Genomic DNA, 72,089 nt, shown 5'->3' on the forward strand with positions numbered 1-72,089 from the left:
GGGTTTAAGCAATAAGATCAAACAGTTTTCATGAAATTCCACTCACATTTCAATGCATGACTTATTTTGGTTTATTCTGTTGTAGAATATTCCAAAGCCAGAAGTAAATGCTAAAGAATAAATTATCCCATTTAAAAGATATGGATGTACCACATAACAGATTGTGGCCACAAACATTCTGAGTCAGACCTTCCCCTCCAAATGCCCCGTCATCCCCTACACCCAGGCAACTCTCTAATTAATGTGTGATGGAATCATACCAAATCAGTATTAGGAACATATTATTTAGAGCCTAGGTTATTATTTTGAAGCTCTGTTGCTTAGGGTAAGCCACAGAAAATCAGTGAATTAGGCAGGATTTTTGTTTGTTTTCTGTTTGAGGAGGTACAATAAGTTGGCTAGTACAAGGAAGCTCTTACATCCTTGCAAACTTCAGTCACATTGCCATGTAAAGTCATTGCCAAGTTTTCAAAAATGAATCTGGACTGCTATTCTAATTCATGACTGTTCCGCCTCCGTGACAGTTGGTGCTCGCTTTTGCAGGGGACACAGCTGAAACTGCGTGGTGGAAGTGTCATTCCACTGCTAAGGTTTTGGATTTTGTTGCTCTGAAGAACTCGTATGTCAAAGAGTAGCAGCTTCTTGGTCTTCTTCTCTCCCCATCAGCAGCTGATATCTACTTTTCTCCCTATTTCCTCCAGACCGTCCACTCCCCAGCATCATTTCTGGAATATAACTCCGCCTTTCTTTCTGCATTTTATTTTCTTTTTGGTAAGCATATAGACTTACATGGTTTGCTAATAATTCCTGAATATGCATTTGCAGCCTTGAATCTCAGTGCCTTTCTGGCTTAACTATCTGGGCAATCTTATGGCAGTACTTGGAGAACACTGTAAATGCTGAGACCTGACCTTTCAAACAGTTGAAGTATTGACCACACCAGATTTACACTTGGCTGTGCCATTTGCTATCACTGTAGCTTTAGAGCATATATTTGACCTATGCTAACTATTTATTTATTTATTTATCTATTTCACATCTTTATTGGAGTATAAATGCTTTACAATGTTGTGTTAGTTTTTGCTGTACAACAAAGTGAATCAGTTATATATATACATATATCCCCATATCTCCTCCCTCTTGCGTCTCCCTCCCACCCTCCCTATCCCATCCCTCTAGGTCATCACAAAACACCGAGCTGATCTCCCTGTGCTATGCACCTCCCACTAGCTATCTATTTTACATTTGGTAGTGTATATACATCAGTGCTACTCCCTCACTTCATCCCAGCTTTCCCGTCCCCCTCTGTGCTCTCAAGTCTGTTCTCTACGTCTGCGTCTTTATTCCTGCCCTACACTAGGTTCATCAGTACCACTTTTTAAATTCCATATATATGTGTTAGCATACGGTATTTGTTATTCTCTTTCTGACTTACTTCACTCTGTATGACAGATTCTAGGTCCATCCACCTCACTACAAGTAACTCAATTTTGTTTCTTTTTATGGCTGAGTAAATATTCCATTGTATATATGTGCCGCATCTTCTTTATCCATTCTTCTGTTGATGGACACTTAGGTTGCTTCCATGTCCTGGATATTGTAAATAGTGCTGCAATGAACACTGTGGTACATGACTCTTTTTGAATTATGGTTTTTTCAGGGTATATGCCCAGTAGTGGGATTGCTGGGTCATATGGTAGTTCTATTTTTAGTTTTTTAGGAACGTCCATACAGTTCTCCATAGTGGCTATATCAATTTACATTCCCACCAGCAGTGCAGGGGGTTCCCTTTTCTCCACACCCTCTCCAGCATTTATTATTTGTAGAATTTTTGATGATGGCCATTCTGACTGGTGTGAGGTGTTACCTCATTGTGGTTTTGATTTGCATTTCTCTACTGATTAGTGATGTTGAGCATTCATTCATGCGTTTGTTGACCATCTGCATGTCTTCTTTGGAGAAATGTCTATTTAGCTCTTCCACCCATTTTTGGACTGGGTTGTTCGTTTTTGTGATATTGAGCTGCATGAGCTGCTTGTATATTTTAGAGATTAATCCTTTGTCAGTTGCTTTATTTGCAAATATTTTCTCCCATTCTGAGGGTTGTCTTTTCGTCTTTTTTATGGTTTCCTTTGCTGTACAAAAGCTTTTAAGTTTCATTAGGTCCCATTTGTTTATTTTTGTTTTTATTTCCATTTCTCTAGGAGATGGGTCAAAAAGGATCTTGCAGTGATTTATGTCATAGTGTGTTCTGCCTGTGTTTTCCTCTAAGAGTTTTATAGTGTCTGGCCTTACATTTAGGTCTTTAATCCATTTTGAGTTTATTTTTGTGTGTGGTATTATGGTGTGTTCTAATTTCATTCTTTTAAATGTAGCTGTCCATTTTTCCCAGCACCACTTATTGAAGAGGCTGTCTATTCTCCGTTGTATACTCTTGCCTCCTTTATCAAATATAAGGTGACTATATGTGCGTGGGTTTATCTCTGGGCTTTCTATCTTGTTCCATTGATGTATATTTCTGTTTTTGTGCCAGTACCATACTGTCTTGATTACTGCAGCTTTGTAGTATAGTCTGAAGTCAGGGAGTCTGATTCCTCCAGCTCTATTTTTCTTTCTCAAAATTGCTTTGGCTATTCAGGGTCTTTTGTGTTTTCATACAAATTGTAAAATTTCTTGTTCTAATTCTGTGAAAAATGCCTTTGGTAGTTTGATAGGGATTGCACTGAACCTGTAGATTTCTTTGGGTAGTATAGTCATTTTCACAATATTGATTCTTCCAATCCAGGAGCTTGTTATATCTCTCCATCTGTTTGTTATCTTTGATTTCTTTCATCAGTGTTTTATAGTTTTCTGAGTACAGGTCTTTTGCCTCCTTAGGTAGGTTTATTCCTAGGTATTTTATTCTTTTTGTTGTGATGGTAAATGGGATTGTTTCCTTAATTTCCCTTTCTGAACTTTCGTTGTTAGTGTATAGGAATGCAAGAGATTTCTGTGCATTAATTTTGTATCCTGCAACCTTACTAAGTTCATTGATTAGTTCTAGTAGTTTTCTGGTGGCATCTTTAGGATTTTCTATGTATAGTATCATGTCCTTTGCAAACAGTGGCAATTTTACTTCTTTTTCAATTTGTATTCCTTTTATTTCTATTTCTTCTCTGATTGCTGTCGCTAGGACTTCCAATACTATGTTGAATAATAGTGGTTAGAGTGGACAACCTTGTGTTGTTCCTGATCTTAGAAGAAATGCTTTCAGTTTTTCACCATTGAGAATGATGTTTGCTGTGGGTTTGTCGTATATGGCTTTTATTATGTTGAGGTAGTTTCCCTGTATGCCCACTTACTGGAGAGTTTTTATATAAATGGGTGTTGAATTTTGTCAAAAGTATTTTCTGCGTCTGTTGAGATGATCATATGGTTATTATTTTTTAATTTGTTAATACATTGTATCACATTGATTGAAGAATATATTGAAGAATCCTTGCATCCCTGGGATAAATCCCACTTGATCATAGTGTATGATCCTTTTAACGTGTTGTTGGATTCTGTTTGCTAGTATTTTGTTGATGATTTTTGCGTCTATGTTTATCAGTGATATTGGTCTATAATTTTCTTTTTTTATGATATCTTTGTCTGGTTTTGGTGTGAGGGTGATGGTTGCCTTGTAGAATGGGTTTGGGAGTATTCCTCCCTCTGCTATATTTGGAAGAGTTTGAGAAGGTTAGATGTTAACTCTTCTCTAAATGTTTGATAGAATTCACCTGTGAAGCCATCTGGTCCTGGACTTTTGTTTGTTGGAAGATTTTTAATTACAGTTTCAATTTCCTTACAGGTGATTGGTCTGTTAGTATTTTCTAATTCTTCCTGGTTCAGTCTTGAAAGTTGTACCTTTCCAAGAATTTGTCCATTCCTTTCAGGTTGTCCATTTTATTGGCATATAGTTGCTTGTAGTAGTCTCTTATGATCTTTTGTATTTCTGCAGTGCCAGTTGTAATCTCTCCTTTTTCATTTCTAATTTTATTGATCTGACTCCTCTCCCTTTTTTCTTAATGAGTCTGGCTAATGGTTTATCAATTTTGTTTATCTTCTCAAAGAACAAGCTTTTAGTTTTATTGATCTTTGCTGTTTCCTTTGTTTCTGTTTCATCTATTTCTGCTCTGATGTTTATGATTTCTTTCCTTCTACTAATTTTGGCTCTTTGTTCTTCTTTTTCCAGTTACTTTCGGTGTTTATTTGATTTTTTCTTGTTTCTTGAGGTGAGCTTGAATTGCTATGAACTTCCCTCTTATAACGGCTTTTGCTGTGTCCCATAGGTTTTGGATCATTGTGTTTTTGTTGCCATTTTTTTCTAGATTTTTTTTTTATTTTCTCTTTGATTTCTTCAGTGATCTCTTGGTTATTTAGCAACGCACTGTATAGCCTCCATGTATTTGTGTTTTTTACTGTTTTTTTTTTCCTGCAATTGATTTCCAATCTGACATTGTAGTCGGAAAAGAAACTTGATTTCAATTTTCTTAAATTTTCCAAGTCTTGATTTGTGACCCAAAATGTGATCTATTCTTGAGAACATTCCATGTGCACTTGAGAAGAAAGTGTATTCTTCTGCTTTCAGTGGAATGTCCTAAAATATCCATTAAGTCTATCTGGTCTGTTTTGTCATTTAAAGCTTACGTTTCCTTATTTATTTTCTGTCTGGATGATCTGTCTACTGGTGTAAGTGGGGTGTTAAAGTCCCCCACTATTATTGTGTTACTGTCGATTTCTCCTTTTATGGCTGTTAGCATTTGCTTTATGTATTGAGGTGATCCTACGTTGGATGCATAAATTTTTACAATTGTTATATCCTCTTCTTGGATCAATCCCTTGATCATTATGTAGTGTCCCTCTTTGTCTCTTGTAATAGTCTTTATCTTAAAGTCTATTTTATCTGATATGAGTATTGCTACTCCAGCTTTCTTGTGATTTCCATTTGCATGGAATATCTTTTTCCATCCCCTCACTTTGTCTGTATGTGTCCCTCGGTCTGAAGTGGGTTTCTTGTAGTCAGCATATATAACGGTCTTGTTTTTGTATCCATTCAGCCAGTCTGTGTCTTTGTTTGGAGCATTTAATCTGTTTACATTCAACATCGATATGTATGTTCCTATTACCATTTTCTTAATTGATTTGGGTTTGTTTTTGTGGGTCTTTATGTTCTCTTGTGTTTCCCACTTAGAGAAGTTCCTTTAGCATTTGTTGTAAAGCTGGTTTGATAGTGCTGAATTCTCGTAGCTTTTGCTTGTCTGTAAAGCTTTTGATTTCTCCATCAAATCTGAATTAGATCCTTGTTGGGTAGAGTAATCTTGGTTGTAGGATTTTCCCTTTCATCACCTTAAATATGTCCTGCCGTTCCCTTCTGGCTTGCAGAGTTTCTGCTAAAAGATCAGCTGTTAACCTTATGGGGATTCCCTTGTATGTTATTTGTTGCTTTTCCCTTGCTGCTTTTAATATTTTTTCTTTGTATTTGATAGTTTGATTAATATGTGTCTAGGTGCGTTTCTCTTTGGGTTTATCCTCTGTGGGACTTTCTGCACTTCCTAGACTTGACTGACTGTTTCCTTTTGCATGTTAGGGAAGTTTTCCACTATAATGTCTTCAAATATTTTCTCAAATCCTTTCTTTTTCTCTTCTTCTTCTGGGACCCCTGTAATTCCAGTGTTGGTGTATTTAATGTTGTCCCAGTGGTCTCTGAGACTGTCCTCAATTCTTTTCATTCTTTTTTCTTTATTCTGCTCCCTGGCAGTTATTTCCACCATTTTATCTTCCAGCTCACTTATCCATTCTTCTGCCTCAGTTATTCTGCTATTGCTTCTTTCTAGAGTATTTTTAAATTTCAGTTATTGTGTTGTTCATCACTGTTTGTTTGCTCTTTAGTTCTTCTAGATCCTTGTTAAATGTTTCTTGTATTTTTTCCATTCTGTTTCCAAGATTTTAGATCATCTTTACTATCATTACTCTGAATTCTTTTTCAGGTAGGTTTCCTTTTTCATCTTCATTTATTTGGTCTTGTAGGTTTTTACCTTGCTCCTTTTTCTGTAACATAGTTTTTTGGCTTTTTTTTTTTTTTTTGATGAGTGGGGCTGTATTCCTGTCTTAGTAGTTGTTTGGCCTGAAGCTTCCAGCACTGGAGTTTGCAAGCAGTTGGATAGAGCTGGGTCTTGGTGCTGAGATGAGGACTTCTGGGAGGCCTCACTTCGATCAATATTCCCTGGGGTCTGAGGTTCTCTGTTAGTCCAGCGGTTTGGACTCAGAGCTCCCACCACAGGAGCTCAGGCCCACCCTCCGGCCTGGGAACCAAGATCCCACAAGATGTGTGGTGCGGAGAAAAGAAAAAAAAAACTAAAAAAGGAGCAATACAGTAACAAAGAATAAAAACAAAATAAAATCAGAAAGATAAAAAATATATTAGGCAAAATAAAAATTTATTTGAGACAACTGCAACAAGGTAAAATAAAACCACAACAGAAGAAAAAAGAAACAAAAACAAAAGCCTTGGCTATGGGGGGTGGAGTTTAGGTGGGGGTGGAACTTAGACAGGGGCAGGGTTTAGGGTGGGGCAGGACCTAGGCAGGTGGGGGGTGACTTTTGGGCATGGGTTGCGACCTAGTCTCAGGACCCAAGCCAATGGAAAAGGCAGTGGGGGCAGGGCCTAGGTGGGATAATGTTCACGAGTGGCATGGGGCCCCTGCTTAGGACCTGCACAGAAGGGGAGAGGCAGCACCTCCAAAGGAGGGCCTCTGGAGTGTGGAGTTCTACAGTTTGGAAGTTAAGTCCCTGGGTGAGGGTGTGTGGGTGGGGTTTAGGCCCAGTGCAGTTAGAGGGGTCTAAGAGGGGGTCTCCGAGTGTAGAGGAAGAGCCGTGGGTGAGGGTGTAGGGGTGGGACTTGGGCTCTGCACAGCAAGAGGGAGGCTCCTAGGGCAGAAGATTGGGCCTGGGAACCAAACAGGCTCCCCAGTGCCTAAGTGGACAGAGAGAGCGCTGTTTGCATTCTGTTCTTCTGTGCCCCCCTCCCCCACAGTCTCCCACAGGGTCTCCCCTGTCCTGCTGGACCCCTAACCATGGGTGGGTCCTGCTGGGTGTAGGAACTCCTCCCCTCCCCCAGGCCCCCCTCAGGGGAGGCTGGTCCCAGAGGTCCAGCCTTTACTTTCGCTCCCCCTTCCCTCCCTCCCACTCCCTCAGGACCCACGTGGCTGGAGGGGGCCTTGGTAGGCAGAGGATCAGTCCCAGGATCTCAGCAGGCTCCCAGGGGTCCAAGTGGGCAGGGGAAACCTGGCCACACTCCCTTTTGGTCCTCTGCCTTCCCAATGGTCCCCCAATATCCCCCTTCGGGTGTGGGATTCCTTCCCCTCCCCCAACCACCCCTCAGGGGAGCCAGTCCTGTCCCACCTCCACTTCTCCTCCCCCTTCACTCCCCCCCATGCCCCATGTCCTACCTGGTTTCTGGGGTTTCCTCCCGTCCCCTTAGGTGTCTGTGGTTCCTTGCCAGTACCTGGTAGGTGCCCTAGTTGTGCGGAGACATGAATTCCGTTTCTTCCTAGTCCGCCATCTTGTCTCCACCTTGCCCCTATGATATTTATAAAATGGAAATAATCATTCTTTAGAAACCTCACAGGGTTATGAGGCTTAAATGAAGTTGAATCTTTATGTTTGATATAGTAAATGATAAACAATTGTGTTCTTCTCACTGCCAATCTCCTAATTGTTGGAAACTTCCAACTTTGGAATTATCCTTAATTGTTCACACTTTTATCTTCTAAATCAAATCCATCACCATGTTCTATTAATTAGGGTCCCCCTCTTTCTCTGTGTCCATGGCTACATTTTTTATTGGTTCAGACCATCATTGTAAACCAGGAGTACTGCTGTATTTTATATCCAAATTTCTTTACTTTTTTTTAGCCCATTTAATATAATTAAATTTTCTTTCAATTTAGCAAACATCATTTTGAACCTACTATGTGCCGTAAAGATTGCTAGGCCATATTGTAAGTGGCCTTGGAAGACACTATTAGTTAGAGCTTGGGCTCTGGAGCTGGATTGCTTGGCTTCAAATGCCAGCTCAACTATTTATTAGCTATGTAACTTTGGACAAGTTAGTTAATATTTCTTCATTTCAGCTTCCTTGTCTCTAACAAGGATATAGATAATAATAGTATCTCATGTCATAATGATTATCATAAGAAATAAAGGAAATGGTGCATATAAACATGCCTAACATGCAGAAAGCACTCAATTATTAATTTTTCTTATTATCTTTGAATTTTTTTTCAGCATTTGCCTCCCATTTTCATACCTACAATGACCACCTCTTCAATATAAATTAAATTGGAGCCTCTGTATTTGAGTTTTCCATTAACTTCCTTTTAATCAGTTCTCACTAAATTCTTTGACACCTGCATAAACATAGACATTTAGCCTGATGGCATTTAGTCCATCATCCCTAGACTTCCAGTCACTGACAGGGTTTCTCCACAGCATAGATTCTCTGTCTTAGTTAAGCCATTGTACTTCATGTTTCTTTATTTTTATCTGATGTAGTTCTAGATTCAGTGCATTTACCCAAGTCATTCCTGTTTTTCTATTGTTTATTTTTTTGCTAATTTCAAACATTCTGCTTTGAGCTCGCTTTTCAAGATTCTTTCCCTTACTAAGTGCTCCTAAACTAAGCACTCTTATATTCCCTCTGCTTTTAGAATAATTATGTTCTGCTTGTGCTATGTTGAATCCCTTACTCCATAAGCCTAAGCCTTTCTGCTCCAGTCATATTAGTCTCCTGCTATTCCTGAAACATGCCGAGCATTCATCTATCTTAGGACTGTTGCATCTGCTTTTCCCTTTAACTGAAAATAATGTTTTTCTCTAGACATATGCGTGGTTTATGGTCATACTTCATTCAGGTCTCTGCTCAAATATCACTACCACAGAGAGTCACCCCATCATCCTTACATGGTTTCATTTTTCTTTGTAGTATTTGCTATAGGTAGATCTGATATTTATCTATTGTCTTTTTTCCTCACCAGGGGGCAGGGCCATTGTCTTGTTTTGTTCCCTGTTCTATCCGTAGCTCCTGGCACAGTGCCCTTTATATAGGAGATTCTCAATTAATATATATTGGATGGATGAATGAATAAATTGTAACTTGACATCCCCCACCAAAAATCATTCTAAACACTTAAAATATTTATGGACGATATATTTGATTTTATAACATACCACTGTATATTGTGATATTGATGAAAACATGCTGGTTTTAGGACAAAACTGACTCAAATTTCCAATTTCTCAATATTATCTGAGTGAATCCCAGTAAATATTTCTCTGAGCCTCAACACCTTTATGTATAAAATATAGTAATACTCACTGTGATGATTAACTTTATGTCAGCTTGCCTGGGGTATAGTGTCTAGTTATTTGCTCAAACACTAGTCCAGATGCTGTTGTGAAGACATGTTTTAGATGTGAATAACATTTACACAAGTGGACTTTGAGTAAAACAGATTACCTTCCATAATGTGAGTGGGTCTCAAACAATCAGTTGAAGGCCTTAAGAGGAATAACTGAGGTTTTCAAAAGGAGAAACACTTCTGCCTCAAGACTGCAGCATAGAAACCCTGCCTGGATTTCTAGCCTGATGGCCTGCTCTAAAGCTTTTGAACTTATCACCCCCACAGAATGCTGTTTGCCAATTCCTTGAAATCTCATATATTCTTATTCTCTCTCTCTCTCTCCCTCCCTCCCTTCTTCCCTCCCCCCTCCCCCCTCTCTCATTCATATATATCCTCTCTCCGTATGTGTGTGTGTGCTTATATACATACATATCATATCATATTGGGTTTTTTTCTTGGGAGAACGCTGACTAATAAACCTACCTTGCCTGATTGAAGTTGGGATTGAATGAGGCATGTTTAAAACTCTCAGTAAATAGTACTGATTATTATTACATAGTACAGTAAATTCTTTTGGCAGGTTATTGTGCCTGCCACATAGTAGGTGCTCAATAAGGATATGATGAAAGAATGAATAAATATTTTCCAGAACAAATATTATTCCAGAAGACTGTAAAAGCTCTTACATTTTGGTCACCATTAATCATTTCTGAATAGTCTTTTTCGCTGAATGTACAGCACATTGCATTCCCTGTAAAGGTCTAAGGAAGCCTATTCATATGCAACATCATTCACTGAAAATAAGTCAGTATTTCTTTTATGACGGCAAAAGTACTGTTTGCAAATGAAAGGAGGTCGAGTGCCAAATCACTCCATGAATCTTCTAGCAATTTTTAGATAAATCTCATTTTCTACATCTGAAAACACTTTCTAAGAGTGTTTTGAACACGAGTTAGCTAATTGGGGCCATGGTCTTTGAAAAAATATATATATATACATATTGTACAAATGTTAAGTATTTTAATTCAGGTGGAAATGGGAAGTGGCAAGGTATCTTTTAAATGTTTGAGCATCTGGAAATTAAGTACACGTATTTGAAGAATATACAAATTCAGATGGGGTTCTAGTAAGAACGTATTCTGTTTCAAAGAACTGAGGAGATTGAAATAGTCGCTGTTGAAGCTGAACAGATTTCATGGATTGTAAAGGTATTTTGCAGTATATGGACTTGGAGGCCTATCAGGTGCCATCGTATTTGGGGTTTCCCTCAACGTATCAACTAGAAGACTAAGAGATAGACCCATGTGGCAGGGATGGCCGAACAAATACCAGGACCGTGTTAAGAGTCTTTAGTGCCAACCAAACACACTCACTAAAGGCTAGGCTCTTAGACAGTTAGGGAGAAGATGAGAGGAGGAGGGAGTGATTGAAAGATCCAAAATGAGACGCTGGAAACCAGATTGTCTGCCTTCAGTTTTGCCCAGTTTCCCAGCCAGAGTCTTCCAAAAGAAAACAGTATTTTTTAACTCCATTGACATTCTTACCGTGGTGGAAATATCCTGAAATTCAGCAGAAATTTGAATTTCTACATTGTTAAGCCTTAATGTATGACAAGGTTCTAATCCTACTGCCTCTGTCTTTCCAATGCCCCTTGATTTGGTAGTTGGTCGTAAATGTCCTAATGAGAATGTTTTTGTTAATTAGGATAGGAAGATATCCTAAAAATATGAAAATATCTTTACCACTTTTAAATATGCTTGCATTATAAACCTACTCACTGGAATAACCAGCTCCTCAAACATCATTAACTACTTATTTAAAAATTCATTTTTAACACTTTTATATTATATCAAGTTTTATTGCAACAGATGCTGAAATAAGCCTACCAGTTTCATGGGGATTTTAGTGACAAGATAGGGGAAATGTCTAGACTTCAGTTCTTTTCTCAGTACTTGAATTCAGGCCAACTGCAGGATATCAGCTTCTACATGTGTTCAAGCTCTCAGATTTTTTTGTTTTAAATGAAAGTTACATAGATTGGAACATCAATGCATTGGAGATATTTGAGGGAAAGAAAGAGGACAATAAAAGAATAAAAGTGAGTTCGTGGACTTCCCCCTAGAATCCTAGATTCCCTAAATGACATAAAATGTCATGTGGCTATGTGTGGCTAGATAGTGACATTTTGGACATAAATTGAATTCCCTGTTTGAAAGAAGAAGAGAGGTTTGTCCTAGAACAATAAAGCTTGCAAAAATGAAGTACTGTAAGCTGAACTGTATTTAAAATTCACTATATATATGTATAACTGAAAAACTTTGCTATACACTTGAAACCAATACAACATTGTAACTTAACTATACTTCAGTAAAGAAACATAAAAAATAAAGAAGATGAAAGAGAAAAAAATTCACACTACACATCTGTGCCATAAGGATTCAGGAGTTGTCCCCCACGTTGCCTTGTCAGTACTCATTTGACTTGTAGTGGGCATATGGCAGGGAGGCATCAGAGCATACCTGAGAGCACACACCACCTGGGAAGCAAGTGGAGATGGCAGTGGCAGGGGAATAATTAGGGTGGCCTTGAAGGGGAAGAGCATTACAGGGGATTGAGACTGTTCTCCATAGCCAATCACTGAGATTTACTGCAGTATGAGGAAGAGGTCAGGGACCAGCAGAGTGACTTAGGAAGAACCATCCAGGGATCTATTCTAACCCAAATGATCTGTAATTTGAGGGATCCAGTCTCTGAATGCTCCCCCAAATATACCATCATTTTTCACTAAGCAACATGGAATTTGCTACAAATGACTGTTCTGTTGATACGCAGAGGTCTAAAGTGCCTTCAATCTGATAACACTGTTCGGTAGGCTTTGAGACACCACTCAGCATGTGCATTTTTTAAGAGAAATTAAAATAGTTGCCTCAAAAGCTTTCAACAGAGGGGAAGAACTTCCCTGCACCCCTGTCTCTTTAGTTTATATCTCTAAGTTCCATTGTTCTGTGCATAGCTGTCTCTTGGGCCTTTTCAGAAAGCCTTGTCACCAAAGTTAAAAATACCTGCCAAACTGGATTCTAAGAAGAGCAATGCACATCTTTACTGACTTTTTTGCTTGTTTGTTTTCAGTTTTGCTAAATTGCAAGTACATCATTCTCTGCACAGCTGGACACTGTGCTCTTTCAAATATTTTTCCCTTCTCAGAAATTAAAAAAAAATATATATATATATATTTGCCAAATTATCTTTCACCAAAACATACCCCCCCAAAATCATTTTATTAATTTTTTTTATGCTTCATGGTGACAGATCTAACTTCAGAAACGTGTCACTAAAGGGCTAGATAACCTGGTATTACTTCAGACAGGCAGCCAACATGTTGGCCACAGGTTTTATTGTCCAGATCTGCTCAGTGAAACCCCACACCAACAGTGGCCATTACTCAATAGAGCTACGGATATTGTCAGAGAATCTAGAGACCATAAAAATCTGTATGTTGTATGCATAAATTTGCATATGGAATTAAAGAGGTCTTAACTTCAAGTGGGAAATTGTGACTTCGTGAACTTAATGCTTTGATCTCAGTGGTCATATCTGGACATCTGAAATTTACAACTGGTTGTGCCAAGATACTTGGGAAGAGTCGGGTAGGAGTGAGAACATTCTTAACAATTAGCAGGGGACTAAGCTTCAGGTAATATACATAAGCACAAATGGACAGAAAAGGTCTCTGCTGTTCTGTTTGTCTCCTTTTCCACGGGTACATGAGGCCAACAATTTAATTTTCTATTTTAATTAATCTGGTAGCCACAGTTCAACACTGGCTTGTGGTAGAGAAAGAATTGGACAGCTCTTTCTGACTTCGTATTTTTGTACTTTTCTTCTATCATATTGTCTTAATATGATAAACCATAACTACAATAAAGGAAAGAATTTGGAGACAATCCACATTAATTTTACAAGTACTTAGATCTCTCCCTCTCGAACCTCACAGGAGCTGCCTGAGTGATTGTTCATGGATACTGAAAATAGCCAATCATTTGTTATCCATACAAAGTTTTACTTAGAAGATAAACCTCCATAAACTTTCACCAAGGCAGTAGTCTCCTAGTCTATTTCCAGCCTGCTTACTGAGTCATGTTCTAAGTACAAATCTATTTCTCTATTGGTTGCCATAAATAAAACTTCCCAGCTTACTTAGTACAGTGGTTCCAAACTTTTTGATCTACTAACCCCTTTACACCCTTAAAAGTGATTGAGGATCTGCAAAAGCTTTTGCTTCTGTAGGTCAAATCTATATGTACTTACTGTATTAGAAACTAAAACAATTATTAATTCATTTAAAATACAACAGATTTATTATATAGTAACACAAATAACACATATTTATGAAAAATAATATCTTTTCCTAAACAAAAACGAAATAGTGAGCAGAGTGACCTTGCTTAATATTTTTGTAAAATGTTTAATGTTTAGCTTGATAAAAGTCAACTAACTGTCTGCTTCTGCATTCAACCTGTTGTGATATGTTGTTTTGTTTGAAAAATGTGACAAAAATCATACCTCACAGAGATATGTAGTTGGAAAATGAAGGAATATTTTAATAGTCTTTTTCAGATAATTGTGAATATCCTTCTTTGGTATTACACCAAATCTCAACAAATGGTAGTTTCTTACAGGGTAGTTGAAATGTATGATCTCAAGTGATGCCCATGACATTTAAATTAAAATCTATTTGTCTAACTTGCGCTTTAAAAGGAACTTGTACCCATGTGTGATCTTGTAATACCATGTTTTGATTATATGAAAAAATTGGTTCACTACGTTATACAGATATTCCAAAGGTTGATGCATTTCACTGTATAATATCAAGAAATCACATTCACTGATACCATCCCAAATCTCATTTTTTCTTAAAAAAAAATTGTTGTATACTGGGATGCTGTTAAGTTCATGATGGCAGATACAAGTTTTCCAAAATTCTAATTTTCTTTGAAATTTGTCATTGGCAACAAACACTATTAGTTATTTTCCTTACAATGACAGGTTCACTTTGTTCATTTTCAAGAAAATGCCTGCCAAACAAAACTCATTTCAACATTTTGGAACACCCTGAAAGAGTCTTGGGGACCCCAGAGGTCTATAGACCATCCTTTGAGAACTGCTGTCGCAGCTTTTAATAAGATCCCCTACAAGTTGCAGCCTACCTTCCAGCCCTACCATACCTCTAATCCTCTCTGGCCTAATCTAATCTATCTTTCCTCTCATCTGCTCTGCTCATTTTTTGGCCAAGATTCATGAACTCTTTCCTGATATTTTTTCCATGTATTATTAAAATATTATTAAGATAATCCCTCCTTGAGTTGTCACTATATATATCGTGTACTTTCTTTTAGCGTTGACCTTGCGTAGTTTCATTTGTTTATATACCTGTCTCTTCCTTTTAGACAGTTAGTTGCTCAAACACTGGGACTCAGTCTTGTTAGTATCTATATCAGAAAGTAAATACTAGATCTACCAATTATTAGCTTGAACAAGTTTTTTAACCACTCTGTGTCTGATTTCTCACCTATAAAATGGAATACCATTACTTACTCCACAGAGGACTGAAAGAGAAAATGCATATATCAGCTCAAAATACTGTTAAGTATGATCATTATTACTACACGTTTTTGAGGGATTACCCCGTTGATGAGGTATTTCCTGTTTTAATATCAAAAGGATTAGTTATAATTGAGTCTATAGCGTTGTCTGAGTTTACAAGGGTTTCTTGTCTTGTATTTTTTATTTAGGGCCTAAATTCTAGACAATGATTTATTTGGGTAATTTTTGATCTATCGTGAGTTCTGTTTGGTAAGCAAACATTTTCAGGTTAGATACTTCTGTCACTGTGTTTATTCTGTGAAGTACCATATTTTAAGCACATGTATGTGGTTCAGGCCCTTACTGATGCAGTCATTCTAGACCCTGTCCTCTCCCTGACCAAGAAATCTCTCACATTACTCCTCAACTCTCCTCCCTACTGCTACCATTTCAGGGTTCATCCTTATCCCTTCTCTTCTGGACTTTTCCAAATAGTCTCCAGTCTCTCTCACCTACAATTTAACCTCCATTCAGATTCTGGAGAGTGCAAATTCTTCATAAAATGTTAATATGACTAAAAACCTATCTTAGCTACTTGTCACACACAAGATGAAGTCCAAACTCTTTGGGGTGGGTATTAAGGCTCTTTATATTCTCACCTCTTTATTTCTTGCTAAACTGACTTCTTATTCATTCTCTTAGCCCTACCCCACCTCTCATGCACCTGCTGTGTTGAGCAACTTGCAGTTCCTAGAATATGATATATCTATATTTATTGGCTCCAATTTTTTTTCTATTTCTAGGCTATCTTTCTGAAAATTACCACTGAGTCTTCCAGACTCAGCTCTTTTCTGCTCTGGTGTCATTCTGCTATGACTTTCTCCTCTCCTGTTTTTTTAGGCTCTGTATCCTATGTTATAGCCCACACAGTACTTTGTTACCTCTATTTGTGTTTATATCTGTCTTCCTTCATACACTAAGACATATTCACAGAACCTGCCAGTCATATGATCTAACAAGAGAAACTGTTCCCCCTCAGTCCCTGCTATATAGAGATCTATGACTTGGACCACTAATTCTGTTCTCCTGGCAAGATCTTCAGACCAGCTGACAGGAAGACAGCAAATCCAAAGGATGCTCTGTGATCTGTGACTTAGGACCAATGGCATACCAAGTGTGAACGTTTGAGATAGGCTGAACAGGTTCTCCTGCCAAATTGAGTTGGAAAGAACTGAGACATAAAGTGAAGTTGAAAGAATTTCTAGGAGTACTTATATGAGTCCCCTCCATATCCACTCATCTGCTTCCATCTGTGTACATACACCCTGCCTCCCTACCTTTATCACAGGTGTACTAACTGACCATTCTTACTTAAGGCCAACCTCTCCACTGGAGCACTCAATCCTAGCCTCACTCATTTATTGGAGAACACCAGTCTAGCAGTTCTCTCCTACCTTATCTTTTTCCCCTTCTGATAAATCATTCTTATTGGCATACAAATATGCTGTAATTTCTTCACTCTAAATATATATAAATATTTTTCTCCTGAATCTACATGTAGCTCCCTTTAGCTACTGTCCTATTTCTCATCTCTCTTCTGTGGAAAAATTTTCTGGAATAAAATAATCTCTAATAGATACAATCATAGAGTTCTCTACTTTCCTGAACCTGCTCTAATCAAGCTTTTACTCCACCACTGCAGAAGTTAAATTTTGGTCATCTTCTTCCTTGACAATTCAGAGGTATTATACTGGTAGTCAAGTCTTCTACCTTCAAATACTTTCTTCACGTGTCCTTCAGGAGATCACACTCACCTGAGTGGCCCTCTACCTCACTTACCCTCCTTTGGAGCTTCTGTTTTCTCCTTGTCTTCACGCATCAAGGTAATTATTTTTTCTGTCTGTACTGGCTCTGTTAGTATACTTGAGTCAGGTGATTCTATAATACACCTAGACACTGATGATTCACATATTTTAATCTCCAGTTCACACTACTGCCCTCAACTCCAGACTCCAAATGCCTCCTAGATACACCCAACTGCATGTCTCCCAGCCTCTGCATTTCTCTCTGCCAACAATAATTTTATTAATGCAGTAGCCAGAGTAATCCTTTTATAAAGTTAGTCAAAGGCTATTATCCTTCCTTTGTAGCCCTCTCAAGGGACCTCAATGTCCCTACAGGATCTGTTCTGCCTCTTCCCTGTTATCTCGCAGACTTCATCTTCTACTATCTTTCTCCTCTGTCTCAGGACTCCCATCAAGCATGCTCCTGACTCAGGGGTTTTATGCTTGTTCTTACGTCTCCCTGGAATTCTCTTCCCTTAAATATTTCCTAGGGTTAATCATATTCCCTTCAGAACTCTGCTCAAAGTTACCCCACCCCAGCGCTTAAAAACTCTCCTGCCTTTTGTTAATGGAGTTGAACTCAGTTCTGTACTGAAGTCCTCTCCCCTATTGCAATAACTCAAATAATACTTGTCATTTTTTAATGTACCCAGTGAAATTTCTGTTTTACGTCCCTGTACTTTCTTTTTAACATTTCACGTACTGTGCCTGTACATATTATACTTCTGGAAATTTGTTGTGTGGGTAAGTGGATGCAAAGCCTCATAAAAGCTAAAAATTTGAGAGGGTAGGAAAGAGGAATAGAAGATAAAGACTTCAGTAGACAGAGGGAGAATGAAAGAGTATATGCTTAGAGAGTAGGCAGAGGGAAGGAAGGGGAGAGTGAGAGAGCAAAGCAGAGATGACCTGTGGGCTGCCTCTGTCAGTTCCTGGTTCACATATATATATTTTATGTATATGTATATATACACACACATATACACTATTCGAAAGTATCAGAGTGGGGCTTCCCTGGTGGCGCAGTGGTTGAGAATCTGCCTGCTAATGCAGGGAACACGGGTTCGAGCCCTGGTCTTGGAGGATCCCACATGCCACGGAGCAACTAGGCCCGTGGGCCACAACTACTGAGCCTGCGCGTCTGGAGCCTGCGCTCTGCAACAAGAGAGGCCGCGATAGTGAGAGGCCTGTGCACCGCAATGAAGAGTGGCCCCCGCTTGCCACAGCTAGAGAAAGCCCTTGCACAGAAACGAAAACCCAACACAGCAAAAATAAAGTATTTAATTAATAAATTCCTACCCCCAACATCGTCTTAAAAAAAAAAAAAGTATCAGAGTATGTATGTATAGTGTATATATGGAATGTATAATCAGGATATATATTATATATAAGTAGCATATAACAGTAAATATATCCTTACAGTACACCTGCTTCTTCTTAAATTTAGTTGCGTGAATTTTCTAAATCACTGATCCTAGCTACTAGATGAGACCAATTGGAATTCTCCATTCCTGTGATCTCTTATACAAGAACCCATCTTTGAATCTGGAGTGCCTGGCATTGTACCTACTGCATATCAAGCATTCACTGGCCAACTTTTAAATTAAAATATAAATATGTCAAGTCTTACTTTTCTACTACCCTCATAAGTAAGTCTTCTGTTTATGAGAAGATTATGGACAAAATATATCCTCCGTGGTTAAGATTGAAAAGAGAGTTATTTAATTGTCTTACCTTGCGATAGAAATATTAACTTCAAATACCAGCAGAAACAAATCAAGTTCTCTTGGAGTTGGCCGTTGTTAACTGAGGCCTCCACCAATTTCTGGTTGTTAGAAGTCAGACTTGAGGCAACTTAGTAAACCTCTAGACCTACTAATGAAAGAAAAATATATTTAGATTTCAAGTTTCAATTTCATTATTACTTCTTTACATTTTGCCAACATAGAATGCATGGTTTTGCTGGAAAATCCAATCAAAGCTCTCAGAGGAAACAGCCAATAAATATGTAGTATAGAGATGCATTTTCCCTTTGTTTGAATGACCCCTTTACCCTATGGCTTTTTCCAATTCTGGAAAATTTCTGGAAAATTCTTTTTCCAATCTTCCAACCAAACACATACAGCTCGTTAAACAGTCTTATTGAAATTTCATTGAAGTTACCATTGTCCTCATATGGCAGCAGATCTTGTTGCCTTTTCGTACGTATTTTCAATCTAGGAGGCAGAAAGTTGTTCTGCAGAGCTTCATATGCAATCTTTTGCCAGTTGATAAACTCTGTGTCGGTTCACCACAAAACAGGACTGCCCCCCCTCAGAATATGAAAGTCTTTCATATACTTCTGTTTTGACCTCCAAAGCAAAACAGCAGGTATCTAAAGGATTCTTAAATCCCCCATGCTAATTATTATAGCAGTTTGGTTGAACAGGGAGATAGATTTTATGCTTCTATTTTATCGATCTCTTTCCGTTGAACAACTTCTTGTGTGAAATATTTCTTTCTTTAAGCAGTCAAGTGAGATGTGAGGCAAGCATCTGTTTTTGCCTCTCATTCAGGGCTTCTTTTTTTTTTTTTTTTTTTTTTTTGCGGTACCCAGGCCTCTCACTGCTGTGGCCTCTCCCGTTGCGGAGCAACAGGCTCCGGACGCGCAGGCTCAGCGGCCATGGGCCACGGGCGCAGCCGCTCCGCGGCATGTGGGATCCTCTCGGACCGGGGCACGAACCCGCGTCCCCTGCATCGGCAGGCGGACTCTCAACCACTGCGCCACCAGGGAAGCCCTCATTCAGGGCTTCTTAAGGACCAGGTCCAAAGGGATGAGTATCGAATGATTCATGATAAGACTAAAGATATGGAATTTACTTCTTTTTCTAAGGTCTGAATGTCAAAGCCAAATTGAGATTCTTAAGGCAGTCTTCAGCTATAGAGCTATAAAGAACAATGCTCTCTACCCAATTCTCAGCCAGTTAGGCCTGCCCCAGCTAAATGCTAAATACAAACCCAGTACAGATTACATGAAGAGAAGCCCGAGGGGATGTGTTCTGCAAAGGGGTCAAATACAGCAGTTCAAATCTGTCTCACAGTGTCCTGGTTGCTTAGAAAAGTGTAGTATATTGAGTGTTATGGATGGTCCAGTGGGACTACAATGTGTTTTATTCTGCCCCTATTATGTAAAAGGATTCAGGGAAGGTTGGAAACAAAATATAAATCACCCACTTGGGTGCATGCACACACATGCATTTAATTATCTAATGATCTGCTTTCATTTGACAAAAGCAGAACTATTCAATGTTAAAGATTGCATGACCCCTCAGGAGACAAGGTTTGGAACATCATTTATTAACGTTACAGTGAAATGCTTAAGTATTTCATGTTTTCATGATCTATGGGAAATGTGATCAGATGGCAGCAATAAAATCTGGATTTTCCTGATCCTCACTCCAAGATCTTATTTTTCTTACTTGTCTTACTTTAGCTTTTAATTATATTTAACACTTATTATTACATATTCACAAGTAAGTAGGGCCTATAACCTGCTGAGACATGTTCCATCTGTCCTTCCCTAGGAGAGTTTGTTCTGACATTTCAAGTAAACTGTTTAGATGTCTTTTCCACTTTTCAATCTGGGGAAAAATTATGGGAAACTTGTAGTCTGATTCAAGATTTGGATAACTGTAAAATCTCCCAGAAAATATGGCTTGCTTAAAAGTTTAAAATATCTTATTCATTGCAATTACAGTTAGGAGGAATTTAATTGAACTGTGATAACTGCTATTTAATAAGTATTATTATAATTTGTACTACTAAGGAAAATATGGTAATCAGGCTTAGAATATGATGTGTGGTCCTGGTTAACATTCTGGAAATTCCTGAGTCTTGAGCAAGTAGTTGAGGCTATAGCGACTGATATGCAGAAAAGTCTTAGGACCATGTATCTGGGAAGTAAAAATATGGTCAATAATTTAAATTCTTATATCACACATCATACACAAATATATTGATGTCTCTGTTCTATACACTGAAGGAGTGCAATATTGGTGCAGAAAATGAAAAGTCTGCTAAATTCCCTACTGAAGTCAAGTTTTTCTTGATGATAGACCAATGAATGATAGTATTTTTCTGGTGGTTCATTCAGTTTCTGTTAGTCATTTAAGACAGCTTAAAGGAGCTCAGGCTTACTAAGGAAAGTGTGATGGATATGTTCTGGGAGTTGTAGACCTATGTTATTAATACCAAAGTAAGTAAACAGTGTAGTCAGAGATATTAGAACTCTCTCAAAAATGCTCAAGGGCTTCCCGTTACTTTTAGAATAGTTGAACTCCTTAACATGGCCTTTATCTCCCAAATCACTTCCTATGCTTTTCTTCTTGGTCACTTTGCTCCAACTACATGGGTCTTTTAAGTTCTTGGTCATTTCAAGACTTTTCTTCAGGTTTCTGTCTAGGCTCCTCTCTCTGTCTGGGCTGCTCCTGCCCTGCTCTCTGCATGGCTGTCTCCTCTCATCCTTCAGGCCTGGTGTAAGTATTGTAGCCACACTGTGGTTTTCCCTAACCCCTTATCTAAGCAGGCTTTTTATGTCAGTTTCTACTCTTTTTCTTTGCATATTAGCTTCATTAGCACAATTCATAATCATATACTTACCTATTTATTTATATATAAATATCTTTCTTTTCCCATTCTAAATTATAATCTTGATGAGAACCACTATATTAAAAATTCTAGTATGTAGTAGGGGCTCAATAAATATTTTAAGAATAAATGTGAAAGAAAGGAAGTCAAAAAAAGAGGGTTGCAGACCAATATCACTGATGAACAAAGAGGCAAAAATCCTTCACAGTATGTTAGCAAACTGAATTCAGTAATACATTAAAGGGATCATATGCCATGATCAAATGGGATTTATATGAGGGAAACAAGGATGGTTTACTATCTACAAATCAAACAATGTGATACACCACATTGACAAATTGAAGAATAAAAATCAAACGATCATCTCAATAGATGCAGAAAAAGCTTTTGACAAAATTCAACATCCATCTACGATAAAAACTCTCAACAAAGTGGGTATAGAGGGAATATCCCTCAACTTAATAAAGGCCATATATGGCAAGCCCATAGCTTACATTGTATTCAGTGGTGAAAATCCTATCCTATCCTCTAGGATCAGGAAAAAGACAAGGATAACCAATCTCACCACTTTTATTCAACATAGTATTTGAAGTCCTAGCCATAGCAATCAGACAAGAAAATGAAATGAAAGGAATCCAAAATGGTAATGAAGAATTACAGCTATCACTATTTGCCAATGACATGATATTATATTTAGAAAATCCTAAAGATGCCACCCCAAAGCTACTAGCATTCATCAAGAAATTTGGTAAAGTTGCAGGATACAAAGTGAATATACACAAATCTGTTGCATTTCTATACACTAATAATGAACTATCAGAAAGAGAAATTGAGGAAACAATCCCATTTAATTGCCTCAAAAAGAATAAACTACCTAGCAATAAATCTAACTAAGAAGGTAAAAGGCCTGAACTTGGAAAACTATATAAATCACTGATGAAAGAAATTTAAAATGACACAAACAGATGGAAAGATATATCATGATCATGGATTGGAAGAATTACTATTGTTAAAATGACTGTACTACCCAAGGAAATCTACAGATTCAGTGCAATCCCTATCAAAATATCAGTGGAATTTTTCATAGAACTAGAACAAATAATTCTATAGTTAGTATGAAAACACAAAATTCCCCAAATAGCCAAAACAACCTTGAGACAGAAGAGCAAAGCTGGAGGTATAGCACTCCCTGATTCCAAACTATACTACAAAGCTACAGTAATCAAAACAGTATGGTACTGGATCAAAAAAAAGACACATGGATCAATGGAACAGAATAGAGAGACCAGAAATGAACCCACACTTATATGGGAAGTTAATCTATGACAAAGGAGGCAATAGTATACAACAGAGAAAAAGCAGCCTCTTCAATAAATGGTGTTGGGAAAAGTGGACAGCTCCATGCAAAAGAATCAAGATAGGGCTTCTCTGGTGGCGCAGTGGTTGAGAGTCCACCTGCCGATGCAGGGGACACAGGTTCGTGCCCCGGTCCGGGAAGATACCATGTGCTGCGGAGCAACTGGGCCCGTGAGCTATGGCCACTGGGCCTGCATATCTGGAGCCTGTGCTCCGCAACGGGAGAGGCCACAGCAGTGAGAGGCCTCCGTACCACAAGAAAAAAAAAAAAAGAAGATAAACTACTTTCTCACATCATGAGCAAAAATAAATTCAAAATGGATTAAATACTTATATGTAAGATCTGAGGCCATTTAAAAAAATGGTCATGAAGAACTTAGGGGCAAGATGGAAAGGAAGACACAGACCTACTAGAGAATGGACTTGAGGATATGGGGAGGGCGAAGGGTAAGCTGGTTCAAAGTGACAGAGTGGCATGGACGTATATACACTACCAAATGTAAAATAGATAGCTAGTGGGAAGCAGCCACATAGCACAGGGAGATCAGCTTGGTGCTTTGTGACCATCTAGAGGGGTGGGATAGGGAGGGTGGGAGGGAGGGAGACGCAAGAGTGAAGAAATATGTGGACATATGTATATGTATAACAGATTCACTTTGTTATAAGGCAGAAACTAACACACCATTTTAAAGCAATTATACTCCAATAAAGATGTTTTTAAAAAAAAAGTTCTAGAAGAAAACATGGGTAGTATGCTCTTTGACATCAATCTTAGTTATAATTTTTTTGGATATGTCTTCTCAGGCAAGGGAAACATAAGCAAAAATAAACAAGTGGCACTACATCAAACTAAAAAGCTTCTACACAGTGAAAGAAACTATCAACAAAACAAAAAGGCCACCTACTGAATGGGAGAAGATATTTCCAAATGATATTATCTGATAAGGGGTTAATATCCAAAATATACAAAGAACTCATGCTACTCAACATCAAAAAAACAACTCAATTTAAAAATGGGCAGAGGATCTGAATAGACATTTTTCCAAAGAAGACATACAGATGGACAACAGGCACATAAAAGATGCTCAGCATCACTAATCGTCAGAGAAATGCAAATCAAAACCATGGTGAGATATCACCTCACACCTATCAGAATGGCTGTTATCCAAAAGACAACAAATAACAAGTGTTGGTGAGGATGTGGAGAGAAGGAAACCCTAGGCGCTATTGGTGGGTTGTAAATTGGTACAGTCACTACGGAAAACAGTATGGAGATTCCTCAAAGAATTAAAAATAGAACTACCATTTAATCCAGCAATTCCACTCCTGTGTATATTTCTGAAGAAAACGAAAACACTAATTAGAGAAGATATATGTACCCCCGTGTTCATTGCAGTACTATTTACAATAACCAAGGTATGGAAGTAACATAAGTGCCCATCAACAGACAAAGGGAAAAAGAAGAGATGGTATATATATATGTGTATATATATGTGTGTGTATATATATATGTAGTGCAATATTGTTCAGCCATAAAAAGAGAATGAAATTTTGCCATTTGTTACATGGATGAAACCAGAGGGTATCATGTTAAGTGAAACTAGTTAGAGAAAGACAAACACTGTATGATTTTACTTATATGTGGAATCTGAAAAACACAACAAATGAACAAGTATAACAAGCCAGAAACATAGTTGTAGATACAGAGAACAGGTGATTACCATAGGAGAGGGGTGTGGGGGGAGGAAAGAGTAGGTAAGGATGATAAGAGGTAACAAGTTCCAGTTGCAAAATAAATGAGTCATAGTTATGAAATGTACAGTGTGGGGAATATAGTCCCTAAGTATATCACATCTTAGTATGGTGACAGATTGTACCAGGACTTAATTATGGTGATCGTTTTGAAATGTATAGAAATATCAAATCACATAGTGTTGTAGGTCAATTATACTTCAAAAACAAACAAATGAACAAACAAACTCATAGAAAAACATCAGATCTGTGGTGACCAGAGGTGGAGAGTAGGGAGAGGGGGCGTTGGACAAAGGCAGTTGAAAGGTACAAACTTCCAGCTATAAGATGAATAAATACTAAGGATGTGATGTACAACATGATAAATATAATTTACACTGCTGTATGTTATATATGAAAGTTAATACAGTAAATTCTAAGAGTTCTCATCGCAAGGGAAAATATATTTTTCCTGTTTCTTTAAATTTTTATCAATATGAGATGATAAATGTTTACTAAACTTATTATGTTAATCATTTCATGGTGTATGTAAGTCGAATCATTATGCTGTACATCTTAAACTTGTACAGTGCTGTATGTCAATTATATCTCAATAAAACTGGAAGAAAAAAGGAAAGGAAGTGGTCACAAAAAATTTCGCAGATATGGTAACATTTTTCTTATTTATCAGTATCAATCCCATGATTTCTGATAGCTGTTTTTTTTTCCTCTGTGAAGAAAATTCTTCCAAACAAAGGGCAAGGAACTAATATCCAGGCTAGCACTAAAACACTAAAAAAGCTCTCTCAGAAAGATTAGACCGATCTATTTTACTGTCTATCTATCTACCTCCCTCCCTCTCTTTATCTCCATTTGGGGTACACTTGTAAGGATATTGAACTATAATCATCTTTTTCTAATCATTGTGGAACAACAAATGTTTGTGAAACGATTCCCTGCCACAAGGCAGGAGAGAAAGGACCCTAAAAGGAGAGAAAGAAAGATGGTTAAGGTTTATCACTTTAGTCACTTTGAAATAAGTGAAAAGAAGAAGAGACCACTTCTACCTGATCGTTATTTACCTTGTAATCCTTTACTTTTTGAAAATTCCACCCATAACAACTTTAATCCATCCCAGTGTAGGAAATGTGATCCACCAAATTCTTATTTCTCTCTTTTAGAGTGAAATAAGGGAAGGAAGAAGTGGTGAGAAACCATACTCTTTCTAGAGTATGTCTAGCAACCCTTTTGCACTTGAAGAAATGGAAATGGAAAGCGAGTTGTGCTAAATCATGTATCTATTTGTGCATTCTATCTTCAAATCCACTTCTCCTTCCACCAACACAACCATGTCTGGTATTGCTGTAGAAAATCTGGGTTTGACATAAATATACACAAAAATTTCCAACATTAAAAAAAAAATTTCCAGCATAAAAATAACTTAAAATAATAGAAGTGAAATTTTTATTAGGAAGAAGATAAGGTAGTTATTGCAAGGATTTTTCATTATACATTAGAATAAAAGAAGGTACAAAAATGCATTTATTACTCCTGAGTCCTTGGTAATTAATGTTTGAGGATTTGACAGGTAAGGAAGGTCATTTCTTAGTCTAAGTGTGCCAAATCACACTGATTTCTGTTGTGGACCCCTGACCTCATAGGGCAAGAAATTTCCGCAAACAGATACTCCATACTTGAAGGTAGTTAGAAACTTCAGGTTGCTTGGCATCTAGCAAAGCAAAATATCTAGAACATTGATTTGTAAAAGAATCTAGATATTTAGGGATTATGTAGTCTAAATCTCTACTTAAAGTTGTCAGAAATTGTGTTTTTCTGATGAAATAGATATTTATAAATTCACAGTACCTTTCTCCCTTTTAAAAGTTGTCTGAAATTTTAGAAAACATTAAAAACTGTGACGTTAGCATATCCTAGTTATATAGGGTATGCTCTTGGCATTGTTTTGTGTAAGTTTAGTCTGTTACTTCACTGTCCTTTATATTTTAATATATAAACCTAAATTACAATTTCCTTGTGCTCCTGCTTTTTTTCTCTTTTATAGTAAATGGCTTCATAGTTCTTTGTAAAAATCCAATCATCTCTCTTGTCCATATAAACCATTTTCTCAGAAGAAGTTTGCTTTGAAAGCTCACATCATTCTTGAAAAATTCTGCTTGTCTCTCCCTTGTAGTTGAAGGTAAACTGTTGTATTTCTTGGAAAACAAAACTACTGAAATCCTAGCTTGTAAGTCAAATAGTAGGACACAGTGACTCTTCAATGTGAAAGGTCATTTCATCATACCTGATTAGATGAGATATGTAACATCTGGATAATTGAAGTAAAACCTAAATAACAAACCAGTTGAATTTCAGTAAAATTTTGGAGAAAATTGTGTAAGTTGTCCTATATGGAACAAATTAAATGCCATCTTTAAGTGGCCTGTTTTTATATCAACAGAGCAGAATAGGGTTATGTAGTGAACTAAAAAACAAAAATGAGTCACAGTGCTAGTTTTAAAAGCCCACATGTTATTGAAATATAAAGACGGCTGTATAATTTCCAAAAGCTACCAAGTATTTGTTTCTAGAAATCAAGGGACCCCTTGGCTACTGAACTGGCTTTCCTGGAAGCAAAATGTGGAAGTGTTTAGGAATCTCTTATATTTGTTTAAAAACTTGATGCTATTTTATAAAGAAGTTTACAGTCGTTCAAAAGAGGTTGAAAAAATAAAAAAAGAAATAGATGCTGTTAGAGAAGCATGAGTTGGATTATACTGAGATTTTCAGGCCTGAAATGGGAAGGGGAAAAAGTACACAGTGCAGATTATCTATGGAAAATGAGAAACCTGGTATCAAGGATTTTGCTATAAGTGGCTGGTTGCCATGGTAGCAAGAAGTAAATGTAGATACTAATGGGGAGCAAAATACCATGTAATGGTATCAGACAGGATCAGAGTGGCAGGAGAGAGTTTTGTTTTCCTTCTGATTAGGAAAGAAAAAAAAAGTGAAGAGTGAGGTTGGCTGGGGGCAGATTCTAATGCAACTGAAACAAATCCAAAGTAATCAGTGTATTACTGCAGGCTTATGGGGAGAGCCAGGTCCAGCGAGAGACTCCTACTCCAAGCTACTAGTGATGGGCTACCTCATAACCATCCTCTAGATGGGGGAGAAAGACAAGGGCTGAACAGTTGGATCCTGGATTTGCTATGCCTCTGGATTTAATACAGATGGTCTCATATATGAGTTTTGTACACATATATTTGTGTCTTTATTTTTTTCAGAAGTAGTTATACTTTTAAATTTTAGGCATGAGTGGATGAATGATGCATCAGTAATAACTTTTTCTGAGAAAAAATGTAAATTTAACTTTTAATATATTATGCATACAAGTTGTTTAAGAAAAAATAAAATGTGAAAAGCTAGGATTTATTTTGTTATGACAGAAGTTCTGTACATACACATAACACCGTCTAATGCAAAATATAAATTGTAATCTAGATTAGCATCAAGCAATTTCACATACTGTGTTTTTTATTTGCTCTTCAGATTCCTTCAGATTTCCTGAACTGTCATCCAAATGGGAATCTTACCACTCTGCTCTCTCTCAGAATCCTTCCCTCTCTACTCCTCCCTCATGCCCCTCACCCAGCCCTGCTCCTCGGTACAAGGAACGAGCGTGAGGGCCTAGTGCTTCTTCAAGAATCACTGGCCTCCTCCCACCTTCTGAAGTTAGAGAATGTAGCTCTTTCTGGAAGTTTCTGGAAGCAGCTCTTTCTGAAAGTTTGCACTTTCCAAAACACCTTTCCCCATGAGAAACTTTGTCCTCCTTTGGCCAAAAGCCCTGTGCTCAAATGGAAAAGAAGAGCGATCCTTTTGGTGTTAACATGTGCATATAACCAGAGAGGCAGTGACTAATGCAAGGGTTTTGCTTTGGCCCATTTTGTCTCACTGTGCCACGAGGGACACCTCCTAACCATCTGTCTGTTTCTGAGATTCTTGCCTTGTTCAAAGACACTTGGTCATATAGGCAAGCATATACACAATCAATTCCGGTGTGCAGTTTCCTTGCTAAAGCATGAGCACTCTCGTAGGGGTTTGTCTTCCAAGAGGCAGTCCCTTTTTGAAATTTTTGCAAAAGTACCACCTAGACTTGTTAGCAGTGACTCGGTGAGCTGCTGGTCGCAAGTGGGGTACTTCTCCCCAGATACAGTTTGAAGCAAGGATAGACAGACCTAGGTATGGATGTTATTGTATCTAGAAATCCTACAGGAATCTGGGCATTTTTCTTCAGCAGCAGTAGAAGCCATAAAATGATAACAATAGGGCTTCCCTGGTGGCGCGGTGGTTGAGAGTCCGCCTGCCGATGCAGGGGACACAGGTTCGTGCCCCGGTCCGGGAAGATCCCACATGCCGTGGAGTGGCTGGGCCCGTGAGCCATGGCCACTGAGCCTGCGCGTCCGGAACCTGTGCTCCGCAACGGGAGAGGCCACAACAGTGAGAGGCCTGCGTACCGCAAAAAAAAAAAAAAAAAAGATAACAATAAATAAATATCATTCATTCAGCACTTACTATATACCTTCCTCTGTGCTTTATCTGAATGATCTCAAGATCTCATTTAATTCTTAAAATAAACTTGTGAGATGTGGTTTGACTCCTCAAGTTTCAAATAAGGCTTAGGAAAATTAAGTACCTCATCCAAGGACAAACTTCTAGTAAGCGGAAGAAACAGGATTTCCTCTGAGGGCTGACTGAGGCCAACAGCAGGACTCTTAACGCTTTGCTTTCCTGATGCTTCCAAGTGATACAAAACCAAACTTCTAAGAACTCGCCCTTCAAAAGTGCCAGTGACTAAAGTGCTGTGAGAACATCATAGTCCCAGAAACAGTGTATCCGTGGATGTCTGCTTGAGAGATGACACTTGTTAAGAATGGAATAAGATCAGAATTCTCCTCAGTCATATGTATTTATGTATAAAGTTAATGGTAAACGAAGACCATATAGTCATCTAGATAAATGATGCCCCCCTAAAAAGATCAGCCAACTTCAACACTCATTCTCTCTAGCTCCTACCCACACACAAACACAGAACAGGAAAGCTAAAAGAAACATAAAATATTTTTTGAGCTAGAGGTAAAATAAAGCAATATATGTGTAGTCAGTTTCTGAACTGACTTGTGTTGCTCAGTAATACATGGTCTTGATCCTTGTGTCTTTTATTGTCTTAAATAATTTAGTATAAGTCCTCCAGTTGTGTTCTGCATTTTAAAATTGTTTTGAGACTTCTAGGTCCTTTACACTTCCAGATAAAATTTGGAATCATCTTCTCAATTTCTACAAAAATAATTGAATTATTATTGGGGTTGTATTATTTATATATATAAACATAAATTTGAAGAGAAATGATATCTTAACAATGCGCCTTTCAATCTGTAACCATGATATGCACTTCCATTTATTTAATTTCTCTGACCAATCTTTTGTAGATTTCAAAATATAACTGTCATACATATTTTGTTAATTCATGCTCAGTATTTGATGTTTGTTGGAATGTTTGCTTATTGTTTGTTAAAAATGGCAGGGCTTCCCTGGTGGCGCAGTGGTTGAGACTCCGCCTGCTGATGCAGGGGATACGAGTTCGTGACCCGGTCCGGGAGGATCCCACATGCCACGGAGCGGCTGGGGGCCCGTAAGCCATGGCCGCTGAGCCTGTGCATCCAGAGCCTGGGCTCCGCGACGGGAGAGACCACAACAGTGAGAGGCCAGCGTACCACAAAAAAAAAAAAAAAAGGTAACTGGCATGTTTTATAATTTTTTGCTAGCAAATGAAACTACAGTTGTTTTTTGTATATCAACTGTGTATCCTGTGTTCTTTCTAATTTACTTATGGTTTCTAGCAATTTTTTATGGATGTCCTAGGAGCGTCTTCAAATCTGATATTATTTCCAAATTAAGAAAATTTCATTTCTTCCATACAAATTTATATGCCTTTCATTTCTTTCTCCTGCTTTATTGCACTAGATAGGACCCACAGAACAATGTTGAATAGAAATGGTGAGAATAAAACTCCTTTCCTTATTCTTGATTTTAGGGGAAAAGCATTCTGTAGTTCACATTTAAATATGATGTTAGCTCTAGGTTTTCATACATATCCTTTCTTAGGTTGAAGAAGTTTCTTATATTCCTGATTTACTGAGAAGTTTATCATAAGTGGGTATTGAACTTTATCAAATGATTTTTTAGTATATGATCCTATTTGGAAAGGCATAAGGCTTTTATTTTTTTAGAATGTTTATGTGATAAATTATTTTGATTGGTTTTTGAATGTTAAACAACCTTATATTCATTTAACAAACTTATTTGGACATAATGTATTACCCTTTTAATATTTTGCTGAATTCAATTTGCTAGTAATTTGTAAGGGTTTTGCACCTATGTTTAGGAGGCATGTATCGTTCTCTTGCTTTCTTTGCTTGTAATGTCTTTGGCATCAGGATAATGCTGACCTCATACAATAAGTTGAAAGAGATCTCCTCCTCTTCTGTTTTCTGGAAGTTTGCATAGATTTGGCATCATCTCTTCCTTAGGTGTTTGGTAGATGCCACTGAAGGCATCTAGTCCTGGGGTTTTTTCAATGTGGGAAGGCTTTTAACTATGAATCTAATTTATTTAAGAGATACAGGGTCATATAGGTTATCTGTTTCTTCTTGGATGAACATTGGTGGTTTGTATCTTTCAAAGATTTTGTCCTTTTCACTTAAATTGTCAAAATTATTGGCATAGAGTTGATGAAAATATTTTGCTATTATAATTTTAAAATGTCTGTAATATTTGGAAGGATAATCCCCCCTTTTACTTCTAGTATTGTAATTTGTATCTTTTCTCCTTTTTAAAAATAAGTGTGGCTAGAGGTATGTGAATTTTATTGCTCTTTCAAAGAAACAACTTTTGGATTTTTTTTGTTTTGTTTTCTGTTTTAGTGCTTCTTCTTGCTTTAAGTTTAATTTGCTTTTCTTTTTCTAGATTGTAAATATGGGAAGTTAGATTATGAATCTTAGACCTTTCATATTTTCTGATACAAGCGCTTATGGTATAAGTTTTTTTTCTAGGTGCTATCTTAGCTGAATTAAATATATTTTGATATTTGTGTTCTAAGTCACTCAATCCAAAATATTTTTTGACGCCCAGGTTCAAAACTAGGAATCATCTTTGATCTCTTTCTTAACTCTTTCTAATAGCTGATCAGTTTTCAAATCCTCTCAGTTCTACCTTGGAAATATTTATTAGTCATAGTGTCTCCCTATTGCCAATGTCACCACCCTGGCCAAGGCCCAATTATGTTCACCACTGGTCTCTTACAACACCTTTAAATCATTTTTCCATTCACCCATTTTTCCTCATTCACTTCATCTTGTCCATTGATATGTCTAATAATTAAAAATGAAAACAGTAAGCAACTGGTTTTTGCAGGGCTATACTTAGATTAACGGCAAATGAATCAAAAACCCTAACATTTAAGAAATCTGATCATGTTCATTCCCTTTCCCCCAAATATTAAAGACATTGATTTCTCCCTAAGTAGTTCCAATTCTTTCTTATAATATTAAAGGCCCCTTCATGCAGCTATGGAGCCCCTTTTTTTTCCCCTCAAAGTATCTTTATTTTCAAATCCGATATTCAAAAGTACTAGGTACATAGAGCAAATTGAATCTGCTACAAGAAAAATAAACAGGCTTCCAGAGACACCATGGCCAGATCTCCTTACCTCTCCCACAAAACTCTCTCCCTTCCACCCCCCCTGACCAGAAGCAACTGGGTCCCAGTCTCATCTCAGCTGAGCCCAGCTCGGCCTCGCTGCCTGTCTCAACACCGCTTTCATGCTTCAGATCAAAAGTCTGGTTTGGTTTTGTCCGCTTGCCTGAGGGTGGAGAACAGTTAAGACTGGGAACATACCACCACTTATGGAAGAACTTTCAGTGTCTTTTTTGTAATTGGAAGTTCTTGAGGAACAAATGATGTATGTTAAATCTCTTTGAAAATCATGAATTAATATTCCAAAATTAGGACTTATTGGTATTAGGCCTTAGCAAACAGAATTTGGCTCTTTATAAGAAAGAAATTTTTGTCAGTAAATGATGTCCAAAATTGAGTAGTTGGCTGCCTTGGGCAGTCAGTGCTCTCAGTGCCTGGAAGTCTTTAAATTTGATGTCAGTGGATGGGAATGCTGTAGAAGGGATTTAGCTTCGATTGAGAAAGTAAAGCAGATAACTTTGATAACCCTGCCAGATATTTGAAGTGCAAAACTTCGTAAGTAATGTATTCTAACCACTGGAGTGCTGGAGTTCATGTCGGTGACGGTTTGTATCTATTTCTGACCAGCTTTATGTTCAGTGGCATCATGCTGACATCTTGAAATCAGCCACAGCAGATGTAAAAATCAGCAAATACTTTCCAATCAGGACATTCCCTCTGATCAGAGGGCCAGTGGGTCAACATTGAAACCAATACTTTCAACAAAATTCAAGCCAGTAGAATATTTCCATTAATATATCTACCTAGCATTTGAGAATTGGAATAAAATGTAGTTTTCTTCTATAACATAAAATAAAAATCTTTGCCTAGGACCAGATTAAGTCACTTAGAAGACCTAAACTGAAAACATTACAGTGCCCAGCAATACCAAATCATGAAAATATGTGTAAGGAAATCCAGCTAAGGTCTTTCATCTCCATGCACAAGAAAGAATTTTGACACTTCTTTGAAATAATCACATTTTTTAAAATGTGGTGCCTTTGCTCTTTTAGTGACTAAAATATCTGGTTGATATTTAAAATTAAAGAATTTAAATCTAAGAATTAAAATTATGTTTAGAAAGGAAGACTGACCCATTTATTTTCCAGTATATGGCGTGGATGAATGGATAGATAGATGGATGGACGGATAGAGAGATAGCTTGATAGATAGATATTGTGTCTTTTAATTTCATTATTAAAATAACACTGTAAAAAAGGTGTTACTTTCCAAAATCTCATTGCCACATTCTTGATCAAGACTGGGAATGAGGATTTACAGCCAGTGCTTCAAGTACGGTAAATAAAAAGTATGTATTGGTTGCTATTAATATTACTGTTACTGTCCGTGTTTGGCCATTGAGTAAACTGCTTGACTTTCACTAATTTACTTAATAACTATGTGGCTCAGTTTCTTGATCTCAAAGAAAATTAGGCTATTGACACCCTATTGTGTAACTAGAAACATTTCAACAGGCACAAATCAAGATAATGTATGTAAAGTCAAGATAATGTATTGATGAACAATATACAAATATAGTCACATTATCTTTTGATTAATAATACAGAGCCATAAATCTTGGTTATCAAACATCAGGAAATTTGTTTTGCATATATCAAAGATTTCATATTACAGCAGAAGAGTTGGTCAGAGTAGTTAACAAATAATTGCCTCAAATATCACTCTTATCTGGGAGCTGTCTGTTCTCCTCAGTCTGACTCTAAAAGTATTCTCTTGGTAGCTCTAGATGATTAAGGTTGAGTTAAATTCAGTGTGTTTTCAGTGCAAAATATTCCACTCAGGGTGCACAAAAGCACTCCTTACCTACACAGCAGCCAGGGCCACAGGAGGTCAGTGCTCAGTGATGGAGGCGGGCAGGGAGATTTATTCCCTTTAGAGCTTCTTCCTAGGTCAGATGCCATATAGGCCTCTGACATTTGAAAATGTATTTTTTTTTCTTTTTTCTTTTTCTTTCTTTTTCTTTCCCCATACAGCTTTTTCTTTTCTGGCATTGAAGTGTTCGATTCATTTCCCCAAAGAAGCAACAGGGAAATGAACTGTAACAAATACTGTTTATTTCTGGAATGAACACCCTCAAGTCCTAGAGAGTAGCCTGGGATTAGAGAAATCACTGATATTCTTAAAAGAAATCATCTTTCCACTGAATCAAAGGAGCAGAAATCACGAATGCTAAATAAATAAATCCATAGAAATAAAGGTAGTTGTAAAAAATATTAAATGAAGAACTTGAGAAAAGGCTAATTTCATGTTCCTTAGATGACAGCTTAGATCAGGTGGTTAATGTTTTTAATTGATCTTTGATGAGAACCCTGAGGCATAAATCCAGTTAACATATACATGGATGTATGTATACAATCAAATAAATTTATTCCATATTTTATTAAAATGAGAAGCCCTTCTGGAATTAAAAAATGTGGATGTACAGAAATGAATCTCTTTAGATAACCCAATTATGAATTGCTTAAACTAATTTTGTAATAATACCATTGCTTGTCACGTATAAAGAATGCTAGTCATCTGTGAATAGTTCAGTTATAATTAAAAGTATTCTACTAAAAATCCGTCAGGAAGATATATGCAAATTAGTACCCTTTTTCATTGCTTTTTTTTTCTTGACAACTGAATTCTTTTCTTTCTCTCAGGTATGAATATACTACCAATAATTTTTTTAAGGGAAATAACTTCTTTAACAGAGAGATGAAGGAATTAAAAACATTTTTTTATACAGCACATTCTTATGAGTTATCCATTTTATACATATTATTGTATATATGTCAATCCCAATCTCCCAATACATCCCACCACCACCACCCACCACCACATTCCCCCCTTGGTGTCCATACGTTTGTTCTCTACATCTGTGTCTCAAATTCTGCCCTGCAAACTGGTTCATCTGTACCATTTTTCTAGGTTCCACATGTATGAGTCAATATACGATATTTGTTTTTCTCTTTCTGACTTACTTCACTCTGTATGACAGTCTCTAGATTCATCCACATCTCTACAAATGACCCAGTTTAGTTCCTTTATATGGCTGAGTAATATTCCATTGTATATATGTACCACATCTTCTTTATCCATTCGTCTGTCGATGGGCATTTAGGTTGCTTCCATGACCTGGCTATTGTAAATAGTGCTCCAATGAACATTAGGGTGCATGTGCCTTTTTGAATTATGGTTTACTCTGGGTATATGCCCAGTAGTGGGATTGCTGGGTCATATGGTAATTGTATTTTTAGTTTTTTAAGGAACCTCCATACTGTTCTCCATAGTGGCTGTATCAATTTACATTCCCACCAGCAGTGCAAGACGGTTCCCTTTTCTCCACACCCTCTCCAACATTTGTTGTTTGTAGATTTTCTGTTGATGCCCATTCTAACTGGTATGAGGTGATATCTCATTGTAGTTTTGATTTGCATTTCTCTAATAATTAGTGATGTCGAGCAGTTTTTCATGTGTTTCTTGGCCATCTGTATGTCTTCTTTGAAGAAATGTCTATTTAGATCTTAAGCCCATTTTTGGATTGGGTTGTTTATTTTTTTTAGCATTAAGCTGCATCAGCTGTTTATGTATCTTGGAGATTAATCCTCTGTTCGTTGATTGGTTTGCAAATATTTTCTCCCATTCTGAGGGTTAATGTTTCAGCTTGTTTGTAGTTTCCCTTGCTTTGCAAAAGCTTTTAAGTTTCATTAGGTCCCATGTGTTTATTTTTGTTTTTATTTCCATTACTCTAGAAGGTGGATCAAAAAAGATCTTGCTGTGATTTATGTCAAAGAGTGTTCTTCCTATGTTTTCCTCTAAGAGCTTTATAGTGTCCGGTCTTATATTTAGGTCTCTAATCCATTTTGAATTTATTTTTGTGTAGGGTGTTAGGTAGTGTTCTAATTTCATTCTTTTACATATAGCTGTCCAGTTTTACCAGCACCACTTACTGAAGACACTGTCTTTTCTCCATTGTATACCCTTGCCTCCTTTGTCATAGATTAGTTGACCATAGGTGCGTGGGTTTATCTCTGGGCTTTCTATCCTGTTCTGTTGATCTATATTTCTGTTTTTGTGCCAGTACCATATTGTCTTGATTACTGTAGCTTTGTAGTATAGTCTGAAGTCAGGGAGTCTGATTCCTCCAGCTCTGTTTTTGTCCCTCAAGACTGCTTTGGCTATTTGAGGTCTTTTGTGTCACCATACAAATTTTAAGATTTTTTGTTCTAGTTCCATAAAAAATGCCATTGGTAATTTGATAGGGATTGCATTGAATCTGTAGATTGCTTTGGGTAGTATACTCATTTTCACAATATTGATTCTTCCAATCCAAGAGCATGGTATATCTCTCCATCAGTTTGTATCATCTTTCATTTCTTTCATCAGTGTCTTATAGTTTTCTGCATACAGGTCTTTTGTCACCCTAGGTAGGTTTATTCCTAGGTATTTTATTCTTTTTGTTGCAGTGGTAAATGGGATTGTTTCCTTAATTTCTCTTTCAGATTTTTCATCATTAGTGTATAGGAATGCAAGAGATTTCTGTGCATTAATTTTGTATCCTGCTACTTTACCAAATTCATTGATTAGCTCTAGTAGTTTTCTGGTGGCATCTTTAGGATTCTTTATGTATAGTATCATGTCACTTGCAAACAGAGACAGTTTTACTTCTTCTTTTCCAATTTGTATTCCTTTTATTTCTTTTTCTTCTCTGGTTGCCATGGCTAGGACTTACAAAACTATGTTGAATAATAGTGGTGAGAGTGGACATCCTTGTGTTGTTCCTGATCTTAGAGGAAATGCTTTCAGTTTTTCACCATAGAGAATGATGTTTGCTGTGGTTTTGTTGTATATGGCCTTTATAATGTTGAGGTAGTTTCCCTGTATGCCCACTTTCTGGAGAATTTTTATCGTAAATGAGTGTTGAGTTTTGTCAAAAGCTTTTTCTGCATCTATTGAGATGATCATATGGTTTTTCTTCTTTAATTTATTAATATAATGTATCACATTGATTGATTTGTGTATATTAAAGAATCCTTATATTCCTGTGATAAATCCCATGTGATCATGGTGTATGATCCTTTTAATGTGTTGTTGTATTCTGTTTGCTAGTACTTTTTTGAGGATTTTTGCATCTCTATTCATCAGTGATATTGGTCTGTAATTTTCTTCTTTTGTAGTATTTTTGTCTGGTTTTGGTATCAGGGTGATGATGGCCTCATAGAATGAGTTTGGGAGTATTCCTTCCTCTGCAGTTTTTTGGAAGCATTTGAGAAGGATGGGTGTTACCTCTTCTCTAACTGTTTTATAGATTTCACCTGTGAAGCTGTCTGGTCCTGGACTTCTGTTTGTTGGAAGATTTTTGTTTGTTTGTTTGTTTTTGTGGTACGCGGGCCTCTCACTGTTGTGGCCTCTCCCATTGTGGAGCACAGCCTCCGAACGTGCAGGCTCAGTGGCCATGACTTACGGGCCTTGCTGCTCCATGGGATGTGGGATCTTCCCGGACCGGGGCACGAACCCGTGTCCCCTGCATCAGCAGGCAGACTCTCAACCACTGTGCCACCAGGGAAGCCCTGTTGGAAGATTTTTAATCAGAATTTCAATTTCATTACTTGTGATTGGTCTGTTCATTCTTTCTGTTTCTTCCTGGTTCAGTCTTGGAAGGTTATACCTTCCTAAGAATTTGTCCATTGCTTCCAGGTTGTCTATTTTATTGGTATAGAGTTGCTTGTAGTAGTCTCTTAGAATGCTTTGTGTATCTGCTGTGTCTGTTGTAACTTCTCCGTTTTCATTTCTAATTTTATTGATTTGAGTCCTCTCCCTCTTTTTCTTGATGAGTCAGGCTACTGGTTTATCAATTTTGTTTATCTTCTCAAAGAACCAGCTTTTAGTTTTATTGATCTTTGCTATTGTTTTCTTTGTTTCTATTTCATTTATTTCTGCTCTGATCTTTATGATTGTTTCCCTTCTGCTAACTTTGTGTTTTGTTTGTTCTTCCTTCTCTAGTTCCTTTGGGTGTAAAGTTAGATTGTTTATTTGAGATTTTTCTTGTTTCTTGAGGTAGGCTTGTATTGCTATAAACTTTCCTCATAGAACTGCTTTTGCTGCATCCCATAGGTTTTGCATTGTCGTGTTTTCATTGTCATTTGTTTCTAGGTATTTTTTGATTTCCTCTTTGATTTCTTCAGTGATCTCTTGGTTATTTAGTAACGTATTGTTTAGCCTCCATGTGTTTGTTACGTTTTTTTCCCTGTAATTGATTTCTAATCTCATAGCATTGTGGTCAGAAAAGATGCTTGATATTTTTTCAGTTTTCTGAAATTTACTGAGACTTGATTTGTGACCCAGGATGTGCTCTATCTTGGAGGATGGTCCATGTGCACTTGAGAAAAAAGTGTAATCTACTGTTTTAGGATGGAATGTCCTATAAATATCAATTAAACCTATCTGGTATATAGTGTCATTTAAAGCTTGTGTTTCCTTATTAATTTTCTGTTTGGATGATCTGTCCATTGGTGTAAGTTAAAGTCCCCCACTATTATTGTGTTACTGTTGACTTCCTCCTTTATAACTGTTAGCAGTTGCCTTATGTATTGAGGTGCTCCTATGTTGGGTGCATATATATTTATAATTGTTATATCTTCTTCTTGGATTGATCCCTTGATCATTATGTAGTGTCTTTGTCTCTTGTAACATTCTTTATTTTAAAGTCTTTTTTTTCTGATATGAGTATTGCTACTCCAGCTCTCTTTTGATTTCCATTTGCATGGAATATCTTTTTCCGTCCCCTCACTTTCAATCTGTATGTGTCTCTGGGTCTGAACTGGGTTTCTTGTAGACAGCATATATATGGTCTTGTTTTTGTATCCATTCAGCAAGCGTGTGTCTTTTGGTTGGAGCATTTAATCCATTCACGTTTAAGGTAATTATCAATATTTATGTTCCTATGAACATTTCCTTAATTTCTGGGGGTTGTTTTTGTAGGTCCTTTTCTTCTCTTGTGTTGCCCACTTAAAGAAGTTCTTTTAACATTTGTTGTAGAGCTGGTTTGGTGGTGCTGAATTCTGTTAGCTTTTGCTTCTCTGTAAAGCTGTTGATTTCTCCGTTGAATCTGATGAGATCCTTGCCGGGTAGAGTAATCTTGGTTGTAGGTTCTTCCTTTTCATCACTTTAAATATGTTATGCCACTCCCTTCTGGCTTGTAGAGTTTCTGCTGAGTATCAGCTGTTAACCTTATGGAAGTTCCCTTGTATGTTATCTGTCATGTTTCCCTTGCCGCTTTCAATAATTTATCTTTAATTTTTGCCATCTTGATTACTATGTGTCTCAGCCTGTTACTCCTTGGATTTATCCTGTATTGGAATGTGCACTTGTGGACTTGGGTAGCTATTTGCTTTTCCATGTTAGGGCAGTTTTTGACTATAATCCCTTCAAATATTTTCTCAGGTCCTTTCTTTCTCTCTTCTCCTTCTGACCCCTTTAATGCGAATGTTGTTATGTTTAATGTTTTCCCAGAAATCTCTTAGGCTGTCTTCATTTCTTTTCATTCTTTTTTCTTTATTCTGTTCTGCAGCAGTAAATTCCATCATTCTGTCTTCCAGGTCACTTATCCGTTCTTCCGCCTCAGTTATTCTGGTATTGATTCCTTCTAGTGTAGTTTTCATTTCAGTTATTGTATTGTTCATCTCTGTTTGTTTGTTCTTCTATGTGTTTATTAAACATTTCTTGCATCTTCTCGATGTTTGCCTCCATTCTTTTTCCAAGGTCCTGGATCATCTTCACTATCATTATTCTGAATTCTTTTTCTGGAATATTGCCTATCTCCACTTCATTTAGCTGTTTTTCTGGAGTTTTATCTTGTTCCTTCATCTGGTACATAGCCCTCTGCCTTTTTATCTTGTCTGTCTTTCTGTGAATGTGGGTTTTTTTCACAGGCTGCAGGATTGTAGTTCTTTTTGCTGAGATGAAGGAATTTCAGGCTTACAGTTGAAGTACCTGACCTAATTCAATCAGCTAGTAAATATCACAAGCAGGGCCCCGTATCAAACCCCCAGTTTTCTGTTCTCTTATCTGCCTTATGTTACCATGCAAAGAATGAGCCTAGAAATAATTTAAGCCAAACTTCCACTCAACATAAGAATGCAGATTACCAAAGTGTGCAAAAGAGACCTTTCTTTCTCTGATGAAACAGATTGGCACACCATCACCTATTTCACCTTTAGATATTTCTGACTTGTTAAGTCGTTCTAATATTAAGCTGACAGTTGCCTTTGGACAATTTTCAGTCATTGCTTTTGCATTTAGGATCTAGTACATTAAAGAAAACATCTTCTTTCAAAATGTAAAAGTCAGCTCTTATAACACTTCCACCCCCCCCAACTCAGTATCTCATTTTTCAGGTCAAAACAGTTCCATCAGTTATGCACTGAATGCAGTAGGCCCTCAAGGATAACCTGTTGAAATTAATTGAAATGAATTGAGTTATTTATGGAGTCTTCACCATGATTTCTTAAGTATAATTCTTTAATTGCACACCTCAAATTTTGCACTTGGAACAAAAACAATCAAAAAAAAAAGAAAGAAAAAGAAACACAGACACACAAAAACAAACTTAATTCTAATACACTTTGACCAATAAAATTATAGTGAGGTTTTTAAAATGTTTCTTGGTTTTATAGTACAGTGTATAAATTCTGTTCTTGCCGGATACTTTTGTTACCTTTAATGTACATTTGCCAGATAACTTGTGTTCACAGGGATAGTCTTTTGGCATAGAGCAGAGAGGCTCCAGCTATAAAGTGACTACAGGATTATGACTTCCTTAAATAAATTAGCTATATTACATCTAATACCCCTTAATGTTTACTATATTAAGGCCTACAGTTAAAGACTACTGTTATAAGAGGCATGTCCCAAAGGGGTTTGCTTGTCTCTCTGTAAACCCCATTTATTATCTCTCACATGAACTAATAGTAGAACCTAGCCAGCTTGCTTGCCTCAAGTTTCTCCCCCAATTCATTCTTCATATTGACAACAGGATTATTTTTAGAATATACATCTTCTTATATTTTTGCTATAGGTAGAACTTGAGTTCAACGTACTTAAAAAAATAAAATTGAGAGGATTGGTCAGATTATGTAGGGCTCTGAATTTCAGGTCAAAGACTGGGAGAAATTATATAGGTAATGGAAAGTCATTAAAAGTTTTAGAATAGGATACAAAAATGATAAAAATTTTGACCTCTAGAAGATTTTTCTGGCAGTGCCTGACAGAAAAAATTATACAAAAGGTAAACTGGAAGTAAATCAAATAGAAAAATTTCCCCTTCTTCTCTGATATGTTACTGATAGACTGGGGCAAATTAAAAAAAAATTAATCCTCTACTTTCTATCCCATGAAACAAGGTGATTCCACTATTTTATGAAAAATAAATATATGTATTTATGTGGTATTTCAAAATAAATGTGTTATCCCTTCAAAGAAAAGATAAAGTAGCAAGAATTATGGTGAAAGTACAGTAAAGTACTCCAATTTTTAATATCATTATATAAATATACACATTTCAATATTATAACTTCTCAAATTCTCTTTTAGAATTAAGAATAATGAAAATGTAAAAATGATGTCCACATTAGTACATTGATTAAGATAAGTGAGGTTTAACAGGCATAACCTATTGCTTTGTTGATGCTTATAGGCGGATGGGAAGTTATAGAGTCTGTATGTGAGCATAATAGATGGAAAATAACCAATAAAATGAAACATCAGCTGTACAGCTTTTATAATTTCCATTCAGTTATTAATCCCATCAGTTTAATTTAAAGCAATATACAACACAGTGACAAAACCAATTCATGGTTACCATGGTAAATTCAAACACATAGAGAAAGCCAGTGGTGAATCAGTATTTCAAACGTTCAATTATTAACTCAATCAGCTTCAGTTAAAGGACCAACTACTGTATTACACAGGCAATTAATAACTACTGCAGAATAGCCAAGTGTTTTTTACACTTTCTCATTTTTATGTGTAAGGAAAGACTTTGACAGTATTATCCACATAACATCACCCACCACAGGGTCACCAGAACTGCAAGTTCTCATTCTAGGGTAGTGAAATATTTTAATTTATAATATAAATAAAAGTAAAAGTTACAAGTATTAACCTATTAGGTTTTAAATATATTTTATATAAAGGATTATAGCAGTTGATAAAAAATGACTATTGTTTTACCTCTCTTAGTCACAGTGAATACTATTTGCATAAGGAAACCTATTACTAAAGTTGAACAACAGCAGTAATTCAAATTTCATGGCTAGATTAGTAAAAAAAAAAAAAAGAGAGAAAAACTCATAAACTTTTATCAGTCAATATAAATTTACTGATTTTCTTAACTTCCAGGTGTCAATATCAATATCACCCAGAGCTCTCTCCACACCCCACCCAGTATATCTGCACACATGCATGTGTGTGTGTGTGTGTGTGTGTTTAATGTGGACTCAGGGAGCAGAAGAGATGAGGTAGATATTATGCATCATTAGAAGATAAACATCTAGAAGCCAAGAATTTCTGTCCCTTTTGATTACTGTTTTATCCCCAGTGAGACACAGTATATTAATACAGGATATCTGTTCAATGAATAATTTTGAAAGGGCAATTCCATAGATGTTTGAAGCAAAATAACCTAGTTACATATTTTGCCAGATCAATATCATTTGGCTATTTAGGCTCTCAGAAGTGCATTCTGTAAAAGTTACTTCTCATTTACATTTACACGTTTAGTTGGTCTTTAGAGTCCATAGTTTAAAAAGAATTTTTAAAGTCCCATACAAAAGGGAAAAGAAGTGACCTGGCAATAAACAAACTACTCAATTGTCTAGATGTTCACATCTAATCCTTTTGGTTTCTTTGATTCCTTTGTACATAAAGTATCAAGAAAAAGAACCAATATATATTCTTAAAATCAGACTTCTGAGTTGTGGTCAAGATTTTGGTGCTCAGGAAGGGCAAATTCCCTTTCAGAATGCCTTTAGAGTGTGAATTTTTAGATTAGTGTATCAATTTTCTTTTATAAATGTATGAACACTACTCAAATTTTTCTCATTTTTGGTTGATTACTATGGGTTTTGCTGTCATTTCTAACAATCTTGGAAGTTGTCCATTCATTATTAATTTAATGAACAAGTACAGACCACCTCTTCTGTGCCATCACCCAGCTAGATGATACATATTCCTGATGCATAGAAGATCTCATGATCTAGTCAGAGTAGGTAGGCGATTAAATGGTATAGAGGGCAATTTAGGATTCCGATCAGAGAGAGTTGTGGCCTAAGAAAGAATGCTGTGAAAGGTAGATGGTGTAGGCCTGTAAGAGTTGAAGTTGTAAAGTTAGCCAGGCATAGATCATTTTAAAAACCTGTTTTATTTAGATATTTTCAACAGGCAGTGGGCTGCAGAAAATGTCACGACAGCTAGTTTGATGAATGAAAAGTTGGCAACACTGTGTGTGATAAGTGCAAGAGAAAAGACACTAGAGGCAATTTGACAAATTGGAAGCATAATTTGATAGATAAGCCCCAAAATGATGAAAGCCTGACTTAAGTAGAAGCAGTGGAAATGCAGGAAAGAAAACAACCATGAGAGATGATAAGCTGATATAATTGACAGTACTTGGTCATTCTTGGAGGTTGGTGACAAGGAAGAATATGGAAAGAATATAAAATAACTTGGGAGCCTGGATGAATAGCAATAGCATTCACTAAGACGGGGATAACAGAAGAGAGATTAAGTTTTGGAGGAAAAAAAATGATATCAACTTTTGGGTACTAGATTTAAGTTGCCAAATTGCAAGTAAAAATTTCCAGGAGGCAGATAAATGTATAGTGTTGCAATTCAGAAGAAGTCTGGGGAGGGATAACATTTGAAAATGATCAGCATAATTAATAACTAAAACTATGGGAGAAATGATGTTATACTGGCAGAGTGATGAAATAACATTCATTTGTTTGCTTGTTTTTGTGGGAATAGTCAGGAAAAAGTCATGTATCGATAGAAATGCCATTCATTTATTTATTTTTGTGGGAAAAGTCATGTAGGAAACAAAGTTATGTGCCTCACGTGTTAAGACTGCTCAAGCAAATGACTTTTAAGAAATCTGTATAAACAGTAAATAGTTACGGGATGCAGAGAAATTGTTAGGGATCTTTGTTCACAAAGAGGCATGCAATTGACTTGTCCCTTCCTTCAGATTTCCTCCTTACTGCAGTATAATTTCCAAGAGAAACTAAGGGTATCTTTCCCTTATTCTCTGGCTGCACGTTGGAAATGGATTTAAAAGATCAAATTGTTTAAAAGGATTATTGAATTCACTTTTTAATATTTTCTTAAAAATGAGATTCTCTACCCTGAGTGTATGAGTTAGAACTCTTCTGCGGCAATGAATAAAAAATCAAAATAGTTTAAACAATGAAGAAATGTATTGACTCACATTACTAAAGGAGTAGTGGTAGGGAGAGGCTTACTGATCCAGTTATGTAGTGATATCATCAAGGACAATGTGCTTTCCATCTATACGCTTTAACCTTGGCTTCATCCTGAGGTTGGTTCTCTGAATGATTCCTCATGGTGTTAGGATGGCTGCCGGTAGCACACAAGTTACATGCTTCCATGTTCACATCAGAGGTGTAGAAAGAGGGGCTTTCTGCACCTCTTTTATGAGCAAGAAAGATCAGTCTCCAGAGCTTCCAGATAACCTCTGAGGAGAGGTTAGTATCATTGGCCAGCATTGGACTGCTTGATGGGAATTACTCTTACACAAATCAGACCCACTGCTAGAGTTGAGGGGTGATGTCAGATTCACTCAGCCATATGAGTATTGTGGGAGAGGGTAGAAATGTATACAAATTCAAAATCTATTAGGACAACATAAAATGGAGTGGTTGTTTAGGTAGTTGATGTCTGCTGTGAGAAGCTTCCATTCTAAATTATAAATATTCATAATGCTAATAGTTTAGAGAAATGTATCAAAAAAGTGCTAGGACTTTATATGAAATAGCACATTTAATTGTCATAACACTATTTAGGTGACATGATTATATCCATTTTGCAGTTGAAGAAATGGAAGTTTCTAGAGATTATGTAATTTACTTGTAGTCCAACAAATGCAGGTCTCGATTCCAGCTTTGTTTATCTCCCAAGCTATTTGCTATGACATTTCATTCAAGTGCAAGGAAAACTCTTTTATCTTTCTGCCTCATTTCCCTTTTGTTAATAAAGATATTGTTTCTTTCCAAACAATTGACCAAGGCCTGCTTGGTGACCTCAAATCTTCAGATGCCTGAGAAACATCACTCATATAAGAAATCTCCTCTTTCGTATTGTGACTTTACATCCTAGAGGTCCAGGAGCATAAAGTCACATGTTCAGAAAACAGTGTAGATTCCTGGAGTCTCTTGTACACAGCACGATATATGCAGCAGTTATACTGAGAAGCAGGCGCAAAAATAATTCTCTCACAGCTCTTCTTTATTAGAGGTGCTCAGAAAGAGGGACAAGCCTGAAGCTTTCTGCTGGAAATATATTTGTTTCACAAATGAGAACCAGTAAGGTGGATCAGAATTTAAACTCAGGCTGCTTCATGACAGCAAGTCTTTAGTTTAGCAAAGCTGCTTAGGGAGCCCAGCCGTTTAATGGAATGAGATAGCAGAAAACTGTTCTTTTCTTCACTAGCTATCCATTAGGCAAAGTGAAGGAAAATCTCTTTTATATCTGACCTAAAAAATGAGGATGGAGAGTTTCTTTTATGACACATCTCTTTATTAAAAAATTTTCATTCTAGATGAGAGAGATCTGAGAAGTGAACAAAAATGCTGACTATCAAAGCCTTCATTTGAAGACGCTTGTTATACTCTAATTTAATAAATGGCTAACTTCATTCCTTATATTGATCAAAAGTCCATATATCAAAAATTTGAATTAAAAAGGTCTTGGTTTTGATCATTTTAATGGGGTTAATTGGATAGTTTAGGAAGTGATCGGAAAATTTCAGTCACTAAGCACAATTCCTAGTTGGGAAGGAAGTAAAATGCAAGCTAAACCAATGTTAGAGAGGAAGAAGATGAATTATTTTCTCTTTCAATAAGCTATTTAAATATAATTTATTTTGTAATGGAAACTGTTCATTTACTTTAAAAACATATTTAGTACATGCAAGGAGTTATTATTCATAAAATGAGATGTGCATCCTGCCGTAAAGTGGCTGATAGTGGATTAGGGAAATGAGATTTGTATTTAAATAACTGCAATGCAATGTAAAATTGTAAGTGCCATGTAAAAGGTGCCAGTGAAAGTGTGGTATTACCAAAGGAACAGTATTCAATTGAGTAATCAGGGAAGATTTGGTGGGCGGGTAGACCTTGAGCTGAATTTGAGGATTTGGACTTGCAGATAAGAAATGAATCTTCTCTGCAGGGAGTAACAACGTCAAGATGCAAACTAGGAAAGTAGGAAGTATGAATAGCTACAAGCTGGTACATCAGTCTGACTGGAGGAGGATTCTGCAGGACAGTGCCTGGGCCCTTGTTTCTTCTTGGGGGAAGAGCCTGATCTTATCTAAGATTAAAATTTTTCTCATTTGGGCTTTAAGAGGTAGTGAATTTTTCTCATTTGGGCTCAGCTGAGTTGAGAATGGGCCCAGTTGGTTCTGGTCAGGGGAGGTAGAAGTGAGAGAGTTTGGTGGAAGTGGAGAGGAGATCTGGCCATGGTGTCTCTGAAAGCCTGTTTATCTTTCTTGTAGATTCGATTTGCTCTATCTACATAGTACTTTCAAATGTTAGATTTGAAAATAAAGATGGTTTAAGGGGAAAAAAGGGCTCCATAGCTGCATGAAAGGGAGTGAATATTATAAGAAAGAATTGGGACTACTTAGGGAGAAGTCAGTAAGTCTTTAATATTTTGGGGAAAGGGAATGAACAAGGTCAGATTTCTGAAAAGGCTGGGTTTGTGATTCATTTGCCTTTAATTCTTCAGTATCTAAGTATAGTCCTATAAAACCAGATGCTTACTAAGTGTTTTCATTTTAAATTATTGGACATCTTATATCAATGGACAGGATGAAGTGAATGAGGAAAACCAGGTGACTGGAAAAATGAGTTACAGGGGTTGCAAAAGACTGTGTAATTGGAACTTGGCTAAGGCAGTGACATTGGCAATGGGGAAAGGCTATGACTATTAAGTATTTCAAAGGTAGAACTGACAGGATTTGAAAATTGATCGGCTATTAGTGTCAAGGAAGAAATCAAAGAGGATTCCTAGTTTTGAACCTGGGGTTTGGGAATTTGATGGTGTAAAGAACATACCTATATAAGGAAGGCAACAGGAATATTTTGAAGAAAGATGAAAAGTTTAGTTTCAAGTATGTGTTTAAGGTGACAGATATATTTTAGATGTTTAATAATAAATAGTTGGACAGGTAAGCCTGAATTTTGCATGAAATAAGGGCAACAGATGAATACTATGGAGGCATTTGAATCATGGTGATTGAGAAAGGAGAGACTAAATAAAATTGAGAGCCAAGGGTGTATTTTGAGGAAATCTTTATTTAGGGGGGTTTGAAGAAAACTTGAAAAAGTTTTTATAGACATGATTTCAATAAGCTACTTTGTTTTTGGCAGTATTAGAAATTAATGAGATAATAGGAAGCAGAAGTTAGGACTATACTTGAACTCTTTCCAGGAAAGAGAAATCCAAATTCAAGTTTAAGCACCAGGATGCAAATCCACAGAAGAGCCATGTTTGACTTGTTTATCACTCTCTTCATTTTCTTATACTTAGTAGTTTCTGAATAAATATATAAAGATATTTGAATTAAATGGATTAAATAGGTTAAAAGTCAATAATTTATTGTGAAATAATTTCTCTGTTCTTTTGCTTTTTGGGTTTTATTTTATTTTTTAATTTTATTGAAGTATAGTTGATTTACAATGTTGTATTTAATTTCTGCTGTACAGCAAAGTGACTAAGTTATACATATATATTCTTTTTCATATTCTTTTCCATTATGGTTTATCACAGGATATTGAGTATAGTTCCCTGTGACCTTGTTGCTTATGCATCCTATATATAATAGTTTGCATCGCTAATCCCAAACTCCCAATCCTTCCCTTCCCCACCCCTCCTCCCCTTTGGCAACCACAAGTCTGTTCTCTATGTCTAAGAGTCTGTTTTTGTTTTGTAGATAGGTTCATTTGTGTCATATTTTAGATTCCACATATAAGTGGTATCAAATGGTATTTGTCTTTATCTTTCTGATTTACTTCGCTTAGTGTGATAATCTCTAGTTGCATACATACTGCTGCAAGTGGCATTATTTCATTCTTTTTAATGGCTGAATAATATTCCATTGTGTGTATATATCTATATCTATATCTATATTTATATATATATATATATATAGATATACACACACACATACACATACACATACCACATCTTCTTTATCCATTTATCCATTGATGGACATTTAGGTTGCTTCCATGTCTTGGCTATTGTAAACAGCACTGCAATGAACATTGGGGTGCATGTATCTTTTTGAATTATAGTTTTGTCTGGGTATATGCATGGGAGTTTAATGAGTTTAATTATGAGTTTAATTAGGTCCCATTTATTTATTTTTGCTTTTATTTATGTTGCCTTGGGAGACTGACCTAAGAAAACAGTGGTACACTTTATGTCGGAGAATGTTTTGCCTATGTTCTCTTCTAGGGTTTTATGGTGCCATGTCTCATATTTAAGTCTTTAAGCCATTTTGCATTTATTTTTGTGTATGGTGTGAGGATGTGTTTTAACTTCATTGATTTACATGCAGCTGTCCAACTTTCCCAACACCACTTGCTGAAGAGACTGTCTTTTTCCCACTGTATATTCTTGTTTCTTTTGTCGAAGATTAATTGTACATAGGTGTGTGGGTTTATTTCTGGGCTCTCTATTCTGTTCCATTGATCTGTATGTATGTTTTTGTGCAATACCATGCTGTTTTGATTACTGTAGCTTTGTAGTATTGTCTAAAGCCTGGGAGGTTTATGATCCCTGTGTTCTTTTTCCTCAGGATTGCTTTGGCAATTCTGGGTCTTTTATGGCTCCATATAAATTTTAGGATTATTTGTTCTAGTTCTGTGAAAAATGTCATGGGTATTGGATTTTATTTTTTTAATTATAAGTTTAACATATGCTTATTGAAAAAACTTATTGAAAAGTTTTTTCAAGAAACTTTCAAGAAACTCAATAAGAAAAAACTTATTGAAATGCTTATTGAAAAAAGCAAAAAGTATAAAGTAAGTAGAAAAAAGTGAGTAGGACATTACTGTGAATGTTTTGTATTATATTTTTAGACATTTTTATATGCAGCATATATATATTTATTCACTTATTTATTTATATTGGAATTTACCCTTTAACTTTCACAATATACTATGGGAGATTTATAACATTAGTACATGTACATCTATCTTACTGTTTTTAATAGCTGTGAATAATGTCCCATAGTGTGATGTACAATGATTATTTTTACCATACTACTAATGGGCACTTAAGTAGTATGCAGTTGTATTTTTTCATATTTAGCGATGACAATACATTGCCCATTCTTATATAAATATCTTTATGTACACATGTGAATAATTTTGTGAGATAGATTCCTTTTAGTCACAGAATATACTCATTTCAAATTTTGTTATTGACAAGTTATCCTTCAAACAAACAGTATCAATAAAAAAATCTTTGCAAATGTACAAGCAAATGTATAAAGCAACCTGACTGCACATTTTTTGCTTATTGCTATTTTGACAATAAGGATTTAAGTATCCAAGCATAACTTTTAATTTAAGTACTGAAAAAAAAATTCCTTTTTGAAATCTGGATCAATGAACAAGTATTTTCTGTAGTGAAAATATGCTAGACTATTTTTCTCCTTCAGTCCTCAACTCCTGATTCCACTAAAATATATGTGTTCCTTGAAAGGGTTGGGCTGATTGCAGGTGAGTTGGGTATCGCAGGTGTGGTAATTCTAACAGGAAAAAACCCACATATGTCCAGGGGACAATCAGTTAATAAGAATATGTGAGGTTGGCCACAGTTAATAGAATTGTGATTCTGAACAGGAAGGATCACATACCTAATATAGCAAAGGCATTAAAATTTAATTTATTTAATTTAATTTAATATTATAGTCATTTTCATATTAATATTCCAAATTCAATGTTATTTAATACATATTTTTAAATTATGCACATCAAAGCACGAAGGTCTGTGAGCCAGATTCTACCAGCATGATGCTAGTCTTGACTCAGTTCTTAATAGTGATGCTTAGGGCCCAAATTGGGTCTGACTGGATGACTCCCATGCTATTCCGGTATCTCTGATACTGGTATCTCTGATACTCCTAGAGAGGAGGGAGGTTTTAGAGGGCTTCTTCCATGTCTGAAAAAGGGTAATTCGATCTCCTCTGAAAGCCTAGTACTTGTCTTATATACTTTATATTTATTAAGCAGTGTAGTTAAAAAATATGTAAGTCTGTTACTCTGTAAGTTATTATCAAAATTTTATAGCTTGGAAATTAAAGATGCCCAGATAAGTAACTTGCTCCAAGTTTACATGCAAATAAATGGCACCAACTTAAATTTAATGGAAGATCTAGTGCCCTTTGTAAGATACCACATTTATTCCTGTGAGTACCTGAACTGATTTCTAGAGTGAAATTCTCTGGAAAAATCCCATACTGTATTCCAAGCTCCTCTACACTGCATGTTTAGGCATCAGGAAATTGAAAGGCCTCAGTGATTCAGGCCTTGTCACTGTGCGGGCACACACAACTGACAGATAACCATTCGGGGTAATTCATTACCTCAGTATGAGCACTGGAGTGTTATGCAAAGCTAACAACTAAGAAAAACAAGGCACAAATAGTAAGGACTCAATCTTTAAACCATGTATTCCTGTGGAAAATGAGAATTAACAACCAAGTTACTAGGAATACAAAAGTGATAATGTATATTTGAGAATGTTACAGTCCTTTTGAAAGGGCAGTTGTAGAATTTTATAGAAGTTACTAGAGATTAGTATGTTTCATGGGTAATAAAAATTAAATGAATTCTAACTAGCTCAATAAAATGACCAAAACTAAACTGGAGAAAATAAACATTTAAATAACTTTAAACATGTCTAACCTCTTATTTATATCATCCCAACAGCTGTGCCCCTCCTGTTTATTCCTGCTTTACAAGTCATTTTAAACTATTGATTCCCTGCAATCTATAAAATCAGCATTGTTTCTTGCCGAATGTATTCATATCACCTTTGTCCTCCTATCCATCCACATGCACTTCTTATGTTTCCATAGCACTGAAATAAGAGGAAATACCTGAATAAGAAAAAACCTGAAATGGTGAAAAGTAGAACCAAAATTCATTTCATTTGTCTTAGAGACTTGCTATGTAATTCTCTTTAGGGCCAACCTCATCCATTTTAAAATATATACTCATTTAATATTTGATATACACAACAGAGGTATATTTAGTCACCATATGCTAACTGCTATAGCAAACTATTCCTAAATCTCAGTGACTTAATACAATAAGGTGGTATTTTCTTTCTTGTGTCATAGACTGTTGTAAATTAGTTGGGAGAGGAAAGGCTATGCTCCATAAGTCATTTAGGGAGTTGGGCTCTTTGTGTCTATGGCCACATCATCCTCTGTGGCTCTTGAGTCCTCCAGTAGGTACATTATATCCTCATCAACGTTGGGTGTGATCAATCTTTTTAGTTTTAGCCGTGCTACTAAGTTTGGCTTGGTAATACTCATTGTGGTGGTGGTGGTGGTTTTTTTTAACATCTTTATTGCAGTATAATTGCTTTACAATGGTGTGTTAGTTTCTGCTTTATAACAAATTGAATCAGTTATACATATACATACATCCCCATATCTCTTCCCTCTTGTGTCTCCCTCCCTCCTACCCTCCCTATCCTACCCTTCTAGCTGGTCACAACGTATGGAGCTGATCTCCCTGTGCTATGCGACTGCTTCCCACTAGCTATCTATTTTACATTTGGTAGTGTATATATGTCCATATATACACTACCACTCTCTCACTTTGTCCCAGCTTACCCCTCCCCCTCCCCATGTCCTCAAGTCCATTCTCTAGTAGGTCTGTGTCTTTATTCCCATCTTGCCCCTAGGTTCTTCATGACCATTTTTTTTTTTTAGATTCCATATATATGTGTTAGCACACGGTATTTCTTTTTCTGATTCTGACTTACTTCACTCTGTATGACAGACTCTAGGTCCATCCACCTCACTACAGATAACTCAATTTCGTTTCTTTTTATGACTGAGTAATATTCTATTGTATATATGTGCCGCATCTTCTTTATGCATTCATCTGTCGGTGGGCATTTAGGTTGCTTCCATGTCCTGGCTATTGTAAATAGAGCTGCAATGAACATTGTGGTACATGACTCTTTTTGAATTATGGTTTTCTCAGGGTATATGCCCAGTAGTGGGATTGCTGGGTCGTATGGTGGTTCTATTTTTAGTTTTTTAAGGAACCTCCATACTGTTCTCCATAGTGGCTGTATCAATTGATGTTCCCACCAACAGTGCAAGAGGATTCCCTTTTCTCCACACCCTCTCCAGCATTTATTGTTTGTAGATTTTTTGATGATGGTCATTGTTTTTTTGATTTGCATTTCTCTAATGACCAATAATGTTGAGCATATTCCATGTTTATATATGCCATCCAAAATGTTTTCTTAGGTAATATCTCTATTCACATATCATGCCTATTTTTCAGTTGAGTTTTGAGAGGTAGCCCTTTCCTCTGATTCCTCAGTAGTATCTCTGTCCTCTCTAATAGAGGAGGTGGCTCAGCACCCTGGACCTTTGCCCTCTGGATTTATGTTGACAGCAGTAGCCCTGCAGACCTCTGAGCCACATTAACATTATTCTTTCATTTTCTTAAAGGAGACAGGTGTTCACAGCTGAGTGGCTCTCTTGGCCCATATCCTGCCTGTAGAGTCCCAGAATTCCAACAGCCTATTTCATTACATCTCATCTCTGCCCACTTCCATCCAAGCCAGCAGTGTTTCTGCTTTAGTGGTTGATCCATGAGTTGCATGTCTAATTGCTCCAGCAAAAGTTTGTACAGTCAGACCTTGGCCCTGTTTCAGATCATACTATCTGAACAAACTGAGCATTTTCCAAATCATCAAGTTCTGATTCATTTTTGCTTAACAGTTCCTTTTAAATTTTATCTATTTTCTCTCACATTTACTATAAGAAACAAGGAGAAACCAGGCTGCATCTTCAACACTTTGCTAGGAAATCTTAGCTAATTATCCATGTTCTTCACTTAAAGTTTCACTTTCCACCCAGCAGCAGAAAATAATGCAGCCCAGATTTTTGGCACTTTACAAAAGAAGAAATATCTGTATGTGTGGCCAAGATGATAAAGCAGAAAAACCCTGAGCTTGCCTCCTCCCATGGGTTTACCAAAATTACAATTATTGAGTAACTATCTATGAGAATGACCTGAAGACTAGCAGAAAAGATTTTCCACAACTAAAAATGTTAAGAAGGAAGCACAATGATATGGGTAGGAGGGAATGAGACACGAATGAGTCAAGGTCCATATCCTCAGGTAGGTGACCCACAAATGGGAGGATAATCACAATTACAGAGGTACCTCCCTAAAAGTGAGCCGGTCCTAAACCTATATCGGGTTCCCCGTCCTGGGGCTTCTGCACTGGGAAGACAAGTACCCAGAACATTTGGCCCCAGTGGGGCTTGTTTTCATGAGAGCTGGAGGGCTGTGGGAACAGAAATTCTGCTCTTAAAGGATGAAAACAAAATTTCACATGCCCTAAGTCCCAGCACACAGGCAATAATTTGAAAGGAGCCTGGTTCAGACCCACCTGCTGATCTTGGAGAGCCTCCTGGCTCTACTGCCTAGGCAGTAGGGAACTAGGACTCCTTTTGGGACATAGGTCCTGGCAGCAGCCATTTTGAGGAGCTCATTCTACCACAAAATCACTGGCGTTTCAAGTGCCATTCTGGAGCCCTTCCTCTAATCTATTAGCACTGAGGTTCAGCCTTGCCCACCAGTGGGCTGCCTGCTTGCAAGGTCTGGCAACCAACTGTGCCAGGGGCCAACCTTGAATATTAGTGCACCCACAGTAATTGGCTCCACCACAACAGAAGGGCTCATGCAACCACATAGGAGATACCCCTAGAGCATCTGTAACCAGAGAGGAGTGTGCCTCTGGGCCCCATAGGACATCTCTGATATAGGGCCACTTCTCTAAGATCAGGAAATTAACCAACCTACCTAATATATAGAAATAAACACAGAGAAGTGAACAAAATAGGAGACAAAGAAATATGTTCAAAATGAAGGAACAAGACAAAACCTCAGAAAAAGAACTAAATGAAATGGAGATAAGAAATCTACCCAATAAATAGTTCAAAGTAATGGTCATAAAGATGCTCAACAAACTTGGGAGAACAATGGATGAATAGAGGAGAAGTTTTACAAGTTAGAAAATTATAAAGAAGAACCAAACAGCTGAAAAATACAATAACTGAAATAAAAAATACACTAGATGGAAACAATAGTAGATAAGATGATATAGAGGAGCAGATCAACAAACTGGAAGACAGAGTAGTGAAAATCAACTAAGCTGAACAGGGAAAAAAAAAGATTTAAATGAAGATAGTTTAAGAAACTTCTGGGGCAACATCAAGGGTGTTAACATTTGCAGTATAGGGGTCCCAGGAGAAGAGAGAGAGAAAGAAGCAGAGAACTTATTTGAAAAATAATAGCTGAAAACTTACCTGGGAAAGAAAACAGAATTCCAGGTCCAGGAAGCACAGAGTCCCAAACAAGATGTACCCCCAAGAGGTCCATACCAAGACACATTATAATTAAAGTGGAAAAAAATTAAAGATAAAGAGAGAATCTTAAAAGTTGAAAGAGAAAATAAACTAGTTATACACAAGGGAAATCCTATAAGAACATGAGCTGATTTTTCAGCAGAAACTTTGCAGGCCAGAAGGGAGTGGCATGATATATTCAAAGTGATGAAAGGAAAAAACCCAAAACCAGGAACACTCCACCCAGCAAGGATATCATTCAGATGAAGGAGAGAGAAAGATTATTACAGACAAGCAAAAGCTAAAAGAGTTCAGCAACACTAAACTGGTTCTTCAAGAAATGTTAAAGGGACCTCTCTAAGAGGAAAACAAAAGGCACAACTAGAAATATGAAAATTATGAAAGGAAAAATCTCATTGGTAAAGGCAAACATGCAGTGAAAGTAGTAGATCAACCACTTATAAAGCTAGTAGAAGTGTTAAGACAAAAGTAGTGAAATCATCGATAGCCGCAATAAGTAGTTAAGAGATACACAAAACAAAAATGTAAAATATGACATCAAAAACAAATGTGGGGCAGTGTGCTAAAATTCAGATATGTTAGATTGCATTAAAACTTAAGAGATCAACTTAAAATAATCTCATATATATCTAGGTTGTTATATATGAACCTCACAGTAACCAGAAACCAAAACCTATAATAGATACAAACACACAGAAAGAGAAAGGAATCCTGACATAACACTAAAGATGCTCATCAAATCACAAGGGAAGAGAGCAAAAGAAGAAAGGAACCGAAAAGAACTATGAAAAGATCCAAAAAACAATTAACAAAATGGCAATAAGTACACACCTATCAACAATTACTTTGAATGTGAGTGGACTAAATATTCCAATCAAAAGCCATAGAGTGGCTGAATGAATAAAAAAAATCAAGACCCATATATATGCTGCATCAAAAAGAACAAAAAACCCAGGGATGAATGAAATGCAATCCCTATCAAAATATCAATGGCATTTTTCATAGAACCAGAGGAAATAATTCTAAAATTTGTATGTAAACACAAAAGACCCCAAATAGCCAGAGCAATCTTGAGAAAGAACAAAGCTGGAGGTATCGTACTCCCTGATTTCAAAGCATGCTACAAAGCTACAGTAATTAAAATAGTATGGTACTGGCACAAAAATAGATACAGAGATCCATGGAACAGAATAGACTAGAAATAAACCTACACTTATATGGTCAATCAGTCCATGACAAAGAAGGCAATAACATACAGTGGGGAAAAAGACCACCTCTTCAATAAACGGTGCTGGGACAGCCACATGCAAAAAAAACAAAGCTGGACTGTTTTCTCATACCATGTACAAAGATAAAGTCAAAATGGATGAAAGACTTAAATGTAAGACCTGAAACCATAAAACTTCTAGAAGAAAACATAGGCAGTATGCTCTTTGACATCAGTCTTAAGAGTATTTTTTTGGAACTGTCTCCTCAGGCGAGAGAAACAAAAATAAACAAGTGGGACTAAGTCAAACTATAAAGCTTTTGTACAGAAAAGGAAACCATCAACAAAACAAAAAGGCTGCCTACTGCATGGGGGAAGTTATTTGCAAATGATATATCTGATAAGTGGTTAATATCCAAAATATACAAAGAATTCATACAACTCAACACCAGAAAACAAGTAATCTGATTAAAAAGTGGGCAGAGGACTTGAATAGACATCTTTCCAGTGAAGACATACAGATGGCCACAGACACATGAAAAGATGCTCAACATCATTAATCATCAGGGGATGCAAATCAAAACCATAATGAAATATCACCTCACACCTGTCAGAATGGCTATCATCTAAAAGACAACAAATAACGGTGTTGGCTAGGAGGTGGAGGAAAGGGAATCCTTGAGCGTGGTTGGTGGGAATGTAAGTTGGTGCAGCTACCATGGAAACAGTATGGAGATTCCTCAAAAAATTAAAAATAGAACTGCTGTATGATCTGGCAGTTTCACTTCTGGATATTTACCTGAAGAAAACAAAAACACTAGTTTGAAAATATTTATGCACTCCAGTGTTCCTTGCAGCATTATTTACAATAGCTAAGATGTGGAAGCAACCTACGTGCCCACTGATAAATGAATGAATAAAGAAAAGGTGGCATATATACACAATGGAATATTTCTCAGTCATAAAAAAAAACTTGACGTATGTGATAACATGGATGGATCTAGAGGATATTATGCTAAGTGGAATAAGTCAGACAGAGAGAGAGAAATACCACATGATCTCACTTATATGTGGAATCTAAAAATCAGAACAAACAAAACAAAAACAGGCTCATAGATACAGAGAACAAATGGGTGGGTGCTGAAAGAGAGGGGGAAAGCGGTGGGCGAAATAGGTGAAGGGGATTAAGAGGTACAAACCTCCAGGTGTAGAATAGTTAAGTCACAGAGGTATAATATACAGCATAAGGAATATAGTCAATTATATTGTAATAACTTTATATGGGGACAGATGGTTACTAGATCTGTCATGATCATTTCATAATGTTTGAAAATTTCACATCATTATGTAGTACATCTGAAACTAACATAATATTGTACGTCAACTGTATTTTAATTTTTAAATTAATATTATATATAAATATACTTCTAAAGTTAATAAATATTTCAATTAAATATATATCTTTCTATATATTTAAATATACATATTTGGTACATAGACATCATCATACTGTATATAAATTTCTCCTTTATTGTTGCCAATACATTTCAGACTATTTTAATACACATATTCATGCATATAATTCTTTTTAATATTCACATGTTATTTTTACAACATACTGTAAATATGTTATATTTTATAATATTTAGTTTCACATTTTTCTCCATCTTCTAATGGTGATATAATCTTAGGGCCAGTTACTTAATTTTTCTGTACCCCAGTTTCCCTATTCAGAAAAAACTGATGCTGATAAAATATCTCCCTCATAGGTTGATTATAAGAATTGAATCATAACCCATGTAAAGCCATTAGTACAATATCTGGCAGATAGTAGGCACTAAATAATTGTTACCTATTATTGCTGCTTCCAAGATTCCATGCCAGTTCTTATGCCTTTTACCAGAACTCCTGGTCAGGAGCCATTCCTTTTGGCATTGTTAGGAATGAGGTATTCCTTCTACATAGTGTCTCTGCTCTTGTTAAGTCCTCATTTATCCAGCACTTTAGCCCGGCACACAGGTGGTCATAAAATTTACCACTGACAATGCGGAGAAGCAATTCTGGATTATATGGCTGTCACTTTTCACTGTCCTAGCTGTTTTCCTCTTCATCTACCAAATGCCAGGCCCCACTCCACATGACACCCTCTGAAACTGACAACCTCTGACACGTTGCCCAGAAATATCTCACTGTAAAGTAGCTATGCCACTTCTCAGTGGCCCTGACAGTCAACCCTGTAATATGACACCCTAAAAGGTCTCCATCTTCAAAGTAGCAAAAAAAAAATTTAGTTCAAAATAAAATTATTTTTAATTCACTTAATTTTCTTTTCTTTCTTTTTTTTTCTTTTTTCTTTTCTTTTTTTTTTTTTTTGTAGAGAAGGAGTAAAAGATGGACATGAGATCAAAGAGTGCTAGACTGGTAAATTCCCAGAAGGTAATAAACCATTGCTTTGGAGTGCAGGGTAGGATAAAATGTATTCTCATTTAAAATGTATTAGTACAAAATTGATTAATCATTAAACTTATCAATTTGATTCAATAAGTTTCAACCAAATAAGCTGTCACTGAAACAGAGCTCTATACTTTGAATCATAATCTGATAACTTAGTCAGTAATCAAGGTGTGAATTTCTTAAATCACCTCTAGTTCAAATTATCTACTAAGACCCATTTGGGCAGGCATAGAAAATAATTTGATATTTCTTAAGTTTTAGTCTCCATTTATAAAATAGCAATAGTGTTTAACTCTTTGACATAAATTTTGAGAAAACTGAATTTGAGGAATCTTCTCTCCCTTGTGTTTGGTATGCTTATACAATTGGCATCTGTTTTTCAAGAAATAAGGTGAGATTTTGCTCTATTTTTAAAATTGGGTATAAGTCAATTTAAGGTTAAAGATGCAGCACACTCCTTGGCTTTTCGGACAATTTTTTAGAGAAGTTTGCTTTTGAGAAGGTGGCTGCATGAATATGTCTCCCTTCGCCCCACAGAAGCAGTTAAAAATCCATTCGGAGGTTTTAAGCAAAGTTCACTTGATTGTAGGTCAGTACCCAGTGGATAAATCACAAAATTGCTTCAAATAACGTACGTGATTTGTTTTCTCCCTGCTAAGGAGAAGGTCTGAACTGAGAAAGCATGAAGTAAGAATTGTTTCCTCACCCCTAAGGTTAACGCCCCTGTCACAACTGAAGTCACCATCAAGGAAAAACAGAGAAGTAGCTTAAAATGCAACTGTTTTCATCAATCTGCCACAGGCAGCAGAAAACAAATGATCGTGGATCCTATCTGCCAGTGGCAGGGTATTTGTTAAAGTACAAAGATAAGAGAAAAGAAGGGACAAGAAATCCCTTGGCAAAGAACGTGAGTGAAACATGCCACCAGAAGTGCAGGGCCTTCCAAAAATAGTCTCTTGTGATCACTGAGGCCCGTTGGGTTGGCAGAGTGTAGTGTTTGGGTGAATGTGTTAGGCGTAAATGTTCCCCTTTAGAGTATTAGGCTATTGACCCCCTGCTGCAAGAATAATCTTTCTCAAGCACCATTTTCATCATGTCGTTCCTACTCAAGGACCCTTAGGGCAGAGCACCCTGGTGCCTACCATATTAAATCCAAACTCTTCAGCTTGGCATCCTCAGTGGTCCTCTCCAACTGATCTTTGCCTCTATTGCACCAGCAAACAGGCCCTCTTCAATCCATTCAAGTAGATTGGCGTGCTTTTCTCTGTATAACTTTTTTGGTAGAAATTGGCTTTAATATTCTGCTTCTCATTCTCCTCCAGCCTTGAATGTTCTCCTTGTTCCCAAAGGTACACACTCCCACATATACTTCTGTTCCACGCCTGTTGAAGTCTCTGCGATTAGCTTTGAAATTGGCTTCCCTCAGGAAGTCTTCCCCGACTAAACTTAGCCCTATTCTGTTAATTTTGATTTTGTGTCCCTCTTCAATTTGTACTGTTTTTCCATATATATTCTTCACTGTGAGTTTCACTTCTGTAAGTTTGTTGCCCCAAGCTAGAGTCAAAATATAACAATCGTAGCATGTTTTATGTTTGTTTTCCCAGTGACTTGATCATCATTCATTCTTTTATTTCTTCACTAAATGTTTATTACTTAATTACTCTATGTCAGGAACATTGCTAAATTCTGAGTCCAGGGAATTCCCTGGCCGTCCAGTGGTTAGGACTCTGCGCTTTCACTGCCAAGGGCCCAGGTTCGATCCCTGGTTGGGGAACTAAGATCCTGCAAGCTGTGTTGTGGCCAAAACAAGCAAACAAACAAAAACAATACTTCTCATTGTCAATATTAAAAAAAAATTCTGAGTTCAAAAATAGACAATAAACTGTTCCAGTTTGGGGGAATTCTTAAATTCTAGTTGATTCAAGACCAAAGTGTTGTGTGAGCACAGAAGCAGCTCAGGTAAAGTTTTCTGAAAGAAGTAGCCTCATCTTAATCTATATGTATTACATTCAAGATAAACTAGGAATTTCTGGGGAGGGATAAGCAAGATGGAGAATCTCTTTGATATAAAAGTAATAAAATATTTGTAGAAATTCAGAATATAAATGTGGTTCTTAAAAACCTCAATCTTAGCTTCATGTTAGCACAAACATTTTTCTTTCATGGGACGATTTGCTGAATGCAAGTTTATTTCAGAAATTTAATTTCTCTAAATAAATGCCATGCTAGGTATTGCATGTTATAGAATTGTTTAGAATTGACCTGCTGGTCTCAGAAATTAACATTATGACCCTTCATGGGTCATAAAATTTAGACATATAATCACCAGCTTCTTAAACCAGGTAATAATGTATAATATGATGCAGAAGTATAGCTGCTACTGTTATTATGTTATTGAGAAATAAATTATTTTAGGACAAGAAAAAGCTTACAATAAAAATCAGAGTTTCAGTATAGAGACTTTTAATCTGTATGGTTGAATAGACTTATTTTTATTAACATAGTCTGATTCTTTTACTTCTTCCCCCTTAATTTATTTTGTCATTTGCCTGTCATTCAAAGGTACTTAAATCTCATGTGAGCTACAGAGCATAAATATATGAGATTCTTGTCTTAAATGTTAATTCTAGATATTTAAGTGGATGATTCCATTTTGGAAGCTATATTGTTCATTATATATATGTATATATATATGTATATTTATACAGAAGGAGCAAGAGATAGAGGGAGAGAGAGAGAGAGATGGATTGATTGATTGATTTTAAGGTATTGGCTCATGAAGTTATGGAGGCTGGCAAACCCCAAATCTACAGGGTGGTCCAGCAGGCTGGAGACCCAGGGTAGAATCAATGTGAAGTTCAAGTCCAAAGGCAGTCTGCTGGCAGATCTCCTTTTGGGAGGGGAGATAAGTCTTTATTCTATTACAGTCTTCAACTGATTGGATGAGTCCCACCCACATGATGGAGGGTAATCTGCTGTACTCAAAGTCCATGAATTTAAACTATTAATCTCATCCAAAAAAGCATCCTTATGGAAATATCCAGAATAATGTTTGACCAAATATCTGGGTACTGTAGCCCAGTTAAGTTGACACATAAAATTAACGATCACAGAAGTCAGAAGTTTTCTTCTTTGTCTTATTTTAGACCTTATTAAAAGTTAGGTAGAGAACTGTGTTCAAGGCTTATCTTTTGTCTTGTTTTGTTTTTAATTTAATTAATTAATTTTTATTTTTGGCTACGTTGGGTCTTCATTGCTGCGTGCCGGCTTTCTCTAGTTGCAGCGAGTGGGGGCTACTCTTTGTTGCGATGCGTGGGCTTCTCATTGCAGTGGTTTCTCTTGTTGCAGAGCACAGGCTCTAGGCACATGGGCTTTAGTAGTTGCAGCACGTGGGCTCAGTAGTTGTGGCTCGTGGGCTCTAGGGCACAGGCTCAGTAGTTGTGGAGCACAGGCTTAGTTGCTCCGCGGCATGTGGGATCTTCCTGGACCAGGGATCAAACCCGTGTCCCCTGCATTGGCAGGTGGATTCTTAACCACTGCGCCACCAGGGAAACCCCAAGGCTTATCTTTTGAATTCATATGACTTGACTACAGGCTCATGAATCACAGTTCCCACCACTGCCACCTCATCACAACCACCACATATGCTTAACGTTGTCTCTGTATTATTCAATGAAGTGTTTTCAATTCTGGCTAATCAGCCAATAAAACAACCTAAGTGTTCATCATGGATGAACATGGATAAGGAAAATGTGCATATATAAAATGGAATATTATTCAGCCACTAAAAAGAAGGTTATCCTGTCATTTTTGACAACATGGATGGATCTTGAGGCTATTATGCTAAGTGAAAAAAGTCAGACAGAGAAAGACAAATACCATATGATCTCAATTTTATGTGGAAACTAAAAAAAACTCCCCAAACTGAACTCACAGATACAGAGAACAGATTGGTGGTTACCAGAGGGAGGGGTAAGGGGTAGGTAAAATGAGTTGAAGGTAGTCAGAACTACAAATTTCCAATAATAAAAATAAATAAGTCCTAGGGATGTAATTTACTGCATGAGGACTATAGTTAATAATACTGCATTGTACATTTGAATGTTGCTAAGGGAATCAATCTTAAAAGTTCTCATCACAAGAAAACAATTTTTAACTATATGTGGTGATGGATATTGATTAAACTTATTGTAGTAATCATTTTGCAATATATACATGCATCAAATCATTATGTTGTACACCTAAAACTAATATAATATCATGACAGTCATATCTCAATAAAAAACAACAACATATATATATTGAGTCCTTATTAGATTTTATGCATTATTCCAGGTACTGTTCATAGCAGCCTGTTCTTCTGAAGCTTACATTCTATTGAGGACCACACACAACAATAAATAAATAAATGAACATAATAAAAGATAAAGTAGTAATAACTACTCTGGAGAAAAAAAAAGCAGGGCATGAGAATAGTAGGGAGAACTATTTTAGACAGGGTGGTCAGGGAACCCTCTCTGTGAAGGTGATGCTTCTGTTTCAACAGGAACCTAAAGAAATGTTGGGAGAAACTAGGCAGATATCTGGGAGAAGTATGCTATATTCAGAGGCACTAGTAAGTGAGACATCCTGAGATGGTTCTGACTTGCTGTGTTCAAGGAATAGCAGAGGCCAACTTGGCCAGAGCAGTGAAAGATAGAGGAGAGGCAAGAAATGAGGGCAGAGGTAGCCAGGAGCCGGTTGTAATTGGGGTTGTCAGGGACACAAGCTGTATAATCAAGTACACTGCTATGGTGATTTTATTCATGAGCAGAGAGAAAAGGAATTTTGGATCTTATTGTAAAATATAATAAAGATGAAGTTTTCAAATGTAAATACCTATTCTGGGCTGGCCAGATAAGGAAATGTGTGAGGCATGTTGGTGGAAACTCTGATGATCTGAAGAGTAAAGGCCTTGTCAAAAGGGGATTTCTTATATACCAACTTCTAGCAAATTATCATCATGCAGGTAAGCTTTAAATTTGAGACTTCTGATAAAATGGTTTGGCATGTTAATTATGTGCATTATGGAAAGAAACATACATTTATTATACCTCCTCTCTAAGCCAGGCATTGTAAAAGTGGATTTCATACCTGTCCTCATGCAAGCTTCACAATTAAATTAGAGGTACTTTTCAAAGAATAACAGAGCCACGTCAGGAGGCAGTTCCTACTTTAAAAAATCATCAGCAACCATGGCAATAAGTTGGAGGTCAGGACTGACACATACTCTGTCGCACAGTTAGGTCAGTGAAATGGTATGTGTAAATGAGACTCATCCAGTTTGTCTGAGGCACCATGGTTTGATGGCTGTCAGTACCAGATGCTTATGCATAAATTTCAAAATTGTTTTCTGAGAACTAGTTAAATACTCTGAACTACTCACATATATCAAGGTTATAAAATAATTGAGAGTGAGAGTTGTTTTTAGAAGAATTTCTTTCTTGTAAGCTATGCTATGAGCCCCACTCTCAGAAAGAAAAGGGATAAAATTATTGATCCGTTACCAAAAGCCTAGGAAAAAAGAATGGCTTTCATAGGATTAACTCAGGAAACATTTGTCCTCTGAATCCTCTTTGGAAAATGTCAAAAGCCAGAAATGACTGAGTAATATTCCATTGTATGCATATACCACATCTTCTTAAACTCATCGTTTGTTGGTGGGCATTTGGGTTGTTTCCATGTCTTGGCTAGTGCTGCCGTGAACATTGGGGTGCATACATCTTTTCAAATTAGAGTTTTCATTTTTTCCAGACATACGCCCAGGAGTGGGATTGCTGGAAACTATTTTAGCTCTATTTTTAGTTTTTTTGTTGTTTTTTTTTTTAAAAGTTACTCTTCAGCGTGTATTGCCATGAAGTTGAATTTTTTTTTTTAAGTATAAACCAGATTATTTATTTATTTATTATTTATTTATTTATTTTTGGCTGTGTTGGGTCTTCGTTTCTGTGCGAGGGCTTTCTCCAGTTGTGGCGAGCGGGGGCCACTCTTCATCGCGGTGCGCGGGCCTCTCACTGTCACAGCCTCTCCCGTTGCGGAGCACAGGCTCAGTAGTTGTGGCTCACGGGCTTAGTTGCTCCGCGGCATGTGGGATCTTCCCAGACCAGGGCTCAAACCCGTGTCCCCTGCATTGGCAGGCAGATTCTTAACCACTGCGCCACCAGGGAAGCCCTATTTTTAGTTTTTTAAGGAAGCTCCATATTGTTTTACACAGTGGCTGCACGAATTTACATTCCCACCAACAGTGTAGGAGGGTTCCTTTTCTCCACACCCTCTCCAGCATTTATTATTTGTAGACTTTTTTTTTTTTTTGTAGACTTTTTGATGGGAGCCATTCTGACAGGTGTGAGGTGATACTCCATTTTGATTTAGATTTGCATTTCTCTAATAATTAACAATGTTGAGCATCTTTTCATGTGCCTGTTGACCATCTGTATGTCTTCTTTGGAGAAATATCTATTTAGGTCTTCTGCATTTTTTTTTGATTGGGTTGTTTGCTTTTTGATATTGAGTTATACAAGCTGTTTATATATTTTGAATATTAACCCCTTGTTAATTGCATCATTTGCAAATATTTTCTCCCATTCTATAGGTTGTCTTTTCATTTTGTTGATGGTTTCCTTTTCTGTCAAAAGCTTTTAAGTTTAATTAGGTTCCATTTGTTTATTTTTGCTTTAATTTCTTTTGCCTTGGGAGACTGATCTAAGACAACATTGCTACAATTTATGTCTGAGAATGTTTCGCCTATGTTCTCTTCTAGGAGATTTATGGTGTCATGTCTTATTCTTAGGTCTTTAAACCATTTTGAGTTTATTTTTGTATATGGTGTGAGGGAGTGTCCTAAGTTCATTAATTTACATGAGGCTGTCCAGCTTTTCCAACATGATTTGGGGAAGAGACTGTCTTTTCTCCATTGTATATTCTTGCCTCCTTTGTTATAGATTAATTGACTATATGTGGGTGGGTTTATTTCTGAGATCTCTATTCTGTTCCGTTGATCTATATGTCTATTTTTGCGCCAATACCACACTATTTTGATTACTGTAGTCAGCACTGTAGTATTGACTGAAGTCTGGGAGAATGATGCCTCCAGCTTTGTTCTTTTTCCTCAGGATTGTTTTAAAAAAGAATGAAATGTTGCCATTTGCAGAAACATGGATGGACCTACAGAATATCATACTAAGTGAGTTAAGTCAGACAGAGAAAGACAAGTTTTATATGATGTCACTTAAATGTGGCATCTAAAAAATGATACAAATGAATCTATATACAAAGTAGAAACAGACTCAGAGACATAGAAAACAAACCTATGGTTACCAAAGGGGAAAGGGAGGAGGGGGAGGGATAAATTAGGAGTATGAGGTTAACAGATACAAACTCCTGTACATAAAATAAATAAGCAACAAGGATTTACTGTATAACACAGGGACAATATTTAATATCTTATAATAACTTATAATAGAAAATAATCTGAAATATATATATAGCTCAAGCGCTTTACTGTACGTCTGAAACTAACATAATATTGTAAATCAACTATACTTCAATTAAAAAAAAGTAAAATGGGAAAAATAATACTTAAAAAAAAGCTAGATATAGGCGATTTGATGGCAGAACTAAAATAGAATTACTACTGCATTATTACCAGGTTGTGGAAAAAAATGCATAGACCACTTGTAGATGTATAAGTGAGCACAGCAGCATGGGTTAATTTGATCCTGTACAAAGAGGAAGAAATCTAACTAGTATTGCTAGATATCTACTGACTGCAGAAACACTAAAAAATGAGCTGACAGTACATCACTTGTATCAAGGGAAAGGCAGATAATGGCCCCAGCAAAGGGAGATTTCTGAAGAACATACAAAAATGTTCCATGTGAGAGAATCAGTTTAAACATTGGCCAGGCTCATAGAACCTGAAGCCAGCTTATGACATTAGCAGTCAAGTAAGAACGTCATCACTTATAATTCTACCTTTTCTATTCTCCAACCTGGGAAAGTGCAAACTTCCCTCATGCCGATAATGTTAATATGTAGAACACACAACTGTTTATTATCAATAATAGTTTCAGTAAATGTTAATAGTTATCATCTCTGGATCAAACCAGTACAATTTAACTCCTTATATATAACTTGTCTTTGCCTAAAGGTAAAGGTCCTCTCAGACTCTTCCACAGATGTTCCTTAAGCCAGGGGTTGGCAAAATTTTCCTGTAAAGGGCTAAGTAATAACTATTTTATACTTTGTAAGCTAAATGGTCTGTCACAACTTTTCAACTTGGCCATTTTTAGTATGAATGCCTCAAAGACAATATACACATGAGTGGGAGTGGCTATGTTCCAACAAACCTTTATTTACAAAAATAGGCAGCAGGTTGGATTTGTCTCAAGGGCTATAGTTTACCCATGTTTGCCCTAAGTGGTGGAAACAGTCGTATTCCTCAATTTTATATGAGTATTCTCATTATGATATCCTTGAAATAGTGAGTAGTCCAATTGCTGAGACAACCAAATATAGCTACTTACATTAGCAGTAACTGAAACCTTAGCTCTACTTGGCTAAACTGTGCTTTTTTTGCCCCATTAGTTCCAGTGCAAGATTTCAAACGTTCTATAATTATTCTATTTATTTTGCCTTTTTCCTACAATATTTTGGTGACCTGTGCCACTTTCTATGATTTAATTTACTTGACAATTTCTACTAACTAAACTTGATATTGTTCTCTCCTTTAATAAAAATAGATTTCCATTTGAATCAGTGATATACCTCTAGATCAGTATAACTTTAGATTTCTTTTTTTTTAATTACATCGGTTTATTTATTTGTTTATTTATTTATGGCTGTGTTGGGTCTTCATTGCTGCGTGCAGGCTTTCTCTAGTTGCAGCGAGTGGGGCCACTCTTCATTGTGATGCAAGGGACTTCTCCTGGCGGTGGCTTCTCTTGTTGCGGAGCACGGGCTCCAGGTGCGTGGGCTTCAGTATTTGTGGCATGTGGGCTCTGTAGTTGTGGCTCGCGGGCTCTAGAGCACAGGCTCAGTAGTGGTGGCGCACGGGCTCAGCCGCTCCGTGGCATATGGGATCTTCCCGGACCAGGGCTCGAACCCGTGTCTCCTGCATTGGCAGGTGGATTCTTAACCCCTGCACCAGCAGGGAAGTCCCAACTTTAGATTTCTTATATAAACAATCTTAGTGAATCAGTTGATAGTCAAATATAATATCTACATATATGTTTCTGATCTGGTAGGTAGATTAATGCCTGGAAAATATCTCTGTGTCCAGTAAAATCTTTTCATGCTTGAAGATTGGAAGTTTCACTTCAGGTACTTTGTCACATTGGATAGACTGTCTAAAATCAAAGAAGTAAACAATAGTTATAACAATGGTCTTTAAAAAATAGGCTTAAAAAATAAATTTAGCTCTTGTCACTTGTAACGTTACCTATATTCGGCCTAAGAATCTAAGGAGTCATTTGATTAACTGATTTTCAGGTTGTGACTCAAAGTAGAACTGTGTATTACATATTTTGGTAAAAGTAAGAGTAAAATTATCTCAGAAATACATCAAGCAGATTTTGGCAATTGAGGAATCAATTACTGACAGAATATTTAAGCCGATGATCAGAGAAGATTACTTCCTCAGAAAGTAAATTTATAGTATGATAATAGTAACACATCCTTGATCTCAGAGAAATAAAAATAGATCATAAAGCAAATGTAATAAATTGATGAGTTATTTGTTAATTTAAAGTGGGGGAACTGATCAAATCGAAAGTTTTGTGGGTTTTGTTGTTATTATTATTTTGCTATTACTAACATTTGAGTTAGAGTGAAAATGACTTTATTTTATTTTTATAAATAGATGCTACGTCTAAAGCCCACATTCTTAGAACTTCAAAAGTGATTTTTTTCCTCCAGTGCTGTGTATGGCAGGCTAAAACAATTCTTTCCTCCATAAAGCATTTAGTAATACTCTGTAAAACATAACAAACACTCTTTCAGATGCACAGCTGAGTTCATATGAAAGTAAAGGAAATACTCAGGGTCCAAAATCAAAGAGGAGTCCAGAAACTAGAGTTGTCAATTGGAACTGAAGCTTGTGTCTGCCCAAGAGCCTTAACAGATTCAGAAACGTAGAACCTAGGATTGTAGAAGCTACCAGGAGGGTAAAGAACTGAGGTCCCCACATAAACCTGAAACGCTTGCAAGGCACCTACAATGAAAAGGAAGACTGAAGAAAAATCTATTTATTGCTATAAGGACTGGAAAAAAATCTTATTTACTGCCCTATGGAGGCGACCAGAAAACAAGTTTGTGTTGATCTGCAAGATGGAAAAAGAAAATGCCTGAGAATTAAAATCCATAGTACTGCTCTTCTGCATGTTTGATGTTTGTGTTTATATTACCTGCAAAATACAGAAAATGATAAAAAATGAATAAATTGCAGTGGTCACAAGTTGATAGCTCCCAGAGATATGTGGCAGGAGTAAAAGCAAATTCTTCCTTGAGGAACAAGGAAGCAAATTCTTCCTTGAGGAACAAGGAACAACTTCATGCCAGGTCTCAAAGAATTTATACAGTTAAAGCCTAATGAAACATGGATTCAGAAACCAAAATTACAGAGCATGGAAAGAAATAACCTACCATGAATGAAATCATCAGAAGCAACAGAAAGCAAATTAAACTGACAAGAGTATCATATGATTTGAAATAACATAAAAAGAATGTAAGTCATATATTAAATATATATGGAAGAAAGAAGCTACAAATATAAGCCAGGTGGATCTGAAAAGAAAAAAGAAAATTAGTAGCAATGAAAGCTATACTTCTAAAATTAAAACACAATGGAAAAATTAAAATGCATGAGACCCAGCTGAAAATAGGATTAGTGAACTGGAAAAATTAATCTGAAAAAATTACATAGAATATAACAAAATAAAACCAAAAAAGAAAAGCATTCAACAGTTAAGAAAATAGTCTTCACCACTACACATGAACCAGTGCAAAGCAATTACTTATTCTCTGAATATGTGCAACAATATAGGCACCTATTAAATTTAAATTCTACAACATTGTATGTCAAACTTATGAAAAATAGCTGAAGTGGTGCTTGGAGGAAAACACACACCTAATCACTTGCATTGGATAAAATTATCAGGCAAGCATCCAGCCAAAGAACTCAGAAACAAAACAACAAAATAAATCCAAATAAAGTGGAGGAACTGGAAAAATAAAGATAAAAGCAAATATTAGAGAAGATTAATAAAGCCATGAACTTGAAAATTTTAAAAGATATATAATGGATGGATTTTTGGCAAGAATAATTGTGGAAAAAAGAAAATATATGAATAAATATTACTAAAAATGAAAAGTGAGATAGAATTACAGATAGGATAGAGAGTAAAAATATTAAAGCAAACGTTAGGAAAAACTCTAGACCATTAAATTTTAAAACATATGAAATGGTACATTTCCTAAAACAAAGAAGTAACTTATGTAATAGTGACTGCAAAAGAAAATCTGGATATATTTTTAATCATTAAGGAAATTTAGTCAGATGAATCAGTAGCTAAAAATCTATCCATCAAATACTATGAATATTAAACTACTAGGCCTGTATTATTTTACAAATGAATTTTAACAAACGTGTACAGTACAGAGGCCTAATAGTACAGATTAGCTAAAGAGAAGTAATATTCACCAATTCTTCTTGTGAGATGAGTGTGATCTTGATGATAAGCCAAATGTAAGAGAAGAAAATTATAAGTAAATATAATTTGTAAAAACATACAAAAATCTGAAATAGGTATTAAGTTCATTATGACAATATGTAAAAGAGATTAATGTATCAAACACAGGTGGGTTTATCCCAACAATGCAAAAATGTTAGAATATCTGTCAGTGTAATTCTCCACATTGGTATTGAAACAGATAACAATATGGCCATCTCAACAGACTGATAAAAAGCATTTGATAAAATTTAGCATTCATTAATACTAAAAATTAATGATAAAACTAGTAATAAAATTCTATTAAACTGGGAAGAAATTTTAAATTCCTTCCTCTGCTAAAGGAAAACTACTTAAAATTAAAGAATGTCACTAACAAAATTTATAAGCATTTCCTTTAAAGTCAAGAGTAGGGCAATGAGGTCTATTGTCTCCATTTAAATTCTATCTGGGATGGAAACTCTGGTGAGTGCAAAAGTAAAGGTGGAATAGAGAAGGAGAATAAAAATTACAAACGAAGAAAAATTATAATCATCCACAGATTATATGTTATCACATAAGAGACTCAAAAGAATCTGGAAAGAATATTAGAAATATATGAATATAGCAGAGTGGCTATTTATAAGGTTGGTAAAGAAGAATCAATGGCTCGTCTACATAACTTTTAGAAAACATAATTTGTGAAGTTCACTTACACTAGAAACAAAAATATGAAATAACTAGGTATAAATGCAAATGATGCTTCAGATCTGTATGGGAAAAAAAATAACACTTTATTTAAAGTCATTAAAAATACCTTTTAAAAAAGTAGAGATATACCACATTAAAGGGTAGCATAACTCAGTATCTTAAAGATGACAATTGTTTTTTCAGTGCAATACAAATCAAAATTCTCAGTGGGTTTTTCATGAACTTGAGAAGCTAAATTAAGATATATATATATATATTTGGGAGAGCAGATGGCCAAAAAGAGACAACTCAGTCTTTTTTTAATTTAATTTTTATTTTATATTGGAGTATAGTTGATTTACAATATTGTGTTAGTTTCAGGTATACAGCAAAGTGATTCAGGCATATTTATATATATCCATTATTTTTCAGATTATTTTTCCATATAGGTTATTGCAGAATATTGGGTAGAGTTCTCTGTGCTATACATTAGGGCCTTGTTGGTTTTCTATTTTACATATAATAGTATGTATATACTAATCCCAAACTCCTAGTTTATCCCTCCCCCCCCACCTTTCCCCTTTGTTAACCATAAGTTTGTTTTCAAAGTCTGTGAGTCTGTTTCTGTTTTATAAATAACTTCATTTGTACCATTTTTTTTTAAGAGTCCACATATAAGTGACATCATATGATATTTGTTATTCT

The sequence above is a fragment of the Delphinus delphis genome, chromosome 11, assembly GCF_949987515.2.
Source record: "Delphinus delphis chromosome 11, mDelDel1.2, whole genome shotgun sequence".
Lineage (NCBI taxonomy): Eukaryota > Metazoa > Chordata > Mammalia > Artiodactyla > Delphinidae > Delphinus > Delphinus delphis.